Here is a 72,089-nt window from a genome sequence, read left to right on the forward strand (position 1 = left end):
GGTTTCCCAGAGAAGTTATGACTTCTCCATCCTTAGAGATATTCAGAAGCTACCTGGGCATGGTCCTGGACACCTGCCTCTAAGTGTCTATGCTCAAGCAGGGGCTCAGACCAGATGACCTCCAGAGAACCCTTCCAATTTCAAACTTTCTGTGAATCACATTGGTGTTGAGATTGAACTGTACATTGCAATTACTGCATTTTATAAAGTGCAACTTATATTTATACTGTATTCTTTGCATATTTGGTATCACTCTGCTAAATCAAAGATCTCATGCGATATAAAATATCTTAAATTAAGTGTATTTCATATTAAATTTTATTTCCTTCCTGTATGGAATATCTAAAATAACCTCATTGAAGAGTATTAGAATCTGATATCTTGCCACAAACATCACTAATAATACTTTTTACAAGCAGAAACCATTAATTTTGCTGTAAATATGAGGTACACAAAAAGTTAATTCCATATGGAAGAATTAAATATTCACAGATTACTTGAAACAAAAGATTTGTTCATAATGGATTTTATCATCCTATGCTGGGTCTGATACGTACTTTAATCATCAAGATTATATTTCCTCTATTGTACTTCAATACTAAGAGAGAGTCTTTGAAGAAGAAACTCTAGAATTTTTGCTCTTTTGATCACATTTGATTTTTTTAAATGACAGGTTGACTGGTCTATGTTTTTATTTCCTATCTAAACTCTCAAAAATACTGAAACAACTGTACACTTCTAATAACTAATTTCAACTTCTGAATGGGTAATGATTTCAGAAATCAACTCCCTTTTAACTCCTATTTTATGTTTTTACTAGAAGCCTAGTGTTACCCGCAATTCTCACCAGGATGGATTTAATTGTGGGGAAAACTGATGGTGGTATGACCCTTTTTCTTCTATAATTTACCTCAAATTTTTCAACATTATTTGCTTTAAAATATATGTGGCATATATATTTTAAAGAGAAATGGAATTTTTGTCAAAACCTATCCCACTGTTTAGCTTCCAACAACCAGAGGGAGGATCATCCAGCAGGAGTAAGCTAGGGTCTTTGGATGCCCAGTTCGTAAAACATTTTAGTTTTTCCTTTTTTTTTGATGCAGTATATTATCGCTTTTTTTTCCTTCTTCTTTTTTTTCCCCCCAGAGCAATAACAGCACATTTTTCATTTCTTTTTTCCATGCAATGATATGGCATTTAATATATCCAGTTAATTTGTATTGATGAATACCTAGTTAAGGTAAATCTATTTTTCAAAGGAAGGTATGGGCATAAACATTGAAAACTATTTCATTAAGTCAGTGACCTTTATGGAATGAATTCCTGTTGATAAAACTGGATACCACCTAAAGGCAGAAAGAAGGGAAATAGAATTTATATGTGTATTGGTTTTCAAGATTGATATCCAGGAAGAAAACTAGAGAGACAGGTGACAGCAAAAGCATAAGAAAATATCTACAACAGTTATTCTAGCTCTGAGCACTTCAAAATATACATTTATACTTGATTTTAATTTGAAATAATAGCAAGTTCCCAGTATCTGGTTGATTTTAACTTAATACCTAGTAATACTGGATTTTAACACTGTAATTTTATCTAAAAATTTTTGCATTTGTGCAAGCATGAAACTAATGCACTTTCAAAACTCTTTCTTTCAACTTAAGGGAAAATATATATTAAACCACAGAAAGCAGCAAGCATGTTAACTATTTTCTCCTTTTACTCCATAATTAAATAGTTTAGTTGCCCAATGAATCTGCAGATACCAAGAGGCTTCTAGCAGTTGTCCTCCAGATTATCATCAGAGCCTCCAGGGAAAATAATCATTGCAGTAATGACAACTTTTAAGGTAAACAATGTTTCTATTAAATCAAAATATCAGCATTTGGGTAGACTAGAATCTCATTTATTTACATCAATTAAATATGCACCTCAGGACATGCTGGGTCACAGCTGAGTAATGCATTGCATTTTCCAATGTTTTTAGAAAGAATGAATAATGTCAGTGGAAAGGCTTGGATTCATTAAAGAAAAACAAATTTTGGAGCTGTGCAGGTCTTTATTTAGAAGGAGCTTGTGATATGAGCTGACATTTGCTTTGTTTAGACAAGTGTCATAACTTTAGTTCACTGACCAAATTTGCTAAAATCAAATAGGACAATATTTCTGCACACACACTAGGTAAATGATAGCATCAACAGGATAACAGTTTCAGACTGATTTGGGGTGAAATTCTAAGGTAAATAATCTTCTGAAAGGAATGGCATCATTTGACTTAATCTAAACTTCTGTCAAAGATGAGCTGCAAACAGGAGGACTGAAAATTAGTCACCAAATCTCTGGATTTCCTCCTAAATTATAGTTTTATTCTCTAGCCCTTTCTTGTGCTACAAATCTTATTTATTCTTGTACTGGGTTTGCATGCCAGGTTTTGGTATCCAGGGGCTACAGAGGTGTTTTTTGTGAGAAGCTGTCAGAAACTTCCTCCATATCCAGCAGAGCCATGTCCAATGTCAGCCAGCTCCAAGACAGATGTGCTGCTGGTCAAGGCTGGGTCAATCAAAAATTCTTGTAATTCCACTGTGATGACATATTTAAGAAAAAAATAAAAGCTATTTTGAAGACATATTTCTGGCCAGAGAAGAGAGGGTAAGAACCTGAGATGACCCCGCTCTGCAGTCAGTGGAGAAGGAGAGGGAGGAGGTGCTCCAAGTGCCCAGGCTGAGGTTCCTTGACAGTACATGGTGAAGACCATGGTGAAGAAGTCTGTTCCCCTGCAGCCCATAGGAAACCACAGGGATGCAGAAATCCACCTGCAGCCTATGTAGTAGAACCACACTGGAGCACGTGGTTGCCTGAGAAGAGGCTGGGAATCCATGGGAAATCCACAGTGGAGCAAGGTCCTGGCAGAGACCTGTGATCTGTGGAGACAGGAATTCACACTGGAGCAGATTTCCTGGCAGGTCTTCCAACCCTGTGTGGGACCAGGAGCAGCCTGTTCTTGAAGGAGTCCACTGCATGGAAGAGTGTCCCATGTTGGAGCAGGGGAAGGACTCCTCTCCCCAAGCAATGGCAGAAACATGTGATGAACTGACCATAACCCCTATACCCCATCTCCTGCACCACTGAGGGCTAGGAGGTAGAGCTGGGAAGGAGGGAAGGGTGGGGGTAAGGTGTTTTTGAAAACTTATTTTACTTCTTGTTAGCCTATGATTTTTTTAGTGATAAATTCAATTAATATCTCTAATTTGAGTCTGTTTTGCCTGTGGCAGTATTTGGTGAATGATCTCTCTCTCTGTCCTTGCTTCAACTCACAAACCCTTCATAATATAGTCTTTTCTCTGTCTAGCTGTGGAGTAGAATGATAGAGAGGCTTTGCTGGGTGTCTGGCATCCAGCCACAGTCAATCCTACAGTTCTCAAAATCATATTACTGATTTCTTAGGCATTAAATGACCTATGCTGTAATACCTAATGCAATCTGTCTTCTCCTTCCTCTTTCTATAGACAGTATTTATTGCTATTCACTGGAGTCCAAACCTGACTCCCAGTGTATAATTTTTCCTTGTTACAAATCAGTGTCTTCCTGAAACAGATTATAAATAAAGCATTATGGAAAGGGCAGAGACTGAGAAAGGGATTTTAGGAGTAGGAACAGAACAAAATTAAATGAAATAATAAGCTATCTCAATATAAGATTTGTTTGGGAATTTTTTGGAAAAAATGGTATAGATTTAGAGGACAGAATTAAGCTTGCTGTCTTTCACTGGTAATAAAGTATGCTGCAAAAGTTAGTTGTGATTCTTGCTTCACCAATGCTTCAAATAATTCAAATACGTCCAATGCTATCAATGTTCTCAAGCAGAGTTTTCCCACCAGTAAATGATTTTTTTCCTATGCCAGCACTGTCTGCTATTTAGCAGAGTAATTTTCCTACCTACTTCTTTATGCAGAGGATGTATTTGTAGAGAGTAGCTGTATTCTGTCTCAGGCACCACTCGGCTTTCCTAGCCAAGCCACCCTCTCTTATGACACATTTATTCTGTGTGTTACTGTATGCATCAGAGAACAAAGATTTGTGTAAAAAGGCTTACTTTGGAATAGGGAGTGGTATGACTTTTTGTGCTATGACAGATTAAGAAGCAGGACTGATCAGCTCTGGCAGTCTGCCATGCTCCCAGGATGCCTAGATTGTCCATGAAGGTCTATGATGCCGGTCTGGGCAACAAAACACTAGAACTTCATTTCTGTTCTACCTTGAATAATATGATACTTTAACTTAAGATTTTTCCATTCTTATTTTTTATAATTCCTCTACTACTGGAAGTACTTTACCTGCAGACTTTGAATCGACACACCTGGTTCACAACTGTTCTGCAATTAAATCAATGCAGATTTTTTTTTTCCTCTTAGCTGATCAGAATGCAGTTTCTAGCTGGCATAATTGCTAAAAATATTTATGTCACTTTAATATTGTTTTATTTTAAAATTTGAAAATATTTTTAATTTTTTTATTATATGATATGTATATATCTCATATCACATATATTTTGATATCATATATATATATGTGATAAAAATATGAAATAATTTTAAAACTTGAAAACAAAAAAATTGAAACCAATTTATGAAAACATGATCATAAATACATCACAGTATTTGTGCCACATTCCCCTGATCAACACACTGTATTCAGAACCTATTTTTGAACATGATTTTATTTACACTGCAGAAAAAAACCTCCAGAAACAAATAATAGTTATTCTCTATAATTTTCCACTGCTTTCTGTTTAGTTTAAGATGCACATTGTTGTTTCTTTTCTTTTAATATTTATTACGTCTGTTTACGAAATCATAAAGTTATGTTTCCCAAGCAGCAAAATCTCAGTAATCTTTTAGCATAAAAAGTTGTCCTTTTTTCAAGAAAGTCTTATGGTTTCTTCTCCTGAATAGGAAGACCTCAGTCAAATACGTTGGCTATTCATCCACAAGACTGGAAAAAATAAGAAAAAATAAAGGACCAAAGATTAAAGATGACTTCATCTATATTCTTAGTCTCTTCCTCTCCTTTCTTATACTGTTTTCAAATCTTTCATATCAAAGATAGCAGCCAAAATAATCTTTTCTTCTGCTAGTTCAAAAATCTTCTCTTTCTCTGGAGAGCATTCTGCTCCTATCCACAGCAATACAGCACTACAGTTATGTTGGTTGTGCTGCCCTCAAAACCTTGACTATTTGCTGTTTGTTTTTATCTTCCTTGTGTACTCAGGTTTAAGTGTTTTTCTTACATTGTGAAGCTGGCCACCACTGCCTCTTTTTCCAATTCTACAGATTGCTTTCCTGCTCTTTGAGTGCTTTCCCTAAATGCCTATGTGGGCATACTCTTTCCTCAAACCTTTGTACATGAACATCCTAAAAGCTCTACATATGTACTTTCATCTCTAGCAACTGAATGGCAGATAATTAAACTTTAATTAAAAAGAAATCAAGCCATCAAAGTGTTTATATATCTTGCTTAATGCTAGAAGGGAACCACTGGAATGGTAAATTCTTGGAAAAGGTTTAAAGAGGAATTGCCCACGTTTGTTTGCTTTTACTCTAATCTGATTCAAGAGAGATCAAAAAACTGCAGTGTCTCATATGCTAGACCAAACATTTCTCTGAAATATCCTCCCAGAAGTTATCATAAGATAAAGAAAACAAATGTACTTTCCTGTGTCTTCCAAAAGGGACCACCTGAAAGTAGCACCTGTGAGGTCATTCTGGTCAGTAAACGAGATGTGCTTTTAAAAATATTCCTTTGCAGAAAGTTGAAAAAAAAAAATGCAATGAGCTTCAGTGTCAGCTCAGTGATCCCATATGCTTCCTCTTGTTTCTGTGAGTTGAAGATCCTGGTTAGACTACATTTTGTGCTCTACTGCACTCATCAGAGTCAATCCTACCCCTAAAAGTTGAGCTAGTGAATTGCAGCATAATAAGAACATAAAGAGCACTTCTGGCATCATGGAACACTGATATATAGATTGAGGTTCTAGCATCTCAATATTTTACCATATTTTAGTTTTTATCTCCAATGATCTCTTCTAATTTTTCTTGTTATTAAATTAACAGCAAAAAAAATTTCCATAATTATTTTCTTTAATGAACCTTCTTAGTCCTCTACAGCCAGACTGTATTTATACAGGCCCTTATTTCCTTCCTACATGGTGTCTGTCTGAGACTCTTGCCAAGATTCTGCCTACAGAGATTCCTCCACATTATGTCTCTAAATCAAGCAAGTCTTAACCTGGCAGAAAAAGCATAGAGTATGGCTCTTGAGCTTGAACTGAGCCTTAAAATCAAATTTGTCTGTACCAACCCAGAAACAGCTGTGCAAGAAACTGGTTTAAACAAGCCTGCTGCTGTAACTGCTTTATCCTACATTGCATCCTCCATCTGCAGTGTAAATCCACTCTCCCTACACATGGTACTGTAAAATCTTTGTCCCTAAAATTATATAAGCAAGAGAAAATGTCCAAGTCTTTATTATCTTGACAGAAGCATCATACCTGTAAAAGCTTTCTTCAATAGATCATATGAGAATACTGAAGGATAATTTAGACCAATAAAATTTTGATAAAAGTACAAATGTCTTCCCCTAATAAGTTCTGCTTGAAAACACCATATTTGTTATGAAAATCTTTAAGGTGTGTGATTATTTGCAAATAGCTAGGACAAAAAGTAATGTCTTTATTCTTCCATGAAAATTTAAGATGAAACAAATATGAAATTATAAAATTTACCCAGTTTGATGCCTAAAGAAATTAGTTTTTTATATATTTTTCATATACTTGCAGCTTTTTAGACTGTTAATACATAGTTACAACTTGTTGTACTTTTCCTCCCTTTTCCCATATTTTAACAAACCCTTACTAATCAGTTCTTGAAACTTTGTTTAGTCTTGCCTTTAGTCTAGCAAGGAAACTTTGTTTTGCAGGATACATTGTAAGCATAATAAAGTATAGGACTAAGAGATCAGAGGGGAGGGCTCCGATGGGGCAGAAATCAGGGGAAAATTACCTAACCATCTGCTCAACTAATTGGACAATATTTGATACATATACTAATTAACTTCTTAAAAATTGTAGAAATATGGTATATCACATGTGCATATTACCATATTGTGCACCTCTAAGGCTATTAAAGATTTGCTTTTATATTATGATTTTAACGCTGTTTGGAAAAATGTTGTGTTTTAATCTAGGCAAAAATCTAATTTAGTTTGCCAAATCATTTTAAAGCGAGCAGCTTTTAAAAATTTCCTTTCCTTCCAAATCTATAAAAAGGTATTATTTTCATTTTTTATTGAATTGGAAAATTTAAAAAAAAATCTTACAAATATTTGTAGATTCTTTTGTTATCCTTTTAGATTTCCTGAAAATTAGTCATAAGAGTTAATTAAAATAAATCATAGCCTCAATACTTCAGAATAATAGAATAGCTCTAGAAATCAGAAATTGAGCTCTAGCCAGGCCAAATTCATCTCTTCTAAAGTCTCTTTACCATAAAAAAAAACAAAACAAAACAAAAAAACCCAAACAAACAAAAACCAACCAAACAAAAAACCTGGAAAAAACACCCCCCAACCAAAGAAAAAAAACCCCATGTATTGTTTTTTTAAAATTCCTGACATCTTCCACAGATGAAAGCTAGAATGTAACAAATCACTATTGTTGCATTACATATTTGAAATATCATGGCTTAAAAGACTTTTAATAAACAGCAGCTACTACTGCTGACAACTTAAAAAATATTTCTCAGTTGTTTCTAAAATCAATTAAATTAATTTTTTTTTAAACCCCACCATTCAGTGTGCCAATTCAGGAAAACCTTGTAAGTAAAACTTACTTAAATAAACAGGATGAATTAATTAATCCTAGGCTGCAACAAAAGGAGCAGAACTAGGAGTTCAAGGGAGGGGATTCTGCCCTTCAGCTCTGTTCTTGTGAGACCCCACCTGGGGCACTGCATTCAGCAAAAAATCCTCATCACAGAAAGGACATGGACCTTTTGGACACTGTCTGGAGCAGGGCTACAGTCATGATCAGGGAAATGGAACATCTCTCCCATGAAGGCAGGTTGAGACAGTTGGGATTGTTCAAACTGGAGAAGAGTTTTAGGGAGATTTTATAGCAGCCTTCCAGCATTTGAAAGAGTTCTATAAGAAAGTAGAATTATTCCCCTTCATCTATGGTTGTGATTGAAGACCTTGAAGATTCATTATAGAGATGCCTTCTAGTACCTAAAGGGAGTCTTCAAGAAAGATGGAGACAAACTTTTTGGCAGGACCTGTTGCAACAGAGCAGGATGTAATGGCTTTAAACTAAAAGAGAGTCAGTTTAGATTAGATGTAAGGAAGACAGTTTTTTTGCAATGTGGGTGGTGAAACACTGGAACAGTTTGCCCAGAGAAGTGGTAGATTCACAGCCCTTGGAAACTTTCAAAGTCAGACTGGGTGAGGTTCTGCACAACCTGGCCTAGTGGAAGATGTCCCTGCTCTAGGGACTAGATGGCCTTTAAAGGTCCCTTTCTACCCAAACCTTTCTAGGTGCTCATTAGATAGATGTGTATGTGTCTGCATGCTATAATTAAAACTTAGGCTAATATGTGATTAGGTATTTTCCCCCAAAATATATTCAGATAATGACCTGGCTTGTATAGGAACTTGTAACAATTTTTATAGAATTTATTTTATGACATCTCAAGCACTTGCTTTCGGTTTTAGGAAAGAAATACTAATTAGTTTTATTTGATGTATTTTTGTGTGTATTTCAAAAAGCTTTATTTGCAGTTTCCTATTCTAGCCTCAACTGTTTACCACATTCAATATTGCATGACAAGAAGTTGATCAATTACATTTTTAATTTAACAAAATTGATACAGAATCTTATGTTGTTTCACATTTTGTGAAATATTTTTCAGAACAAAAAAAATTAAGACAAATACTATTTCATTTATTTCTATTTATCAAGGAAGTGTAATGCAATTGAATGTGACATTGTGAAAATTTTAAACCTCTGCCAAAGAGATATTAAAAAAAGGTGACCTAGTAAAGAGGAAGAGGAAGGCAAGTGAATACAAGCTCATAGTTACAAAATCAGGTGTATCACAAGATCTTTGAAAATTTAAGACAAAAATCAGAAGATATGTCTTTAGGGTGTAATACTAATTTTTAACTCACTTTCCAAAGTCTAATTTTTACCAGCAAGAGAGTTGATAGTAGATCTTCAGTATAAACAATCCTATTAAATATCACAGATGAATTTTAACCATACTGTGAGCAATAATAATCACTGTTAAGTAATAACTTTAAAATATTCAGAAAACAATACAGATGGCTCATGTTATATCTCCATTCAGAAGCCTAAAAATTTTATTTCATTAGCCATTATAAGGTACTCCAGACTTTCATTTCCCATTTCATTCTGTTGGAATTTCCTTGGCATGCTTTGCATTTTCTTTCCTGCAGGACACAGAGACCTACAGCATCTAAAACTTAGTTAATACATTCACAGCACCTCTACAGCAGTGCTTCCACATTGTGGTCCATCCGATGGGAGAACTCCAAGACCATCCCTAATGTATGCTTACAATTAGGGAGTTTTTAGGGCCAGAAGGAAACATCAGCTTGGCTGCTACAAAGGTCCCAGCACTGTAGGTTTAGGGTTTCTTTTTGGTTTTTTGTTTGGTTGGTTGGGTTTTTTGGGCTTGTTTTTTTTTTTTTTTTGGTTTGATTAATTGGGTATTGTTGGTTTTACTTTGTTTAAGGTATTTTTTCTGTTTCAGTTTTAACTTTACTAGCATTTCCTGAACCAAATTAAAGTCCACTTTAAATAGCTTAGCTCATGAGTTACTCATAATTAAACAGAGCTTTACACATCACTGCAATACAATGGACTCAGAATAGGAGGTACTTTACACCCTATTTCGTTCTGCCTTACACATAGAAAGCCATGTCATGAAGAAAAAATTTTGAGCTTAAGACTGTCTTCCAGAATAGACACTGGTATTACACTGTGTATTTGGCATTTAGAGAAACAAGGAATATTAAAAAGCATTCCTTGTGCTTCAGAAATATTCTCTGAACTCTAACAATACTGCCAGCCAGAAAGCTCACATTCCCAGGGATACTGGGGTTGGAAAATGTGCCCAGTTCATCATTTTAGGGCAACAACACCTTTCAAATCTAGAGCACCCTAGGAAACTGGGAACTTAACAGCCACCCCAAGATCCCATTAGGGTCAGAGTGAGGGTTCAGCTAGCCACAGAGCCTACAGCTGCAGGAACACTAGCACTAGAAAGGGCATGCCACAAGAATCACAGCAAGGGCACCATCCATATTTTTTCATTCTAGGTCACTCACTGTAATGAGAACCTCACCCACAGTGTCATAATTCCATTGTGGTTAGGATTATTTAGGGTTCAGAGGGTCATTGAGCCTACACCTCCAGAGACTGTAAGGCTGGAATACACATACAGAAAAGTAGCGAAAGGACACCAACACTGCTGCATCCACATCTTTCTAATCTGGAACACCTCTGGTGGTAGGGAATATGGAACAGAACCTAGACTTATTTATGGTAAGGGTAATGGTTTTGACAGCCATAAAATCCACAGTCCCAGGGAAACTGGGGCTAGAAAATGTATGCCCAGTGTGTAATTTCATGGCACTAACATTGCTGCCTTCACAGCTTTCAAATCTAGGACACCCATGGAGACTGGTAGCTCAACAGTATCTCATTAGGGTTAGGTGGGGGTGCAGGTAGCCAAAGAGCCTACAGCTTCTGGGATACTGCTACTGGAAAAGGCATGCCAATAGGATCACAGCATCTACATGGCTGACTCAAGACTTATCTGATCTGGGCCACCCAAGGTGATGGGGACCTCAAGTATAGCACTGAGATTCTACTCTGGTTAGGGTTAGGGTTCAGAGAACCAGAGAACACACAGCTTTTTCTGCTCCAAGTCCATCCAGCCACCTCAAACTTTTGTCCTTGGCTTCTGTATCTCACTACAGAGATTCCAGTGTAATTCCACCTATTTCACACTTCTTGGTATTTACATATACAAGGGACTCCCTCCTCATTTCTGTACATATTTGGAAATCTCATAATCACATTCATATAGGTCTTGTCCACTCAGTTTTGACATCCCACCATAGCCCTCTTGTCAGCATAAGTGAGCAAATTAAACCATATTCCTAAGTATCATACTCCCAGCTGACTTAATGAATATTGGTACATTCATCCATTCACCTAGTCTACCAAATTAAATAATTAGGATATGATGAATTGAAAGTAGCCCAATCAATGAAGTCAAAAAAGAAAGGACACTATCTTTTTAGTGTCAAACTGCTGAGAGCAGGAAAATTTCTGTTGTGAAATATGGCTGCTGTCTGTTTACTAATTCAGATGTCTGGTTTTGGGTGAAATAACCACCAGAATGCATGCAAAAGCAATTATTGTCCTGTTGGCCAAAGTCACCTGAAATTAAACTTAAATAGGGTTAATAACATGCTTTTATCACAGATCTAAAAGGCAAATGTTATCACCAGTGCCCCCCTGCCCAATTTACTTGAGAGTGAAAAAGTTTCATGCTGCTCAAACTACTTGTGCTGTCTTGACTGGCAAGTATATGTCTACATATGTAAATTGGATCAAAACACAGGGAAAGGATAACTGGAGAATCCCATTCAGCCTACTGCAATTGTAAGTGAAAAAAGGACAGAGATTTAATCCAAATGGGTTGACAGAATATGGAAGTCATATGCTACCACATACCACAGCCAAACAAAACATAACATCTCTGGGGTAATCTACCAAAGATTTGAGCCTCAGTAATTTTGTGCATATGGTGTTTTGACTTGCAGGGACAGTCCTTGCCTAATCCTCTTTTCCTGTGAGTTAATTCTAAAGCCTACCTTACGCCTTCAAAGTCTTAAGAGTCTCTAAAATTGTGGAAAGTGTGAACAAAGAAAATAATCTCAAGATCAATCTATCTGTCCTCCATGCTGATCAGTGTAAAGACAGGAGGTATGGGAGTGAGAGAAAAGCGGCCTGAAAAGAGGTTCCATGTGGTTTATCTCCCAGTCTTTTTGAGAAGCGTATGAATTCTTCAATTGGAAACTGGAGGATTAATTTAATAGAACTAGTGTTGCATAGTTCCTGTTCTGAAATGTCTCTCATATCACCAATTTATTTTCCAATGTTCCTGTTGATGATCCTGACGTCAGACTCCTCTGCAGCCATGTGATTCAACAGAGTTAGTAAAAACCTGAAACTGTAATTATTGGATCAGTGCTTCTTATGAAATATCTAAACAATGCAAAATTGAGTAATTGTCTATCTTCAAAATGTAAAGACCCAATTGAATAAAAAGATTCTGTTCTTATAATATTTATTTGATCCTCTTTAACTTATCTCAGCAGCTCAGTGGTGATCTTTTTGGTTATTATACTCACATATTAAAGCACATAAATGTTTACCATTTCAGATTTCTAAGGCAAAATTGACTGACATTTTTCATTGAGCTAATCGGAACTTTAAACCATCCCTAACCAATTTAATAGTAAGAACCAAAACTTCACATTAAATGTAAACATTAATCAATTTTATGGTAATAAAGTCTTACCAGTAAATTGGCACTTAAGGTTTTCATTTCATTTACTCTGTCTGTGATTATATTGTGTATATTCAGACTGTGGAGATATCAAGTAAACTTATGAATTCCTAATCATATGAATAAAAGTCTCTGCATTAGTACGTTGGCATTCAAAGCCAACCACAAAATGCCTCATTCTGCTGTCTAAAGATCTTGAAACTCCACTTCCCCTATAATGTAATTACAGAAAATCACACATACTCAGAAGAAAGCAAATACTAAGATCCAGACTCCAAAAGGCATTTTAGTATCTGACTTCAAGTAAATTAAGCAGGTATTAGGTATTTGCATACATTTGTGGATTTAGGACTAAACTGCTTTCAATTTTATTCTGCCAATGAAATGAGCATGAACAGTGAGTTCTGAACCCTGTACCATAATCACAGCTATTGTCACAAGAAAAGATTTCTGCCTGAAAGTAGGTGCTGAATTTTACCAATGGGATTAGTCTTGAGGAGAGAGAAAAAAGAGCAAGATCAGAAGGCAACTATTGAACCATCTGATGAAATTGGCAGGAGGGTGAGAAGGGAGAGGGACAGGATGAAAGTCCCACCACTTTTTTATTCTCAGCACCCAGATGAAACCTGTTGTACTTGGCTGCAGCAAATATGCCTTGGCCCACCCTGGTTTGCTACCTCCCCTTCCAACTCAGAGACATGCCAGGCACTGCAGGAGAGCTGCTGAGGGAAAAACAGAAAGAGACAGTGGTTTTGCAGGATGGCTGAAAAGATACAACTGCTTCCACAAGAGTCAAGGCTTTCCTGGGGAAGGAGGATCTGCTGCTGCTTGTACAGCTAGGCTGCCACTGCTGGAAATAAAGGAGTGTCTGTTCTCATTGCAAGTCATGCTCTACCCTGGGCAAGGGACTCAGTCCCTCAACCCAGCCACTCCACCCCTCAGAAGTATTACAAACTGCCACAGGAAGGATAAATGGAAATGGTGCTACCATCCAGGCATATATTTGTGCTGAACTCAGAATGAATTTTCAGTTAGAAAGAGACAGAAAGCTACAGAAAACAAAAGTTAACAAGTCATATTTCCATAAGCACAATACAGCACAGACTTGAAAGTTCTGACTGTGCTATTCAAACATTTTATGTACAGTGGTCAGCCGGAAGCAAGACAGTGTCATGGTGCTGCACCTCCATTTAGAGGTCCCAGCTTTAAGGAGATTTTATATCTGTGATCCCACCTGCCTACCTACACTGGTAATTTTGTGCATTTTTCACTAAAATAATCTTCCTTGATAAATGAAAGAAGATGTTAAATTTGAGCTTGGCAGCTTGGGATTCTAAAGACATCAACTATCACATATCCCTTTTGTTCCATGCTGACCTGGTGAATTACCTGGAAATCTCATTTTTTCAAGCACTTAAACCACAAGGAAAAAATCTATCCTCATCATCAATAAAGGGAGCTAATGGTGACAAATTAGTGAATGTGGCAAGTACAAGACTCTTTCAGGGAATTGCTCTATTTTATGCTTATGTCTAGCACAAAGCTATTATGTTCCAATCTACAACTCCATTGAAGACTATTATAAAACACCCTCATCATAATGTAACAGCTCATCATAATGTAACAACTTCAGTGCCTTAGATATCCTGTTTCTAAAGATTCTGTTGTTGTATTGGTCCCTCTATGAACTTTGAAAATACGAGTAACAATTATCAGCATTTCATATCATTAATCTTGAGGGTGTCCCATAAATCAAAATCAAAAAAACAAATCAAAAAAACCCCAGACACCTACATTTAGCTTGACTTTTAGAAGTGCAGCTTATGAGTGTTCTTCCATTCATTAAAAGAAACAAGTAAAAAAAATAAGCCACTCCAACTTTCTGAACTCAGTGTTCTATCCTATTTGTGTGGAAATGTGCTAACTCTGTAATTCACCATTGCTGCTTATTTACAGTGGTCTCATGAATTCAAGAAAATATATGCATTGTCATTTTCAGGATTCTTCTCTCGAACAGACTTGTTTTGCAGAACTTTGATATTTTAGCCTCAGGCCATATGCAGTATGTCGTTGGCAATAAAATTTTATCTACTCATTTTGACAGGTAAGGCAGTATTCACACAGTACTATGGAGGAAAAAGAGTTAATTTTATTGATGAAAGATAAAAATTCAGGATGTTTAACTGTAGTAGCTTTAATATGTTACATAACCATTTGACAACCACTACCAACCTGAGCAGATATAGTTTCAAACATTTCTAGTAATTTGCAGTTATTGACATTAATAATAGATTACACTTAGTTAACCTTTTATAATAAAACTCCTCCTCATTGGAATCCATTATGCCAGATAATTACAAACAATTATATTCTTGTTTATAAAGACTATAAAATATTTATTCTTGCTATTATTTAAAATCAGGTATGTATCTCAAAGCAAATTAACATATATATCAGTTTAGTGATGTTTGTAAACCACAGTGATGTTGGATTTATTCATATGAAAGTTGGCTTTTATTATTGTCAACACTTACTTTAGGACATGCCTTCTCCAGTAATTTTACTATAATATTTCTTTTTTAATGAAGCTGAGCATTTGTTGTTGCGATCTTGTCCATCTCCAAGCCTTAATAATGTTTCTATAGAAACATTCAAGGTTGTACTAAATAACTATATAAATTGTTCACAAAGTCTATAATCCACATTGTTGTTATGCAAACATCAGGGAGAATATTTCTTAAAGTTTTCAAGAGTACAGTAAAATATCCAACCACATACAGAGGACTAAAAATATAAAAACTTGAAGAAAAACTTATGTTATGAACTTCTGTAGACAGAGAATTAGATGAACTATTATTTTTTATTTCTTTAATCATCTGAAATCTTAGATTCAGCTGATTTAAAACAAATTTAAAAATCAAATCTGAATTCTCTTTGCAAACGTTTTCAGGGAGAGAGATTTTTTTATCCCAGTGAGAGCCGTCATGGATATGGATACACTAATACTATTCAAATAAAACCCCTGAGAATACACACAATGGCCTCCTGCTAATAAGTGTAGCACAATTGCATTTGTTTTGAAGTTCTTTTGTGTTAATTATTATAACATTATGAAACTGAGCCCAGGGAATGATTATTCAGGCATTTTTATCACTGACAGCTGGATGCTGACATGGATTATTTTATACTGCCTGACTGTATTTCAACAAATTAAGCTAAAACTGTGTCCACATTTTGAATATCTTTATAAAATAGTTGTCCTTTTTCATTACCATTTTTTATGTTGCCCAGCCACAAGTATTACCATATTCTTAAGGAAGCTCCAACATAAATAAGACAATGAAGCTGCAAAATTTTTGATCAAACTAACTTTCATTGTATGCACCAGGTATAGAAAAACAGTTAACTTGCATTCATTGTGTGCACCAGGTATAGAAAAACAGTTAACTTGCACATCATTATCCATCTGTAAAACATGCATTAATTTGCACTCAGCATTTTCATACCCCAAAATGACAACAAATACTAAAAGCAAATCTTACTGACTTGATCCTGTAAATATTTATGCGCTTAACTAAGGAGAATGGAGTTAAAAGTCATTGTAAGGTATATTGCTCAGATCCTCACATTTCTTATTCTGAGGAAGTGGAATTTAGTTTTCTATAGATCTTTTATGACTTTTTTGAAAGCATGATTTTCACTAAAACTTTTCACACTGGAGAAGAGGCTGTATTTTCTATTCTACAACAGAGGAACAGACTTCGTTGCAGATCAAATATCCACAAATTTACGCGGCTCTTCATCTTTGAATTTTAACATAACCTTGTTTGCATTTGTTAAGGTCACTCAACTTTCACAGTATTATTTTTCATTTTCCTTTCTTGAAAAGGTTCAAAAAATAGCAAGTCATTATATTTTTCTGCTGGCAGATTGTGATAAATTGAGTGTAATCCGGAATTATATCAACTAGAACATTCTTTTGTGAAGAAATCTTAGAGGTGACTGCCATGTTGTTTGGCAAAAAAAAGAAAGAGCTCTGTTGATTCAGCTCACAGATTGCCATCAAACATTACTTTATGGCTTGCTTCTGACAGACCAGGAGATTACAAACCTATGTAAAACCAAGAAAATTATGAGCCTTGGGACCAATCACCAGTTTCCATGAATATATACACTAGATTCATGAGTGCTAAAGAAATTGAGTATTCTGCTGGCTTCCCAGGTGACCAGAGACATCTCCACAACTGAAGTAGAGTTGTTCTGACTCACTGAGAACCCAGCAAAGGCAATGTCACCTATGGGCTTCTGGATCCTCCACCAGAATCTGCCTAATTTCTCCTTCTAGTGAAGCTTTGAGGAATGGCAATAGAAGAATTAAGAATGGAGAAAGTGTGGAGGGATAGACAGAGATAGATAGAGTAAGAAAATAAAGATAGTGCAGAAGGTAGTCTCACACCTGAGGGGTTGTAGCTGTACTAATCACCAAAGATTAGGAACAGGCCTGCCCTTAATAGGCCACAGCTGTGTCCAATAAGAAGATGAGTGCTACAAAATAGTGGGGTAGCTAGATGAGGAGGGAGTTGGTGTTTGTTGTCTGTGCTGTGAAGAAGTTGAAGTCACTGCTGTGAGGAGATGCCCATGAGAAATCACTGAGAAGGTATGGAAGATTTATAATAAGGAGATAACAAGAAAGCAGTCCCATGCTTAAGTTTTTCAGCAAGCAGGGTGAACATGCTACAAAAAGGATTAACATCCAGAAGACCTAGCTGTACCTTAATTCTGTTTTAACATAACCTCTTTGTTCAGACAAACTGAGCATGGCAACCTAGCTGAGTGAGGTAGATTTGAGAGATATTTAAGATCAGCTTTCTCAGAGAAACACACCTGTATTCTCTCCTAGAAATCCTCCATGCCTACATGGATGTCTGAGCCTTGTTGACTCTAACTCTTTAGACAATCCCTTCAAAATCCAATAGTTTTTGTCTTTTAAGACAATGTTAAAAGTTGTGATATTATTAATTATGTTGTTGTACCTAAGGCTGGACAGTAACACATCTACTGAATTCTAATAAATAAAGTATGCTAATGAAGCAAACAAAAAAACTTCACTAAATCCACAACTTTTAAACAGTTAATACTTGTTCTTGGTTTTATTTAATTGTAAAGCATAACTATACGATATTACTTTATTGAGACTAAAACTTTGATTAGTAAGTCTTTGGCACCAAAATTACATTTCTACCATTATAGCATACAGCCTTCAGCTGGGAAAAGTTAGCAAAAAATATGAATTGTAATAGTCTGATGTGTACTCTTTAACACAACTTCACAGCCTGAAGATGCATAAGTGTCTTTTCTGTCTGTAAAGAATTCTCTAAATGTTTCTAATTTCCAATGGGAACTATGATAAATAAGTTATCATCACAAAATTATGTATATCCATATTCTTACTTAGATGTAAATAAGAAAATGGTTTCAATGCTTAATGGGAAATAAGATATGAGAAACAAAATTCTACTGCAAAGCAAGATCTTCCTCTGAATTAATCATTTGTTGCTGTCACACATAAGTGTAAAATCTGAACATAGTCATGAGGTGCCACCTTCAACACTAGCACAAATTTATGAGACACCATACTCATAACAAGTGCCACAAGAGAAGTGTCAGAAAATTCATGTTTCCAAAATGTCAATCTGAATCATAAAATGTAGAGAGGAGGGAAAAGAACATTCATGTGCATCTATGATCAGTAAATAAGACAGATGATAATGCAGAGAAATGCCATTTCATGAGCTTTAATACTTTTTCCCGTATGTTTTCTTTGTAAGTTATCTTTTGGTTTTGTTTGGTTGTGTTGTTAGTTAAAAAATAAAAAGAATAATTCCAAAGGAAATATTTTCAAAATTGTAAATGCATTTGTATTTTCTAGGAAAATAGAATTATACTCTTCTTTTCCCTTCCCTTGCCCTTTGTAACTTTATTTTGTCAGCGAAAGCCTCCCATAAAACTTCATTTAAATTACAATTATTTTTATTCTCATTTCATCTGTAATTCTCAGTGCAACCTCAAAGTGGTTGTGAGATTATGCTATATAGCATTTCTTATTATTTGACATTCTCCAAAGAATTTCCATGTGTAAATGGTCATAACAGAAACAGCAGCCTTTATATATATATATATATATAAAATTTTTCTTTTTAGGCTCCAGAATTATTCAAAAGATTACCTTAATCATTATATTTATGATAGAAAATTTTATTTGGCCATTATATGAAGGATCCATCAGTGAGCTGTTGCTGTTTTGCATCTCTCTGACACAGTGAAGCAGCTGTAAGTTCTCTGCAGTAGTTGGATTTGCAGCTGCTTTTTGCTGCCATCATGACACAAAGCAGCAAGACCATCCTGGTGAATCTGGTCTGTAGCTGATATCCCTTAGATTAGTTATATATCCTTACACAACACTGTTCAGGACTTTGGAAATTTAGTTTACATACCGTACAACATAATGAGAGGAACAGGAGAGACAGACAGACCGACGAGCTGGCTGGCTAGCTTGGCTGAGGAGTGATACAGATGCAGTTCAAAGCCTTTAGACCAGTCACTCCTCACGGATTTCTCAAGGATTTATTTACTGTATCTACAGCATTGGAGAGAGATATGATTTCTCATTGCCGTGCTAAATCCCTGACTTCCAGAGCTTTGAGTAGAAAAGAAAACTTGACTAAATTAACAGCACATTCTACTTTTTTTTCTGTGAGTAATACTGTTTGGTTTTGGTTTTTTCTTTTACAACCAGAACTGTTCTTTTGCTATGTGGATCAGTTGATATCTTAGTTTTATTTATTCCATCTGTTAAAAATGATAGCTTCCTCTGAATAAATATAATCTGAGTACTCACATTTTCATCTCTGTTGCTATGCTCATTGAATTCAGAAGTATCAGCTTGCCCTAAGCATTTCAGAGCTCAGGAAAGGAAGGTGACCTGGTTCAGGCATTCACAGAATGATTCAAAACCCACCAATCCTCTTTGATTGCTTCCAGCCATACCTCAAGTCCTGCTTGAAGCACTTCTGGGCTCTGTCAGGAAGAAGAGGCAATCCTTGTATGTCTCCAGAGTAAGCTGTACTACCCTCTCTAAGACAGAAGAACAAGTGGTTTCCATGGTATGTGGGTCAAGCAACTCAGTGTAAAAGTCTGTCCATTTCTTTTTCTCAGAATTAATCAGAAGTCTTTTTAGTGGAGCCAGGCAAAATAAGAGGTAACACCTATTTTAGTTCTTTAACTGCTTTTTTTCTTGTACTTAAAACAATCTTTCAGAAATATCAACATGATGAATCTTATTCTGGCCTACTAAATATAGAAATTTAGTATTCAAGACAAAACTTTTATAGGTATATAAATACAACTATTATTTGAAACCAGATAATACCTTCTACATAAATACTTCTTTTTTTTCTTGTACTTTGAAGAGCAGAACTGATTAATGCAGCAAAGAAAATAGAAATAAAACTCCAACAACTAAAGCACTATCTCATTCCAGTGCTAGAATATGAGATTTATTTTATTTTATTTTTTAAGGAATGGAGGACTGCTCTCTTCTTTTAAAATGAAAAGATCCATTCCCATTGTAGCTATGAGCATCTGGGCAACCAATGTATTTAGCATAGTGAAGCTAAAAGATGGCCTTTTTTTATTATGGATTGATTATTATGCAAAATAATAAACAGGGAAGTTGGGGATAATGGTCTTGTTTTAGAGGGACTATATACTGTTTTCTTGTTAAAGTTAACTAATGATGTAACGTCAGGATTCTATGACTGCAAAATTAAATTTTTTAAGTCTGTATAGGTTTTTTTAATATGTAATCAACCAAATTCTGCATATAGATAGATGTAAATATACATGGAAAACTCATACATAGAAACACTTTTTTTCCAAAAAAAAAGGTACCCTAAACCCCCCTTTTTTTTTGGGGGGGGACCTTGTCTCATGTTATGACTCTCTTAGGGATTGTTCCTTCCAATTGCAGACTCCTTATTCACTTGAAAGCTTAGCCTGGGTTAATTTATTTTTTTCTGTCAGCATTGTAACATTTAACAAAATTCAATGAATTACTTCCTTTTCTTGTTAGGGGTTTTAATTTTACTGGTGGGGTTTTTTTGTGAGGCAAAGGGGGAATTGAGATGGTGGGATATGTGGCCAATAATTGAGAAAAATCACCATAGTAGGAGCAATCAGGATTTTAGTTCAGTTCTGTGAGATCTCTGGGTAAGAGTGTTGCTCTCAGCAGTATTTCTCACATATGTTATGTCCTCGTGTTTCCAAGGTCAGCATCAGTAATAATTCAAATCAGTAATAATTCTCTTCTCTGGGAAGAGAATACACATCTTTTCCACTGATGAAATTCTGACCCTTCTAAATCACAGGGAAAATGCCTATGTCTGAGCCAGTCATCCAAGTTTTCCTTAACAGTCAGGGAACAAGGGACATGCTTAGAGGATAGTCCATCAGAAATAATTTGAAGGTGAACTTCACGCACCCTTGATTTTTTTTTCTTATTTTCCTTCTCATCTCTGTAATATAAATTTATAGAGCTGAAGATATCTATTTTGGGGATATGCATCTAAATCTAGATAGATAAATCCTTCCCCTTGGTCTCTATCTGCTGATGAGCTTACACAGGTTGCTTTATTCACAAGGCTCTTCCTGATATGAAAAGTTCAGCGGAAAAATAAGAAAGTACCAGTCCTGTGGCCCTGAAAATGCAATCTGAAGACAAAAGTGGGCATGTAATAGACTAGCCCAGTTACCAGAAGTAGAGACCAGAAGGCTACTTGGTCATACAGAAGCGCTGGTCTAGAATAAGGTCTGTGCTCAAATCCTGCAGCATGAAGAGTAATGTTTAAAGAGCTACACATATACCATAGGCACCTTACAAATTTCTAACACAACCTGTTCAGCTGCTAGTAGTAATTAACCCTGATCACCTCCCAGAGGATAAAAACATTGCTACTTGACAAATTAAAATACAGCCCTTTGCTGGATCTCTAAAGAGGCACATCCTGTTGGGGTTAATTGAAGTTACGAAAAATGGCAGGTTAACTGCTTTGTGCTGTCAGAAGAAGGCTTTGGCAGAAAAAAAAATTCAGTCTGAAACACAATCTTGCTTATCAAACATATTTCATATTTCTCATGCCTCGCTTTGCCCCGTCACTAGAGTTCTTGACAAGAACTCAGGACATCAGTTTTGATGTGACTGGACTTGTTAGAAAAAAGAGTTGTTAGTTTACTGAATGGGATTTTTACAGAACAATTAGACATTGAAGGCAAATTGAAAATCAAGATTTTGCAAAATAAACTGAGATGTTTTCATTGCTAATGACCACGCAGATTTACAAAAAAAAAGAAAAAAATTGCAGCTTGATAATTAAAAGTTTAGGCAGTTAACTTAGATGCTGCATTTAACAGACCTCAGTGAAAACTGCCCAGCCTGCACTTTTGTTGAGAACCAAAAATAATTATGTGTTCTGCAACTGTTACCATGTAATTACATGAAACTAGAGAATGTATTTTACATTTATGTTCTATAATTTAAAAGCATTGACAATAACACTAGTGACTGAATAAAACCATCCTGCATAGCTGTGGAAACCTGTTCTAACATGTAGCACTTTAGAAAGATAATGCTGTAGGAAAGAAGAAGGCACAGATTTCCTCTATCTTTCTTTTTGCTTTTTTGGGTTTTTTTTGGTTTTTTTTTTTTTTTTTTTTTTAAGAGGGTACTTGCTCTTAAAAACATATTTCTTTTCCTCATTAAAAAGTAGAAAATTCTATGAAACAAAAGCAGGACAGAGAGACTTGCTCCTGACTGGACATGTTACATGTGAAGCAAAATATAGATTATCATTGAAGCAACATAGTTGGCAAGTGTCTTTTGAGCAGCATGTGGCTCTTAAGCAGTTCCAGTGCCTCCCCACGATGAGAGAGCACCATGTGTCCAGCAGGAAGGCTGCTGAAAAATCTCAGCCTCCAGCTGTGGGAGGAAGCAAGTCAGCCAACTCTGCAGAGGTTGGGGTTGCCCCATCACTCCAGACTGTAAATGCCTGCTTGTCCAGATGCACCTCACACTGCACTGAGGACATTTTGAGTACCAAAACCAGGCCTCATCACCTGAGCTTTCCCTTGACATCCTTCCAAACTGAATGCTGTGTATCTGGGGATTGTTGGCCTAATGACCATAAGGAAATCTGAAATGCAGTGGAATTATAAAATAAAACTGCTCTTGTATGATTTTGCATCATACTAATGAAAATAATTACTTTCCTAATTATGTCTGAAAGTAGCAAGAGTCCTAACATTGCACCACAGAGCTCTTTCTGTACTGTTAAGGCAACTTTCCTTGAAAACAGACTAAGGGACTTATTTTCCTAATTTCTCAAGTTAGTCAGAAAGCAGCTCTGCTTGCAACAAAAACAACTTTGAGAAAATATCATGGATATTTTCCTCTGATGTTTTATAAGTAAATTTAAATGCACTAATTCCTAAAAACTTTTGTTTAGGTTTCTAGTAAATGACCAGTACTGCTGTAATTAAAAAAAAATTGGTTTCATGGAGCAAGACTGTTAGTCTGTGACTTCTAAAAGGAATGAATACATTAAATATTTTATGAGGCTTTTAAATCCTTGATAATAGAGATTCAACATGGTCTATTCTCATGCTGGATGGCCAGGAACAAGAGGCCTCTTTTATTGTTCCCTGTAAAACCAATGAAATGGAACCAATTGAAATATTGTGCACAGAGTCACAGGCGGAGGATAATAGCGCTTTTCTGAATGGTAAGAACACAACAAAGTGCATCTCAAGAGCTTTGTTTGTGTGGAGCAGACCTCTCCTCAGAATGGACTGTCTGAAGAGGCTTTGCTTAATGCACTGTTTAATCGTAGGGCTCTTCAAGGTCTCCCCACTCCATTATGACATGTGCACTGCTGCTCCTTGGATATGAGAACAGAAGCAAAACAACAGGGGAAAAAGGTTGAGTTTACTTAACCCAAATGACTTCCACTCATTTTCCAAACTGCACAAGTATCTAACAACGGAAAATATTAAATCCAACTTTCACAACATATGAATTTGTAATTATAGGGGAAAGGAGACTTTCTACACATTAAAGGCTTGTTTATGTGGTGGAACTGGTAGTATTTTTGCTGTAAATTGAAATCACAGAAACTTTGTGATGGTAAAGATGAGTGAAGTACAAATTTCAATGTAATGGCAATTCTTCTGCTACAACTCTACAGTCAAAATGTATAAATAAGGTACAAATTTGATATAAAAATCCTTCTTATAGCAATTTATTTGGCTTACTGCTTTTGCTTGACTGAACTGTGTTCTTAAATGCCTTTGCAGAACCTGAGAGTGTAAACACCTCTAATAATCATATGTTGGCACTGCTTATACAAGAACACCTTTTAGTTACCTTTACAAATAATATGGTATATTGAAATGGTAAGCACCGCTAATTACCTAAAAATGTTTTTCATCTCTGAAGTACTGGTTTGTTTTCAATAAAGAATGACCAGGGCATGGGGTGAAGGAAATGCAAACAAACATTGCTGTAAGAGGGAATTGTGTTTTGCTTCAAACAGTCAGTCCATTTTCACAAAGAAATCAGACTGTATTAGAGCATATGCATGTGAATTCTTTATGATGTCCAGTATGTAAATGCATTGAATCCTGAAGGCTTAATTGTAAATTATTGCAAGAGAACACTGGGATGCCAGTCAAATCCTAATGGAGATACTGCAGCAACCAGTCAATTGCTTCTTCTTTCTAACAGAAAGAGCAGCTGAAAAATAAAAGACAAAAGATTAAAGGCAAAAGAAGAGAACGTATTGTACTAGTGCCATCTGACTAAATGGAATCAACTGCTAAGTTTAACTGATCAGAAAGTTGAAATTGGGGAGCAGTCAGTGTAATATGTTGCTTTTCAAAATACTCAAGACTAGAAGTACACTTTTATCTTCCACTGCAGAAGACCACTAGTATTCCTAATTAAATAATTACTCCCTAGGATCTATATTCAGAGTATATTGAAGAAAAACTGATGAATGTTTTTGATGTAAAAGTCCTCCAAAGAGATGACTTATGTAAAGGATTTTACTGATTCCTCCCATTATTTTTTGTTATCTGGATAATGAAGAATGTATATTTTGAAACAATAAATGAAAAAAGTCAATATCCATTTTTCCTACATGAGTGGATTTCATACCATTCCTTGTCTATGATTAACAGGCTATTTATCACTGCTCTGAATTCTGAGGCATGCATTGCTCATCACCCCCCAACAGTCAGCAGGGAGGAGTAGTTGCCATCTCCCATGAGGCAGCAGTAGGTTCAGTAAGTGTCTGCCTCATTTGATGAAACCACCACTGGTGGTAGAGGGATCTGGGTACTGCACATTCTGGGCTAACTCGTTCTTTGTATTTCTAGTTGTTTTTTTACTTTTTTTCCTCACCTCTCCATCCCACATGGAGATTTCTTGCCTTCACACTTATAACTGCTCAGCTTCTTTTCTTCTGGACGTTTATTATCTCTGCTTTCTGTTTTTGTGCCCTTTCTGCCACATGCTCTTCCTTATGAAGCCTCTAGCTCAACTTAATCTTAGCCCTCTATGCTACTTCTTCACATACTATCTCTACAGCAGCAGAGTTTCAGGTGAAAAGGTTTCCTCCTGTCAGTTTTTCAGACTGACATTTCCCTTTTTCATATCAAAATTTCCTTCAAGTGAATGGATAGGGAAAATATGTGTGCAAAATTATTTCCATTTATTTATGCAGCAATCTTAGAAGCACATAAAGTCCATTTTTATAAAAGAAATAACAATGCAACATAATACCAAAATAAAACTTAACAGTATCCCTCCCTGAACAGAGATTCACTTTATCCTTGGATATAACATCATAATAGAGAAAACTGGGAGCTGAGTTTGAGAAGTCAGAAGAATGGAAACTTAAAATAGACACTAATATTTTTTCTTTTGACTTTCTATAACAGATATTTTATTATCTCTAATGCATTCTTTTGCATGTCTCCATTTATTAATTTCTGGGTTTTTTTAAAGAATGCTTCACACATGGGCTTTTTTATACAACCTTGTGCAGTAAAAAAGTCATTGACATTTTAAAGAAAATATTCAATTCCACATAAAGGTGTGCTGTTTCCATTGTGCTTGCATACATGTGAGCACAAACAGATTTTTGGAGCCCACATTTAGTAGTGTAAATACCGTTATTATCTATTAGTTACTCAAAGAATGAAGTTTTTGTAAAAAAGTGCTATGCAGAAACAGTTTTTTAAACTTTAAATTGATTCCAAAGAACACAGAAGTTGACATTCATGAATACAAAACAAGCTTGAGCCCTGAGAGGGTCATATAATAGCTGTTGTCCAAATTTTTGCATAGCTCAACTAAAGCCCCTACTTATGTTTTGTTAGAAGACCAAAAAATAAGGACTTGGAATAGATCAGGAAAATTAACTACAGTATTTTAATTGCAAATAAATTATTTTTCCTTCAATACATATTCAGAGTTTTTTTGTTTTTAAATTTAAAATTTGTAGTTCACTTATGATTGGCTTTATAGCACAGCCCAGGGTTTAAAACTGTAACAAATCAAGGAGTTCTGAAAACTGAGCTGTCTTTCTTGCTGTTGTTCCCTATCCCTGGGCCTTGTATTCTCTGTGTCTTTCAATTCCCAAACTACTTCTGCCACTCTTCCACTGGCTCCTTTTTTGGCTGAAAGATGCTAACTTCAAAAGAAAATAATAATAAACCATTTTTAACTATTCTTTTTTTAATCCAAGATTAGCAGGCTGAATTGACAATTAAGAGCTATTGGTATTCTTTCTCCTCTAATCTGTGGGTATTCTCCTGTTGGGTCTATTATATTCTCAGCCTTTGTTTTACTACTTGATACTGTTAGCAAATGTCAGTGTTCATCCATATCACAGTTTGTTTTACTGCAGGAAATGTTTTCTGTTGAATAGAAATGAAAGGTGAAATGCCATTAGAGAAACAGTGTTAAGCACTGAGACTCAATTCTTCAGAATGATGTTTTTATTATTATTTTATGGCTCCAGAACACTACTCTTTCTTGATAGACAGAAAAACTTAAAATTTTAATACACTGTCATTATTCATCTTCCCAGTACTTGCTTCACTTTTTCTCCTACAGGTGAGAGAAAGCATTGGGCTTGAAAACCCCAAATAAACAAAATAATATCATCCCCACAATACATGTAATCACCAACAGACAAATTTTCTGCTTCTTGAATTTGGTAGAAGTTCTGCAGCATATGTAAGAGTAAGAGTAACAGCTTGCCAGTTGTGTATAGTGTACTGTATCACTCATCCTGATCTGAAAAATGTAATGGGAAATGGGAAGAAGGGAAGGGAAAGGGGAAGGGGAAGTGAAAGTGGAAAGGAAAAGGGAAATACTTGAATGTGTTACTCAGTCAGGTAATGTGACCAAACTTTTATATATATATATATATATATATATATATATATATATATATATATATATATATATATATATATATATGTAACTTAAATATGTTTATAAATATATTCACTTTATGGGTCTGGCTGGGTTGGAGTTAATTTTCTTCATAGTAGCCAGTATTGTACTGTGGTTTGGATTTCTCACTAAATCACTTTTGATAAAAACAGTGAAACAGTGTTGTGGCTATTTCTGATCATTTCTTGTACAACACTAAGGTTGTGGGGTTTTTGGTTTTTTTGTTTCATTTCTTTTTTCTCCAATCTGCTCCCTGCAATGGGTATGCTGAGGATGCTTTTGCTGAGGATGTAAAAGAAGTTGGGAGGTGACACAACCTTAGCAGTTGACCCAAATTGATCAAAAGGATATTTGAAGTAACGTAACATAATTTATGCTCCTCTTTAAACACTGTGGGGAGACAGGCATTGCTCAGAGAATAGCTGGGCATACTTGTGGGAAGTGGTGAGGGATTACCTTTGTATCACTTGCTTGTTTGGGTTTTTTCCCTCATTCCTTCACCCTTCAAATTGTATTCATCTAGACCCAGGAATTTTTTAGTTTTACTCTTCTTGCTCACTGCCTTGTCCAGCAGGAGCAGAGGAGAACAAGCAGCTGGCCATATGATTTTTAGGTGCCTGATGGGATCAACCCACCACCACATAGAAAACGGAGGTTTTCAAGCTTGTGAAAAGAATTATTTCTTTTCTTAGCAAGAATAAAGGGAAAGGTAACAGTTCAAGTGGTGGCAAAGAGATCTGGTCAAAAGGATAATTTAGAGAATGGTCATATGTCCTGTGTAGGTGATCTTAATTTTGTGTGGTGTGTATAAGCATAAGTACTGAACACGTAAATACTCATTGGGGAGATATAGAGGAGGAAATGAGGCATTATTCAGTATTACAGAAACATACTTAGGAAAAGACAAATACCAATGTTAGCTCCTTCTATCAATATTTTTTTCTCTAAAGTTGTTCATTCAGATAATATGAGAAAATTCTGTCCTCTAAGAATGTGGACACTAGCGGTTAATGAGCACCTTCAACACTGACATAACTTAGTGTCTCCTAAATTTTCCTGTTAAAAATTAGCCCAACACCAAATTTTAGTCAGATTTTCTTTGACTGTTGAGTGTTAAATAGAGCTATTTGAGACAGCAAATTTATATTCACATCTGTAAAAAGCAGTTCCTCCCTTATAGCTGAAGGTTGAGTTCCACTCTATTTAAGCCATGTGCCTTAAATTACAGTCTTTTCATAAGTTTACACCACAACTGTTAGCTTAGTATTTGCCTCTATGGTTATTTTGTGAATTGTATTCAATAAGTCATTTTCCCTATCCATAGTACATGAAAAGGAGAAGTTGCCCTTTGTAAAGTTTATGTGGACTAAATATAGACTTGGAATACTAAAAAACAGAATTATAAAAAGCTGAAGGAAAGGTTTGCAACTCAAAGAACTTTAGAAAAAAATATTTCTATTTAAAATATTAGTAAATTATTATGAATTATTTTTAGCACTTTAGTATTCAATATAAAAATAGTAGATAAAAACAAAAAGTAAATATGAATAGCTTACAACAAATATGAACAGCTCTAAATGCTGCAGCTATTTCACAGGAAACATTTCTTCCCCACTTTGTACTGAAATGGTAGTTAATCACAACCTTTTTTCCTAACTTGTAACCTTTTTCTGTTGCTTTCTTCTCTCCACTGCCTCAATTTCCATTAAAACAGGCTGCTCAAAAGGCAAAGCTTGCTAAAAGCACTCATGGGAGGGCCAGCATGTAAAATCCATGTAACAGTTCATTATTTTCAGGAGTAAGTTCAAGCAGCATTGTGAGAAAATTTTAAATAAGTAGTGAATAAACAATACAAGCCAATCTACACTGGTCTTAATGTATCTGAAAGGATTTTTTTTGTCATTGCTATTTTAGTATTTTGGCTGACTTGATTAAAACTTTTTTTCTCATGTGAGCCTTTATAATCTGATTTCTAACAGAAAGTAACAGGGAAAATTATAGAAAAATCAAGAAGTAAGTATCTGGAATCATATTGTGTACATAGAACTGTGCACCATTCCTGTCAAAATGAATAAGTTAAACCAGTTAATGGACTAGAGTTACTGTGTATCAGGTTTGGGATTTTTTTTTTTGGTATTTTAGAGGTGGGTTTTCATGAGGCTTTGGGAAGGTTAGTTTTGTTTTTCTCAAAAAGGTCACTTGCCCATTTAATGGTATCTACTGATGAGAATTATCATATGGATTCAAAGCCTCCTTTTGACCAAGGAACTATACCTGACACATGGTTTAGACCTGTCTTTTCACACTTATGCCTAGGTATTTTCTCCATCGAAAAGTTCAGTGAGTAAATAAATAAAATTTCTATGAAAGTTCTACCCAGACATTTTATCTGCTCATTTAATTAAGGTTATGTAATGTAATATTAAGGGATAAAGGGAGATGTAATCCCAATCAACAACAGAGTTTTACAATTTTCTAGTCTGAAAGGTAGGTGAGACATTGCCAGATTTATATCAAAAAAGGATTCCTATTTCATTTGTGCATACTGAGAAAGAAGATTCATGGCTCTGAGAGTAAAGATACAAGTTAACAAGATAACCCAAATTAATGAGGAATAAAACACATAGATAACATGAAAGTAAAAAGTAAGAAGCGAAACTGAGATAGATAAGGGTTGGAGAAAAAAAGTGAAAAGCAGGTCACAGTTTTTTCATATCTAAATAAACCTGTATTCATTTTTTTCCACAGTTAGAATTGTCTTACCATTTCAGATGACAATCTTCAATCGACCTCCCATTAAAGTGACCTTCAGTGACCATGGCACAGCCATTCCAAATCATCAGTGCAAAAAGCAAGCACAGAAGTTTCTATAAGATGTTGCATATTTGAGGGTCTGAGAGACCCTGGTGAATTGTTGCATGAGAAAAGGTAAGCTGCTTCCCAGCTTGGGGTGGGTAGGCACACTGTGAGCTGGGAATTAATAAAATGTTCCTGGTAGTGAACATGACAGAGAACAAAAATTTCAATGTCAGTGCTGAACTGCTGAACTGAGCTTGTGAAGTTGAATTATTGTTCATGTTTTTTCCTTTACCTTAGTTGTCCCAGAACTCCATTGTCACAAATGGTTGAAGATGATTATATTTTTTATTTAGCAGAGGTATTTTGGGAGATTTTCCCATGGTCTGTCCACACTTCTAGGCAGTTTCCCTTCCTACTTTGAAAAAGACATTTGTTCTTTTCTTATTCTACTGAAATATTTTTACATGATTACTCTAAAATTGTGATGAACAACAAATTTAATGATAAAGAACCTATTAGGCTCAGCATAAGAGCAAGGACCATAATGTAGGCATCATCTTTGACTCAGTCTGTTCTCCAGAGCCTCTTAGCCCAGCTACATCTAATTTTTGTTGATTCATTCTGCATAATAGCTATAAGATACCACAATCCTCCCTGTCTGTGCAGTTAAATCTCTCCCAAGATCCTCATCATCTCATATCTTGCTTATTGGAAAGTCTTTCTTTTCAGCTTTGAGAGATGATCATGCCTCAGTCAAATCTATTCAGAATGCTACCATAAGGAATATTTTCCTAGCTCACTTCTCTTCCCTTTGTGCCCTTCCACTGATTTTTCTATCTCATCAAGTATACACTATTTTTCTTTATTAACAGGTACCCTAATGGCCAATCCTCACTCTACATACCTAGTTTCTGTTTTCTATGAGCCCAAGCCTGCACACCTTCATCACTCTTGCTACATTTTGCAGCAAGCAATTTCAGGCTTGCTCTCATACTTCCTTTCATGCCTGGGAGGATCTCCTTTAAAAGACCCCCAAAGCTATCTTGTAATCCACCATCAATTCTCTTCCTAAAGCTGTTATTGGCTATGATGCATAAAAGAAACCAAAGCCCCTAAGCAACTGGTGCAGTAAAACATAGTCTATATTGCTAAGCACTGTTTGTCTCATGATCTCTTTGCAGTGCTCTGTTTTCATCTTGCATTCACTACAAAGACTGTCACCTCAACTGGAACAAGAAAATACTTTAGCTCTACCTCACACTACATGGCTGAGAAGCATCATAACTCATTATTTGGATTCCCAAGCATTACCTAACTAGAGACAGCAGCAGATGATGATATTCTAGGGGTTTTAGTGCTCTAGAATTATCTACAAGTACATGTTCATTTCTTACCAGAATTTTACTTTTTTTCTTTCAATGTATGTTGAAAATAAAAACCTGACAAAATAAAACAGTTAAAATTGCACATTGAAACAGCTAACTAAATTGGAATAGACCAATCTGCAAAAAACCTACTTTTTTAATGTAAAATAGCTATTGGATAAGAATTGGACAATAATTATTGGATAATAATTTGACAATAACTTTTGCACATGTAGGACCCCTTAGGTTATGTTCTAAACTTCACTATCTAGCCTGTCCTCTACATGCAGACAAGGAAAGGAAAACATCATGGGGTTATATACCTGTTGGTATCTCCTGCTAATAAATTAGTCCCGGTGTGAAAGGCTCCAATGTAAACAGGCATTTAAGCTACAGTTAAATTAATTTCTACCTATCTTTTGTCCTTACACTTTGTACCAAATACAGCAAATAAGGTTGCTGGCAGAAAAGCATCACTTTTAAAGTAAATATTAGAATGTATTTATGTCAAACCTACCTGCAAGGATTAAGGTCATTGAATAAGGATATCATAGAAGCCAAGATTTTATCTAAATCTGTCCAGGTCTCTTTCATGGATTTCCTTTCCCTAGGTATGGGAAAGAGGTTGTTCTACAACAAGAATGCCTTTATAGAGGCATAGCAGATGCAGGCATGAATTTATGTCTGGTAACTGGGAAGATCTTCTAGGTTGCCTAAATAAATGAAATCTCTTCAACCTATAAATATCAAAAAAAAACCCCAAAAAAACAAACATAAAAAAATTTCAAGAGAAATACTATATGAAAACAAGTAAATCCAAGGCAATAAACAGTGAAAACTGAATATTCTGCTTAATCCTAGTTTCAAACTTGGCAATACAACTATCTCTTTTTTCAGTAGCACAAGATATTTCAGTCATACATAAAAGGCTTTATATGTCTGTCATATCAATTCAGTGTGAAAACATAAAAAAGCTCAAAACATTGTTAGCATAGTAAACATTTTAAAATTTGAAAAGAGAGATTCTCCTAAAGAAATTTCTAAAGGAATTTTACTTGCCTGTTATTATATAATTAATATGCATAACATGCTAAGAAAAATCAAAAATAAGGATGATCTTAATATTACTATAAAGATAAATAAGGTTTTATACTTTTTTGCTATATCCATTGTAGATATATTTTTAAGGGCTTTCAAAAGCAGAGAGTACATGCTACTTCTAGCACAAAAGTCCAAAAAGTAAGACTTTTGGGATAGAAGAATGGACAAAGTTTTCACTTACATTACCTGAAAAAATGTGCCCAGGCCATTATTGCATCTGTCACAGATGAAGAAACTACCATTATGCATCATTTATCCTTTCAGTGGTTTACAGCTCCAACTGTTCCAGGAAGGTCACAAATTCACCAGCTATCAGAAAGAGCTAGATTCTGTGCTTGGAACTACGATTTAGTGTGGAAGAATTCACAATGTCTGTGTAGCCAGGCACCTGCTTAGACATCTGAGGTAGCTCAAATGTGTAGATAATGTTGCTTTAGTTCGTTTGAAAGTTACGCTCCATAAAATAATTAAAGATTGACCTTTATCATGTGAAAGTGTAGTTGTTCCACAAGTCTTAGAAGCAAGCTTGCCTATGCTAGTAAGATTTAAAGGATGTGATGTTTTTGACTGGTATCGATCCAATGCAGAAAGAATTAAGGAGATCACTGCAATTCCTTCTCTACAGCTATACTAGACAGGCAGATTACAGGAAGGTGGCAATTACAAATTTGGTTTTGAAAATAACCCTAAATTGTTTGGTATATCAGACATGAATAAAGTTTAGTGCTATTAAGGCAAGCTGAGTAATTCTAGCCTTACTAACTTACTAGAATCTGAGGAGTTTCCTTCTTTCTGCAGTATATTATTTGTGGAAACCAACTTCCTACAGGGTCTGTAAATGAAATTTTCCCAATGAGAAGGTCAGATTATTAAAGTGTTGCTTGAAGGCTGCCTATTTTCAACTCACCTGAGACCACTCATCTGGCAACAATTACAATTAGACTCCTTGTCAAGAAATTATGAAAGCAAAACCATTTTCTATCCAACTTAAAGAAAACCCTCCATCTAAGTAGCAATACTTATGTGAATTAACAGACTCATATTTCCAACTGCAACACATTTCTTGTTTTCAGTACCTGATACATGATGCACATTATTCTTTAAATCAAATAAATATGCAGCCAGTTCTAAGGTGTTTGTTCTCTGCATTAAAAAACATAATTATAAAAACTAACTGAAACTAAACCAAAAAAGCAGCATAGAACTACTGCATTCATTTGCTTCTGATACTTCCTGTAAGGACCACATAATTACATTGCTGCTTAGTTAGTCAAAACTTCCAAGACAAGGCACTTTGTTATCCAAAGCAGTTCTTACAAAAGCTTTCAATGCTTAACTATTTTTTTTTGCCAAATTGCAATTTTAAGTGCTAGGGTAGCATCCTCTAACTGACTTAGTGGCTGCACCACTGATAATCAGTGGGAAAAAGGGCAGAATGACCCAATTTTTATGCCCTACCAAGCAGAAATTTTTTTTTTTTGCCTTCTGTATGAAATGATCAATAAAAATTAAAAATAACCTCTTGAAAAGTCTTAAATATTACCTTAAAAAGAGGAAATTAAATAATCCCAACATAATTTTAACATCACAGCTGTTAATAAGAACACAGAACTGAAACTAACAACACAAAATATGATAAGCTTGAAATTGTATTGAACTGGTGACTAAAGTAAATACAATTTATATAAGGCCATATCCAAAAGAAGAATGAGATATAAGTTACATATGGTTGTAACATACATATGAGGTTGCCCTCATATTGTATATTTCCAGGTATATGAAATTTCTCTATGTGCCTGCATTTTCCTTGCTGAGCTGTCTCAGGTATAGAAGATCCATACTTGATTCCTGTACAATGAATGAGCAACACAGAGTAAGCACTTGAGGTAACATAATTTTCATAGGGTACACAGCAAGCTCCAGGTGTTGGGATGCTCCAAAACTGGAGCTGGAACATGTTCTATACTTTAAAAATGGACAAGAGTAGATAAGTAGAAAAGATCAATAATGGTTTAGCTATGATAGAGAGACTGAATAATAAAAACAATCTATATTTTAGTTAATCCCTAGTCAAAGGACACAATCAGTGGACTTCAGACTATGCAAAAGTAGACACATTACTTACCTGAGATGGGGAAACTCCACAGAAATAAAATCAACATTTCTGAGTGCAAAGAACAAGCATAAAAGAAGCTGTACTCTGTATACAAGGGACATCTTCTAAAGCACATTTGTGAATTCAATTAACTCTACTTTAAGGATCACTTATTTTCTTATGGTTGTGTTTATATAATGTAAAACTTATGATGTTGGGGCAAGATTTGCCTAAATTTTCTGGTGGTTTGCACCATTTGAAGGACCTACCTCTGCCTTGTCCCCCTGACTCAAGCGTAGATTCATCTGTCAATATCAGATGCGTTGGTATTATTTAAAACTCTCTCATTTTCCCATACTAAGCAGATATGAAACACCAGCAAAGGGAACTGGAGGAAGACAATATTGTGGAAACTTAGAATAGTTTCATTCAGATCTAGAAGCAAAATGAAATTAAAAATAGGTGACCTTATTTTATTCTGCTGTATTTACTATTAATAAGTTAGTATGGGTTGAAAAAACCAGTGTGAATACACTTTAAAAGCCAGAGAAGTGACACATTTACTATCCTACATAGAGTACTGTACTGTCATTTTTTAGCCGCAGTCAGCAGCTGAGCCCCACAGAACCTCTCACTTCTCACTCCCCACTGCTAGGATGGGAAGAGAATCAGAAGTGTACAAGTGAGAAAACTCGTGGGTTGAAATAGAGTTTTATAGGTAAAGCAAAACCTGCTTTTGCAGACAGCTACAGGCAAAGCAAAAAAAGGGAATTCCTTTGTCACTTCCTATGGACACAAAGGTTCAGCCACCTCCAGGAAATCAGGGATCCACTACATGTAGTGCTGACTTGGGAAGACAAATGTCATCACTCCAAATGTGCCCCTTTACCTCTTCTTTCTTCTATATTACACGCTGAGTGTGACACCATATGGCATGAGACAAAGAACAACTTCCTTTGGCCATTTGGTGTTGGCTGCCCCAGCTGTGCCCCTTCTCAAATCCCTGTGCATCACCAGCCTGCTCACTGGTTGGGTGGGGTGAGAGGCAGAAAAGCTCTTGACTCTGTGTTAGTGCCACTCAGCAACATCTAAAACATCCCTGTGTTATCAACACTCTTTTCATCACAAATTCAAAACATATAGACATACAAGTTCCTAGCAAAAAATTAACTCTATCCCAGCCAAAATCAGTACAAGTGCATTAGATTATAAACACATGTTGCAATCCTTATATTGCAAAGCTGAAAAGTAAAATTTCTGGTTATTTCAGGACAATCCAGATACAAATGTGCTTGAACTCCAGACTATATTTCTGTCTTTGGTTTGGTTGCACATTGAGAGAATGTGTCCCATATGGAGCATTGCCAAGTTAGCTGGACAATTTTTTTGAGCCAAAACTGACCTCAGAATTCATGTTGAATGGCAATCAATACATACATCCTTATATACAAACATCATTTTGCTCACTACAAATTCCTCATTTCTATTTAATGGGCAGCTGTATTCTGTCACTTATATCCTCAGCATGTATTTAAGGTGTCCTTCTATTTTTGCTGTATTCCACCATTATGGTAATAAAATTTTAAGTCACCAGAGAAGGACTCTGCTCAGAGAGGAAATCACACAAGCTCTTAACCAGATGCAGGTGGAGCAAGAAGGCTTAGTACTATTGCACTGTTTGATCATCTAGAAAAAACTGCAAATCTAATCAGATCCCTATGTTGAGAACTTCAGGAACAAAAACCAGGCGCATACACTCAAAGCAGAGGAGATGATATAACCCCATCCAAAGCCTCCTGTTGCTTTCCACATCCCACGCTAATCATTTAAATCTGAATTGTACGAGACTTGGCCAGCTTGCCCTCATCTGTGCCTGAGACTTACCCAGACACAGAAAAACATTTGACAGCTTTTTATTTGGGGTGAGAGAGGCACAAAACTCCATGTCATGATCATGCTGAAACCATCATATCTATATTTTCATTTTATTCAGAAGAGCAATAGGGTTTTTGTGTCAAATTTAATTAAATTTTACAGAATATCTATAGCAGTTGTTACATATATCTTTAATCATCTTTATTATTAAAAGAAGAGGGAGAGGTTGCCAGTGCTATCAATATAAAACTACTGCAATACTTTCTCCAGTGAGGCACTTAAAATATTAATTCATGGATGATATGCAAGATTAAAAGATTAAGCATATTTTATTATGAAAATATTGCTAATGCTAGTTTTACTTCCATAAAAGTAAAACTAGCATTTTAACAGCAGCTTTGATGTCATTGTTCTGTGCATGTGACAGTAGTGCAAAAGTTATGAGCCAGCAGTGCCCTGGCAGCCAGGAGAGCCAAGCATGTCCTGGGGTGCATCAGGCACAGCAGCACCAGCCAGGCAAGGGAGGGGATTGTCCTGCTCTGCTCTGCTCTGGGGCAGCCTCACCTTGAGTATTGTGTGCGTTTTTGGGTACCACAAATATCAGAGAGCTATTAAACTACCAGAGGGTGTCCAGAGGAGGGCAATGAAGATGGTGAAGGGCCTTGAGGGCAAGCTGTATGAGGAGCAGCTGAGGTCACTTGAAAGGGGCAGAGGAGGGGCAGGAACTGATCTCTTCTCCATGGTGACCAGTGACAGGAACAGTGAGGGAATGTCCTGAAGTTGTGTCAGGGGAGTTTACTTTAGGTATTAGAAAAAGGTTCTTCACCCAGAGGGTGGCTGTGCACTGGAAGAGGCTTCCCAGGAAGTGGTAGCAGCACCAGCCTGACAGACCTCAAGAAACATTTGGACAATGTTCTTGGGTGTGTGGTGTGAATCTTGGGGCTGCTTTGAGCTGGGCCAGGGGTTGGACTCAATGATCCTTGTGGGTCCCTTCCAACTCACCTTATTCTGTGATTCTGTGACAGCTCTTCTAGGAGGTATGCCTCTCAAGGAAGGATAATGAGACAAATGAAATTAAAATTAGGGACATGGTTCAGTGCTGAACTTGGCAATGTAATGTTTACACTTGGACTTGATGATCTTAAGGACCTTTTCCAATTTGTGGTTGTATGATTCTGTGAAAAGGCCCATGCATTGCTGAAATCAATGCCACAAAATTAGAGGCAACATAACAAAGAGAAGGAAAGCCAGTTGGTACACAATGGCAGCAATTTTTAATAAAGCTTTGTACCTCATTGACCAGATCTGAGAGGGATCAATTGTTTCCACCACTACAGTAGAAATATAATTCTGAAATACAGTACCTATTTGCATTTCCACTCACCACTAGATAACTGATTTAGAAAAAATATTAGATGATCAAAATAACTACAAAAATGTACAGAAGAAAAGAAAAAGTATAACAGGTGTTTACCAAAGCTCGCACTTTTTTTAAACAGCAAACAAAATTTCTTTAAAAAAGTTCATGAACAATCTAAGTATCTGATCAACTGAGAGAAGAAGGTACTTTTCTGTGACAATATTTTATTCCTAGAATTTCTTTTAAAGTGAATACAGGGATTTGTTAATCAAAACTATCTCAGTTACCTCAGTCAAGAAATAGAATCTTAATTCCACCTATATTTTTTTCCATCTTCCCCTTTTAGCCATAAAATATAAATATCAATATCAAAAACATAAACATCAAGCAAATATCTACTAATGGAGGTCTGAATTTCAGATAGTCAAGAGAAAGGTAAAAGAAAATTTTTCTTCTTTCTTCTTAATCTGAACACGCAGTACAACTTTTTCTCCAAGGACATGTGCTTTGGAAGCAAATAATAGTAGCAATAACTATTATCATTTGCATGGAGTTTTACATTTACAAATCTCTGTGAAGACAGTAATTACTTTACTGAAACAGAGGTTCTGTCATTTACATTTCTCCAGGACATACACACTGTTATGTGTGAACAGACTGAGAACATATTGTAGGTATATATTCTATCATCAATTAAGACTCCTTTTTAAACAAAGGGCAATCACTCTCAGAAAGCCAAATAAGGACCTGTGAGCTCAAACTTTGCTATTAGACCATCAAAATTCTGTAAAAAGAAAGAAAAAAGAAGGCAAACTGGAAAGCCTAAGGGACCTTTCACAACCTCCATCAGTGAACATGGGAGAATATTTTTTAAAAAGTAATTTTAGGTATCATGGCAGCGCTAAACTGACCTTTGCTAATTATGAGCAGGCTTCTACCCAGTGTTGTTTCTCCATGGCCATAAATATCACATGTGTACTAATACAAAAATGGATGAGGGTGCCTTTTCTCTGGTCCTGAAGGCAATGTCTCTTCTCCCCTCAGAGTGGGATGGTCTGGCCCACACAGGCTGTGATGGACAATGCCTGACCTTGCTTTCTCCCATACTGTGCCCAGTTATCACAAGCTAAAACAGGAAAAAAAGCAAGGAGTAATTAAGTAGTAGAGAAGTTCATGGACCAGTGCTCTTACCCTGAGCAATGAGAAACATAGCTTCAAGCTTCAAGAGTAATCCTAAATTAAGATGTCAATTAGTGAAAGCAAAAATTAAAGAATATAAGGGCATTGGAAAGGATGTGTGCATATTTTACTTATATGTGTTTGTTCTTTCAAATATGTTACAATTTTTCTATATCATTCAAATAGCTTTTTACCAGGACCTATAATTGTGGAAATATTTTGTTTTTGTTAACTGATGTTGAGCAAATCTTCATTAGAGAAACTCACTTGCAATTTATCTCGTTTGAAATTAACAGAGTTGCCTTGGGAATGAATTTGATCCAATCTTTTCAGCTGTGTCCTAACATAGATTGGAGTAAGAACCTTTTCACAAGTGACAATACTAGAATAAAAATTAATAAAGGAGTGGAATCAAACTGTTGGGAAAATTAAAAGAAAAGCAATCCTTTTTCAGAAATGTAACTGCACTGTAACATTGACCATGATCTTGCCTTTCTATGGCTTTTTTGCAATTATAGCTGTAGGTTTCCAGACCAATATGGCTTGCTCAGTGTAATAGCACAGGCATGATCTTAGAAAAAAATATATTAAATGGAGATCACATCACATGGGACATTGATCCTGATTTACATTAAAAATATTCTGTAGTCAAGTACAAAACATGCTCTCTGACTATTCTTCAGCAAATGAGACCCTCTTTTTAGTTCCATTGCCTATTATATTTGTATTTTTTCTAATTATAGCAGCCATTTTGGTTTAAAAAATAAAAAGGAATATGGCACTTATTTCAAATATTTGTCCTCAGCTATTTAAGGCAAAAGTTAGCAGTATTCTGCACATTATTGTAAAAAAATTTTACCAATATTGCCTTACCAAATCTCTCCCCATTTATCTTCCTGTCTTTCATACAAGACAAAATTTTAGCAGAAGTCTCCAGATCAAACTTCTGAAAAGAGAAACTGAATAATTTTGGTCGAACCATCCAGAAAAGAGAGGCTCTGAATATAAATGAATGCATAATTCAAAAAGATATTTTGCTTCCTTGGAAGGAAAACAAAGAAACAAAACCTCCCAAACTGACAACCAGACTGAAGCTATTGACCAAAAATCCACACAATACAATATAGTCAAATAAACAGCGATACTAAAATGTCTTGAAGTATGCCATTGCCTACTTGACTCAATACAAAAGTAATTTCAGTGATCCTCTGCAAATTCTCTATTTTATTAATTTTCTTTTCCATAGTTTGGAAAGTTTCCTTTTCATGCGCTTGTTTCTAATGTTACCAAGGCAAAATGAAGATGTATTTCACTTGGTGTTACCATTCTAGAGATTAATGCATTTTATCCTGGATTTTTAATTGTTAGCAGCTATTCCCATTATGCCTTCACATTTATTCTTTAAAAATAATCCAGAAGAGTAAATAAAAGTAACTCAATTATATAGTGCATGATGAAAAAAAAAACAAAAGTATTGGAAGTATTGGATGTGAAGTCAAACTGAGACTTTTTCTTCTTTTTTTCCTCCTTTTTGTCCTTTTTCCCCTGGTTTTAAAATGTTGCTGCTGCTTTTCATGGACCTGACAATAAAAAGAGACACTCTTATTCAGCAGGGCATAATCAATCCACTGCTGGGAGAGGAATTTTGGCACAACTAGAGGAGACTGTCTCTTGAAAATCTGTTCTGAACTTACAGATCCTTCCAGGTTTCAACTCTGACCTAAATTCTTTGTGTCTGAATCCTTGTGATTAAAAGTCATAAACTGAAACTTTGAGGGAACTTATGAATAAGACCTCTGGAAAACACTGATTGTAAGTTGATTGTTGTAAAATTGTTACAGAATTATTAACCCAAGGCATAAAATCAACTGTGCGACAATGTCTGTGGAAATGCAGCTCTTAATACGTGGATTTTCTAATACTATTAATGCAGTTGCTCTTTATAGATATGTAAAACCTGAAAAAAAAGTGTAGCAAAATATGTTCCAATATTTGTCTCTAAATATGTTTCCAAGAGACCTCTTTGCCCATTTCTGTAAAAGCAGTGGAAAGTTAATGCTTACAAAACAAAATAAAATGAACTCAAACAAATTGCCTGGTCATCCAGGAAAAAGGAATTGAAAAAAAAAACCTACATGAACATTGGGCTTTTCCCTAAATTGCATTGCTTTAGTGAAATATCTCTACTAATGAAAATGCATTTTGATTTACTAACCAATAATTCAATATCTGGTAAATTATTAATACTACTTCTTCATGCCAGCTGATAGTTTAGTCATCTCCATGACAATCAAAATGCAAAGTATAGAAAGTAAAAAGGAGCATAATAGATAAACTTAGCTAGTAAAGAAAAGACAGAGCCCATTTGTAGTTATTTCAGCTTTTAGATCCCAACACCGATTAGTTTGATTTCTCTTGAACTACTTAATATGTAAAAAGAATTCCAAATTGATTCTGCAACAGATGTCTGTCCAGATAGGTCAGACTCCATATCCTCTTATTAGTGAATTAAATGGCTGAGCTCAATCTCCAGTGGTGTCTGAGCACCCTAAATATTGAAAGGCAAAAACTTCGTGGAAGTCTGATTTTTGCAGTACAACGTGCTTCTGAACCCAAGTTGTTTAATTTTTCCCTTTGAGAGTATTGCCAAGGACAACAATGTTCTGCAGTGTAATTGACTGATGGAAAAGGTCCAATATGTTAAGGAACCAAGAAGGGAAAGGAGGGGTAGGAAGGGGGTGTATCTGCTCTTTCTCAGAGTCATTTGGCAATCTGATGAGCTCTGAGAATTTGTCAAAATTAAACTGACCATGCCCAGACAGAATTGTTCCTTTTCTCTTTCTTGGAGCAGCTTTGATGGCAAATGGGACATTATTTCTATCTTTCTGTCAGACAGTTATAGCATACTGTGTTTATAAATCCACTACCAGTCTGATTTTTGCTAAATGGTCTTTCAAAATCTCCTTACCTCCTTGAATAAGCAGTACTGCCTAAAATGTCATGAGGTGCCAATATATATTAAGTTGAAAGGTCCCTTGATGTTTTACTTTTTCCAGAACCACTAGCTACTCTATAGTATTTCTGAGAAGCATATTTTCTTTTGGGTCATAGATGCCAAGACTAACAAGTATAATTTTATGGATGCAAGAAAATACTATGGTTCTAATTTGGAAGTATATGTTCTCTTACAGAAAATGCACCTGTGGTAAAGGTTTTTTTGTGAAAAGATATTGTCGTATTTTTTCTTTATTAGTGAAATGTTATCTCTCCATAGGGTACTCCCATCCTCCTCTCACAGGCTTAACCTGCAATTAGTGCAATAAAATACTGTAGGAGTCCCAGAAATATCATTCTAAAAGGAAAGCACTTTCTGAAAAGCTGCAATATTAATGCATTAGCATTTTGAGAATTACATTCTTTGAAATGAACCAGTGTTGGAGAGAGTGGTAATTCTGAAAGATTCAGAGGCAAATGTACTGTTGCACTGGAAGATAAAACTAGTCTGGACTTTTCCAAAACACTAAATTTGAAATGTTAACACCAAAGATTAGAGTCAAACCATGTTTCAGAGTCCAGAAAGGAACTGTAACATGATAAGCTGCGATGAATCCAGAGAATTTCTGGCTTGTTTTTGAGCTCCATAGAAGAGGAATTTTAGAAATCTTTAATGGAAACTATCAGCAAGTCTAAACTGAAAATGTAATACAATTAATGACACACGAATTTTTCTTTTTATTTAGCATTAAATATGAATTTATAGCTCAGCTTAATTCTTATTCATAAACATGAGTCTAATTTTCTAGTAAACACCTTTCAAATTGAGTTTGTTTAGAAATGTTACAGGTTTATTTTGACTAACTGTGATATCTATGCAAGGTTTTTGCCATATCTATAAATTTAAAGATATTTCACTAACAGTAAAATCAAACCTATTTTTCATGCACACATTCATATATTCCATAAATACACTTCATACACATATCCACTATGAACAAAGTGCATGCATCTGTATTTATACATCAAAGTGATTATGAAATTAGTCCAAGTAGAAAAGTTTGAACAAAAAATAGAAAATGATGAGTCAATCTTAAGTATTTTTGTAAGCATACCAGAGGTAGTTAAGGCTGAAATGGTGTAGAAAAAAAGTGTATTTTACATATACTTTTCTGATTTCTTTATGATTTTTTGAATTTTATGTTTTTTTTAGAAATTGAAAATACTATGCACAAAAATCTGAACAGGATAAGAACGGACATTCTTGATCAGAACAAGGACCAAGCCCTGATCCATGACAAGGGGAGCCATGCAAGAATCTTATCTCTGGCGTTAATGATCAGGAAGAGGCAAGAATTACAAAAGGAAAAGGAAAAGGAAAAGGAAAAGGAAAAGGAAAAGGAAAAGGAAAAGGAAAAGGAAAAGGAAAAGGAAAAGGAAAAGGAAAAGGAGAGAAGGGAAGGGAAGGGAAGGGAAGGGAAGGGAAGGGAAGGGAAGGGAAGGGAAGGGAAGGGAAGGGAAGGGAAGGGAAGGGAAGGGAAGGGAAGGGAAGGGAAGGGAAGGGAAGGGAAGGGAAGGGAAGGGAAGACCCCAAATACCAAACAACCAAGAAAAGAATTAAGAAAGAAAGAAAAGCAGAGAGGGAAATTATAGAATGACTAAGCCTTTCAGTCCCTGGTAGGTAGCATACTTGGATATTTTACTGAACATTGAATATGGATCACACCATTTTAATGTACAGACAAGTGGCTATCTCTACTTGTCCTGCACTGCCCACACCTGCTGATACTTAACATTCCTTGTGTCAGTTTGTGCCTATGAGTTCCAGATTTCAGTTCTTCACCAAATTAATATTTTTTTTAAAGAAACTATTATTGCATTGTTTTCTTTTCTCAAATGTTCTTTTCTAAACCAAAAGTTTTAACCTATTTAGCCTTCCCTCAAATAGCTGATCATACTTGCTGTTCTTCTGGCATTTCTCCAAGGTCTTTTTCTGACCATTGCTGACAGTTTCAGAGATCTAAAATGACGTATAGAACTTCTTTGCAATTAGAAGTAATTTAGAGTCTCCTATTCTAACAATATATTTATTGTTTGTACTATTTTTGTTTATTACTTCATGTGAAAGTAATTTCATTTACAAATTTTTCACCTCTTCGTTTGATGACCTCCTTATTCAATGCTGTCTGATCTTTGCACAAGCATTTACAGCCACATTTAGATTTAACTATTCTCAATAACTTTCTGTCATTAAGCAGACTTTGCTACCTGTTTCCACAAGTCTGCTTAATGAAAGCTTTCCAGCCAAATAAGAGGTGAGATTAGATTTTAAAAGGGTATTTGATGTTTTTTAATCCACTTTTTTGCAATGTTTTATCCAAACTGATAAATAAAAAAATATTTCTTTTAAACGTGTCTGAGCAATCTTATCATAAGCAAGTTCCTGTGGTGGGGTTGGGAAAGGAGGAGAGGAAAAAAGGTGGGAGAAATAAAATCAAAAAATCCAGCATTTTTCTTCAACTGACTGACACTTTTCTGAACAACGTTTTTATTCTTTTGTTGATACATGAAAAAAATATATTAACATCTTTTTTCTCAGTCACTCATATTCTTTGCTTTGGCAAAGTGGTTAGTTTGTCCATAAAGTCATACCTTCCACTTACTACAAATAAGATATTATTTAATAGAATTTTATGTAGCCAGAGGGACTTTTTTCTACTACTTTGCATGAACATTGCATGTTTTCCTTGATAAACAGGATTGACCTTGTACCACTGATACCAAGTGCTTCACTGAGGAGACAGAAATGTGATCATGATTGTAACAGTGGCTGACCTTCTGCATGGAAACTGGAGATGGCATCTGGGTTTCCCACAGTCACTTCTGTGTTCTGTAAAGTCATTAGGTTTTTAAATGTCCCCATCTATATGTGAAATTATGTCTATGGAGACTTACAGCATAACCTTTAAGAAAGCATGTTGTACTTTTCTTTTTTTTTCTGTTTTTTTTTTGACTATATCACAAGAAAAAACAGGGGCCCTATTCAGCCCTCAGGGCTGCATCCAGACTTCTAGTTATAAAATGTAGTCTCCATCCTGCAGAAACCTTATGCTGATAATGACTTGATGAAATATAAGGAAGAAATAAATCCATAGATGGAGGAGAGAGGCTTAAGGTGACAGCAACAGAAGTATATCTTTGCATAGACAAAGAGAACATGCTGCAGCTTTGACCTGTTGTTGCTGATTGATTGCAGTTCATGCAGAATCTCATGGAGATGGTAATTCCATGTCTCCATTTTACGCCCTTGTTAAATCAATGTATCCTACAGGTTGTTGCCATAGACATTTCAAGTAAAAATTGCAGGTACTGGTATGTTAGTTCCATTAGTTATTATATTATTGAAGCTGATTGAGATAAAAGCTTTTCATCTTTTCTTGAATTTTTGTAGGATTTTTTTCTTCTAAAATGCAGCAAAGCACCTTTTATTTTTTGCCTACTTTTTACTTCTTAAATAATTTCTCAACCAATAGATAACAGAAATACTTCCAATTTTCAATTATCCTCTAGATTTGAAGGCATGGAAATATAATGACTGACAAAGATATTTTCATAAAATTCTCAGAGGAGGTAATCAGAACCCAGAAGATATCTTCAGGAATGATATTACCATTTTATCTGCATTAACCTTCCTTAAGGAATGCATTGTGTTGTTAATCCCAGATCTTCCTTACCCTTGGCTGGCTTTTCTCAACATCCATAAGCAATGAAATATTCAAATCAACCTGCTATTTAGAAATGAGAAATCAATGGTTTTATAAAGGTACTTATAATGGTCAGCCTAAAAGAGGAGCAAGAATAATATGAGATAATAATATCAATGTGGGTGCCTTAATTAGGGTCTTTATTTATAGCCTCCAGAGATTGATTTCTAACCTTTAGATACTTCAAATCTCTCTAGGAAAATTCCACTGGCTATATAAACAACGTAGGTTTCCAAATTCAGAAATTTCTATTAAGTGTTTAAATTATTTCCTCCTCCTGACCTTTTTGTGTTCTTTTTTTCTTCTAAGCATTTTCATCTCTTTCAGCTGTGAATATTTAAAATAAAAATACTTAAAATAAAAAAAAAATCAGTGCAATAAAGTATTTTCAGGGGATAGCAAATTGACACATCCATTTTATGGGGCTCTGAACTGTAAAACTCAGTTCTTATAGGCCCATGATTCCAGCAAGAAACTTTCTTTGTGGTAGTTCCTCATTGCACCCTCTCTTTATGGCTATTTATGTTCAAATAATAGCGACATATATTTAATAGAGATGCAAAAAAAATATAAATAAAAAGAGGATTGTATTCTTTTTTTTAAGGATTGCTTTTGATAAATGCAGCTCTTTTTCAAATACAGTCATGGACTTTGCTCACTTGGCAAAAGCCATCACTACAATGTAACAGCCTCCATCAAACTGGCTTCTACCCTTTCGTCTGCTTCATTAAATATCTCAGATCTCCAGTGTCAGTAATGGGTTGTGGTCATCTGAAAATCCATATCAAATGAATTGCTTAATTTCCTGAACTCTTTGGATAAACAAATTCATTTATTCTGATAAGTGAAAGCACTTGGAATAGCATATGCTGCTGGTGTGACTCACTGACTTTCTAGATAGCTAAGATTTCTTATGCAGGTGGCCTAATTTCAGATTTACAATGTGGGCCTGGAAATCTACTTTGATTTCTGTTTTTACTATACTACTGGAGCTATAACAAAGCTGAGAATTAAGTAACACATTTTCCAGCATGTACCTCACAGTTTCTTCCATGTTTGTCTTCCACTCCTTTAAAATCATAGCCCTTTGCAGTTATGGATATCTAATTTGGACAAAGGTCTTATTGGGAAGTCAATTAGGGTCTGCAGGAAGTTCCACAATATTAGTACGTCAAAAATTGGGAAAAAACCCTTAAGTTTGGATAAAATTAATAAACCTGCTATATATTTTGTTCTAAGATATTCCTTCTGCAGTGAGTTTTAGATTTTTATAATCCAATAATTATTAGATTAGATGGCAAATTGTTAATAAGGAAGTTTTCTCCAAAGTGGTGTGTGTGCACCCAATGGAGTGCACAAGACAATCCACTGGGGTGCAGGAGGAATTTTTTTTGTATCATTGTTAAATAATAGATATATTTTTTAAAAAGCAGATTTCATCTCTGTCTCATTATTTTTAATATCTCATGTTATGCATGTTTTTTTATGCATGTCTATAATATGCTAGTGTAGTAGTACATGTGTACAAATTCTACAGAAAACACAAATGTGCATATATTGGCAGTGCATGCTCATATATTTTTTTATATAGTTGCACAGTCAAAAAAACTTAGATACCACTGCAGCAAAGAATCAGTGGCATTTACAAAACCTTTTTAAAAATACAAAAAAGTTTAATGTACAGGAATCTCTTGTCTAAATTTTTTGAGCAAAATTAAAATGGCAGTATAAAGCTCTAATTAAAATCAAGATAGTGCATTAAAAATCTGTGAACAGTTCCATAAATAAACACTCTTCATAATCAAAGCAGCTTGTAAAAAATCATCTTCCTATCTGATATGAGTGGCATTTAAATTCTTCCCTATTCCTTTACAATTTCCCTATTAGGAAAAAGGTCAGAGATAAAAAGAGTTACAGATGAATACACTTTAATGCGGCATGGAAAAGAAAAGCCTCTTTTGTAAAGAAGACTCATCTCTTGCTAAATCTAGCTAAATAAATTTAAAAAAAATATATTTCCTGCTCAGCTATAAAATATAAGCAGCTACATACATGGAACAACTCTTTTTTTTTTTTTTGCCAGTCCTTGACAGAAAAATTATGCTTGGGAATTTGAAACTCTTATACACCATTCACATGTACCTAATAAATAATGACAGAGAACTGGGTAAGCCTAGTGGCTTACATGTCTGAATAATATTTACTTAACCAGAACATTAATGCATCACTTTTTTTGTTTTGTTTTGTTTTCCCTGAGCTGAACGGTTCAGCTAACACAATTGCCACAGTCATTCTCTCAGCAGCACTGAAATCTACATTTAAGTGCCATCTGTGAGGCAGTCAAAAACTGGCTGATTCTGTGCCTTTGTTGTCCTGTATGATGTTATGCCTTAGTTAATAACTGAGAATTCAAGCACAGAGAAAGATGAATCTCTCTGATGTCATTCCCTTCATTGTATGTGAAGATCTGTGCCCCACCACCTACTAAGCTTTCCCTGACTGACCCGTGTTTACCTTCTGTTGGTGCCACTTCCCACTGTGTTATTGATGTGCTTTTCTGCCCAGGAAGCCGTCCTTCTCAATGCACTTTGTTAAGCTCAGGCCATGGGCACACACTGTTCTTTGTTGTACTGTATATGAGGAATGTTTTTGGAGGGGAGCACTGATGGTATCAACGATTTGGAGTTAAAGTGTCTCCGAAGCCACAGATGCAGCACACTGCATCATACAGGACAACAAAGGCAACACACTGTATTGCAGGGATTTAACTTAAAAGCTATTCAACTATGAGGTTTTTTCCTCACACCTAAGTGCCTTTCATTTACATAACAGAAAGCTATGTGCTTCTAAATACACAGATTAGGCATTTATTATCTTCTCTTATTGTTTAGGTTTTCTTCATTTAGCATTGCTGAAAGCTGTGCACCATGGCAGTCAGCATTTAAGATCAGCAATACTATTAAACGAACAATGTGCCTGTCAATTCACCTCCAAAGAAACCACATGTAGAGGCAAGGAATTTGCCTCTCTGATTTGATTTTCCTTTTTTGTCTTATATTTGAAGGTGTTTCCCAAAATGTGGACTATGCTCTCAATCACGAGTTTGGGAAAGAAGGGGGAAAAAAAGGTACACAAAAACCCTGGCTGGCAGGAGGAAAATTAATGAGCTTACGGTTTGGTCAATATATGACAGAGCCAGATCATGAACATTTTAGGTTTAATTTCCCAAAAGAGCAGAAAATTCACCTTTAAAAATAGTGGGAAATGCTTCTCCTGGGCTTTTTTTTTTTTCTCTTCATGGTACTGGTGGTGTTTTCACTAAACCTCTAATACCTGCTTATATTTCCTGAGTAACTGTACTGGTAAACCAACTTACTCTCTTTTTAATTCTTGTCATTATTCAGAAAGAAATCCATGAAAAGGTGGCTGTTCACTTACGAATAACAAATCCTGTAAAATTATACTCTGAATGAGGTCTTTCCTCTCCTTTCCTCTGCGCAGTTTGTCTTCTAAACTTAATCGATTCTGACTTTGTCTGTGCAAGAAATGTGAATTGTGCATTCTGATCTCAGTTAACCCACCTAGGGAGAAGAAAGTGTTTCAAAACACATGTGGAACAAGAGGCTTGATGAAGCAAAACGATGCAATGATGACTAAGTCTAATGAACACTGTGATTTAAAGCATCTAGCCTTTGGAAAAAAAATAATATCTAGAGAGTTTTCTTTCCTGATTGTCACCTCAAGTGAGTTGATATTAGGTCTGTGACAGCAGTACTAATTTTCTTCTCTCTCCTAGAAGTGCAATGGTCCATACTATCTTATTAGTTATGCTCTTTATTGCATAAATGCTGTGTCTTTCTCAGCAGAAATAAAGTATTAATGAACTTGTGGTGACATCAAGGGGACCAACTGGATTAATGGATGATAGACATGTTAGATGGGGGCACTAAACACATTGTCAGAGCCTGTTTAATTTGTATGAGAGCATCTGTGATGCTCCTGAAACCAGAGGCATAAATGAAAAATTTGTTTTCTACCTTTACTTACAACACTAATAGTGGTAGTTATTAAGCTTTTATACTTACAGGAAAAATCAACATACTGATTTGATACATGAACACTTTCGTTTCTTTTAAAGTGGATCCTTAGATATTCAGAAGGAAAAGCAAGCAAAAGAAAGAAAAGACAAATCTGGACTTTAAAGATTTTAACATGTCTACCACCTTTGCTTCCTTCTAAAATAATAAAATCAACTAGTATTAATAGCATATTTTGATAACATCTAATATGATGGTCACATTTACTTAAAACAATGAAAAATATTTTCCTCAGGAACTTTTTTATTGTATTTTTTCCCTCTGTATATCATATGCCTGTACAAAAGGTGAAGGGTTTTTTTTTCAAAATATGGGTTTCTTTTTTCAGTTATAGAATAATCAGGAAAAAAGTCAAAATTAAGCAGCGAAGATCTGAAGCAGACACTTTCTAATGTGTACTATCTGAATTCTGTGGGAGGAATATGAAAAAAAAAAGCCCAAGAGGAGAACTCCCTGCTGTTTTTAGAGGTGAGTTTTCTGCTCTTGTGGGAAATGAAACCCCAAAAGAGGAGGTAGTGAGCACTACTTCTCTGGTATTTATTACAGAGCCATTATTCATTAATGTTCTATTTTGCTAGTCAATCAGTAGTAACACAGTTTCATAGAGCCTTTGTTGTAATTTGGCATGTCTCAACGTCATTTTTTACATAGCTAATCAATGGTTTGTATTCAAATTCAAGAGTTTAAGGATTGAAGAAATAGGTTTGATATTTCCCTAACTGAAAGGTCTAAAGAAAAGTAATATTTCACATTTGACACTGCCTTTTTCTTTATTGATCACTCAGTAAAGCTGGAAAAGATCACTGATGTCACTACTGCTTCCCTGCTTCTTGTTTTATTAACAATGATATATTGCTCTCTTTGGAAATAAATACACTGGAAGCAATATACTAAGAACAGGCAAAAGTGTGACATATCAGTTCTAGTCATTTCTTTAATCTCCTTATAGACTAGTTATGGGTGAAATGCTACAAGCACACTTATTAATTCGTGTTCTGTTTGCAGTTGAAAGTATGGAGTAATTCAAAGCCAAGTCTTTTAAGATAGAAAGAGTTCAAGCATTCTCAAAATATAAATATTTTCTGTTCCATTTAGACAAACTATTTAACAACCTATGGATCGGGGCAGATAATTTTTCCACTGGATAAGCAGTAATTTACATTTTTTTAGTTTTAATTAGTAACAATGTTTTAATTTAATTTGAAAAGGAATTAAGAAGGAAAACAGGACTACTAAGGGATTTGCAGCTAGCTATACATAATGACTTACTTTTTACATGCCAATAAAGACAATTTTAGATTTAATGAGCGATTTCAGTAATTATTTGTAACATGAATAAGCATGGCATTTGCAAATATAATGATGCACTGTGTATCATCATATCTCTCAAGAGATGTAGCATCATATCTCTCAAGACAGTTCATAAAAACACATGGCCTTTGTTCATCAAAATCAACAATATATATATTGTTTGTAGAACAAAAATATCCATAAACATTTCTCTTCAGCCATTTCTCAGCTGCAATGTGCTATAGACAGATATTTTAAATGCCAGCAGTGCATTATAGAAGATATGACTAATCTAGAGAATTTCCATTTGAAAGAGAAATGAGTAATAATTGATTGGCCTAGATCCAAAGTCACAGTGGGGTTCAAAAAGCTTGTAAGTGCCCTCATAAAAATAGAAGCTGTATCAACCAATTGAATTTAATTATATGTGAAGGTGATGAGGGAGCTAAACAGCCTGTAATTGGAGTCCAATTACTCTGCTGGTCTTCCATAAAATTAATTCATCTGAAAGTTTGCCATTGTCCCATGCTCGAGGCCTGCTGCTGGTTTAATTAGTTAATACTGAGGAATCTTGAAACATTACATTATTTTGTCTTTATTGCCAATTATGGGTTAAGGAAAATTGTGTATAAAATATTAACATCTGCTTCCAGCACAACTTGGAGAGGGCAAAGGCAAAATATCTCATACTTAATCATGTTAAGAGGAGGAAGATGTCTTTAAATACAGAAAAATCTTCCTGCTAGTCAAGGCTTATCAAATTAAAAATCAAGGTGCAAAAGATCATTTGAATGAGATGTAATAAAAATATGAAGTACAAGAGTTTATATAGCAGCTTCATGTAGCAACAGTTTAAGTCTGTTATAGAGTTCAAGTATCACTTGTATCCAGAGGAAAACCAGAGAGAAAAAGGGTTTGGATCACTGTCCTTTTCCTCAGTGGTAGTATCCATATTGCTCCTAATAACTATAGAAGTGAGTGCAATAACATTCCCTGTCTTCCTTCACTATCAGCAATATACCATTCATGTCTCAACATTAACATTAAATAACAATATTTTATTCTGAAGAGTATTTTTGTAAAAGGCTTACTCACTCAAAAGCCAAAAGCTGCTGAATATTGTTCCAGCAATTTCTGTCTCTCTTTTTCATATAAAACCCGTGTAGACAACTCGAAATTAAAGGGAAAGGAGACAGGAAGTACCTGTACTTAAATTAAACTCTAAAAGACAAAAACATTCATTCCTGGTTTGTTTCAAAACTGTCTGCAGAAATGGCAGTTTCTACTGTTTTAACAGATTTTAGATCAGTCTACTGACTGGCTTGAAACCCTTTTTTCTTATTGTAGTCTCAGAAATGACAATCATTGAAAACAAAATACTATGTGGTCAGAAGTAGGCGCTATGTGGTACATGATTCCAAAACATATTTTGAACTTGAAATGGTGAAGGAGAAAAAAAATACTTGATGAGTCCCAAGAATGGTATGCATTTATTTCCCTAAAGACTCATTCATATCTACAAAGAGCTAATTACAGTATGAAAGCTATAAAAAGTTCCATTTTGGAAAGTTTGGGAAAAAGTGTATCAGCAACAGGCTTTTTTTTTCTTTTCTTAAGAGTGAAAAGTTGAAATTTAAAGAGAAACCATTTTGTGGACAGTGCACATTGGATTAAAGTAGCTTTTTAGGTACTTACACACACTACTGTACTTTCTCAGATATACAATAAACAATTTTATCATAGCCCCATTGAACATATCCAATACAAATTTCCATTATGGTTTTCTATCCCTCTTCCAGGGGTAGGACTATTGTAGTGAGTTGCTTTTTAAGCTCATTTTATTCAATTGAAAATGTGGAGATAAATCTCTACTTACTGGAGTAATGTTAAAGTCAGATTTTTAAAACAAAATATACTGCATATTTCAGAAACTGTGAGAGAGAGGCTACTCTCCTAAGGGCTAGATTCACGACAACTCAGAAAGGTAAAAAACAGACAGAAAACCCTCTGTGAAAAAAGAGTCAGAAATAAAAGAACTTCATCTAACTTTTAAAGAAAAATAAATATAAGGCTTCATTTCCTAAACTTAAGAAGGAAAGTGCTGGAGCCTTAAACATTCTTTTAAGCCATAGAGATGCATTAAGTTTCTTTGATTAATCTGAACTATTTCTATGGTCTGCCAGTTCTATAAAACATGAAGAAACTAAGCAAAAGAAAGATGTTGAACAGTACAGTCAGGAAGGCAAGGAAATTATACTGGCAAAACCTAAGGGCTTCCTGACAAGAGAGGGTCTGCCATAAAAAACTATTAGAAACTATCCAAACCAGATAGATTTTAACTAGAATTTACTATATGTAATTAACAAGTAGGATTAGTCCATCATGGGTGATAATAGGCTAACCAGTGGGTGATTCCTAAGGTTCAGTTTCTTTGCTTTTCCTTCTGCTCATGGGAAGGGAGCAGAGAGCAGCCCAGCACACAGGAAGTGAACAGCTGCTGAGGGCTGCTAGTGCTGGAGAGGAGGTACTGAAGTGCTCCCTGTTGAACAGAGATGGCAGGATACTGCCATTAAAAATGTCAGCTTTCACTAAGGGAGGAAACACAAGTGCTTGTCTCAAACCTTTCATACTAATTTGAGTGCCTGCCATTCAGATAAGTAAATTCATTTGCCATACAAAAAACTCTGGGTGTTTCCTGTTTAGAACCAGTCAGAGTTTATGGAGAGTCAAAGTGGCACATCCTACCAAAAAATATATATCTCCTGCCTCCTTCTCTCTCCTATACTCCTTCAAAAGCAGCTTCAAATTATAAGGACCAAATAAGAAAAAATATTTCCTTTCCTTGGGATGGAAATACTGGAGTAAAAAAATAACATTGACTTTAATTATATGCAGATAGTGAACTTTATCCCTCTCATTGTATTTACAGACTGTATATATTCTGTTTCTCATTCATAGCAGAATAAGTCTATAACACTTCTACAAATTATTATTTACAGATGACAGTGAGCAAGAAAATTTAATCCCTGTATGTCTACCAAATCTATATAAAACAAATGGTTCTGTTGGCCCTGGAAATACTGAAATTGGGAGTGTATGAAGGAGTATTATGCATCTCTATTTCATTTATGGGACATTTTATTTAGATCATGGGCATTGAATTAGAAATATTTTATAATCTGTATAGCCACAAATAACATCAAATCATGAAAGGTTCAGCGAGGAATGTTACAAAATTCCCCCCATCTTCCTTAAATAAATATTTTGTTGAAAAAAAAAGTCAATGTTGAAATATTTCCATCAATATATTTCATTTCGCACTGACAACAAAAGCAGAGATATAAGTGATCTGGTACAGTGTCCTCTGTCTGAATGTGCTCATCAGAAAGAAACTATTCTCTTTTAAGGAGTTCTTCATGTGTCTTTCTCTTCATGGAGAAGTTTTACCCAAGTAAGTAGCATAATTCGACAGCTTCACTCATGAGCAGTAAAAGTCAGTCTTACACTTCTGTTAAAGAAGGTAAATAATTGCTTTGACTGAAAAAAAATCATTTCCACAGCAAAAGCGGGATATATGTATTGACATTTTCACATTGTTGAAATCTATAATCTTGGAAGAAGTCAGCAAACAAGCTGTACTTAAACAAAATTGCCTGCCTACATGAAGCTATTTGAGAGACTGGGACATAAAGGAGAAGCAATCCATAAAGACAAATTTATTTTTATTTCACTTTAATGACCTTTAATATTTGCAGAACACTTTAGAAATGAAAAATGATCTATCTAATTTCTACATCAGATGTGAGTGCTTCATCTCATCAATATTCCACCTGTATGTTCATCATTCAGATGGCTGTTCAAGGGCTGGTGACTGACTCTAAAAAAGTACTGTCAGTGAGAGCCAAAAGTGAACTGCAAAAAAAGACTGCTTGTGTTCTTTGGGGTTAAAGAGCCAAGCCCAAAGCTTGCTCTACATAGATATCTAATTAGATGTGTATGTGGGTCTATGCTACATGACATGCAACTGCAAACCATGCTGTCCACAGGAAAATGGAAGACCAAGGCTCTTTGTCATTCCCTTAATAAATTTATGGTCTGTCTATCCCCTATCGTACTCTTTGTGGCAACAATGGTCTCATAGGTAAGTGTGTCTTTCTGAAATAGAAAGGCTGTCTTTATATGTAGGGGAAGATGAGTTAGTCTTATATGGAACTTTTCATATAAAATTTTGTTACACAAAATGCTGCCAAAGGAACACACTGCTTTTACCTCTCCATTTTAAACTGAAGGCAGTCTCCATGACAGGACTAGAAATATAACTTCTTGTCATCTATACCCTTTCCTTGTTTAATTTGATTAATTATTTTCACTGTCTTAAGAGAGAATAGCATTTTTAAATTGGGTTTTTTGAAGGAAGGGAGGTCTGCAGCAAAGATTTTTAAAATATGTATATTTGTGTATGTCAGTGTGTGTGTAATAGCAGGTGTTTTATACCCCACAGAATGATCTCCATTTTCACAGGAATCAGGGATGTAACTGTGAGAAATTTATGTTTGATAGTTTTGTTTTGGTGAAAACATAAACAAAAGGAGGGAGTTTTCCTACTCTGCTGGCAATTACAAGTTTTTATTGTTTTATTTTTCATTCATATTCTCTCTGTGTGAGAGCCATATACTCTTACGTTATCATACTTGTAAAATGCTGTTTTAAAATTATGCTGAATGGCATTTAGAAGTAATGCCAGCAATGGGCCAAGTTCTGATTCACTCATAAACATGACCCTCTGTCTATTCCTTAATAAGATGTTACTGAGGACAGATTTGAAGAATTTTTACTTGTATAAATATCTGGCAAATAGAAAATTAATGGAAAAAAAAACTTTCTATAAAGTGTGATACTTATAAGAATTGGTTTTTGAAAGATAAATTTATTTGATGGAAAATGGAAAAAAAAATCTCACATAAAGCTAGGTAGCTATGTCATTAGTTTAATATTTTCTTATAAACTGCAACAGGAAAAAGGCATAGCTGTTGTCATCACTTAAGTATTGAGATAAAATAAAGAGCATTGAATGATTTTTCATATAATTCTATAAAGCTTTTATTTAATATTTGAAAGATTATTTCTGTGTGACGCTCCACGTGATAGTTAGTTTCCAAAAATAAGCTATTATGCAAAGAAAAAAGATATTTTTACCTTACTTCCCATTCTACGTTTACACAAGAAATAGTCTCCCATCCCACACACATCACAAAGCTATATCTTTTGCTCCAGTTTCCACAACCCGAGCAAAACCATGGGTTTTAAAAGTGTATATCTTTCCTTGCTCTGTATTAAATGACAGAACTTGGAATAGAATTAAAACATATGAAAAAATCTGAGAAGGAAAAAAGCCAAGAACTTAGCAGGGAAAACCAGTATCCTTTGTCATTATTTAGTACATAACAGTCATTTTTTTTTTTACAGTAACTCTTTAACTTTAAATAAACTAGATATCTTTCCTCTCCTAAAATGCAGGAATGCTCAAGGCGTACCCTGAACTTTTCAACTCCTGTATATGCCTCTTGGATATGGCTCTGTATTGGCTGCTGAACTCCAGCAAGATCATCTCTGCCCTTCTGACATTCAGCCAGCTCAAGCACATCTGACTGGGAGCTGCTTCCAACCAGTATTGTTTGCAAATGATTTTTTTGATCGCCAGCTGTTTCTCCCTGCAAATACTGCTTCATGCATTGCATGTGGAAATTTTCTACTACTGGTCACACACATATATGTACAAGACTTTGGACGTTTTATGCTAAAGAGCAGGATTATTTTATTTGCATAGATTTTAGGTACTTAAAAAAAAAAAGAAAGAAAAAGAAAGCAAAAAAAACCAACCACAAACCTTAAAAAAATCAACCAATCCAATCCAAAACCAAACCAAACCAAAGCAAACCCACAACAAAACAAACAAGAACAAATACGTAGAATGGAATTACTTTGACAATGACAAGGAAATAATTTTTTTCCAAATATTAGCTGTGTCTGTAAAGACAAGAGACAAGTGCAGATGACATATAAAAATAAACTTCACCTGCACAAATTGCAGTTACTAATGCTAAAATGTTCCTCTTTCTTGTTGCCCTTAGTACTTAGGAAATCTGTTCAACAATGTCTTTCAAATCTTTTTTCACATGAGTACTCAGGGAAATCATATAATCTGTATTATGAATCAAACATATTTTTTAGTGGTTGTAGAGTGAATTCATGGAGGCTAATAATTATAAGATGCAATAAAAAATGAATATTTCCTTTTAACAATACCATAGGCATAAAAGTATTCCTCCTAATTCCTTTTTTCTTCATTTAAGTATTCTGTGGAAATATATTTTATTAATTTAAGCCTCTCCTACATAACTCTTCTTTACAGAAGAAGACTTGCATCTAAATAACTCTCTTTATAAACTGATATGAAAGCAAGGTCTATCTAATTAAATCTATTACAGTAAGATAAATTGGATCTAGGAAACACACACATGTCTGTACTCAAGTAAATAGCTCATTTGCCTGCAAATTTGTATCATAAATATTGTGTTATTTGACATTAAATAAATACTACTAATTTGAGCAATATATTTGGAGTTTCTAAGAGTTGAAAATTATTTTGCTAAGAAAAATAAGAATAGAGCATAAAAATGTGGAATTTTACAATAAAATCTGAAATCCACTGTTAATTGGATTTATAACAGGCAGAGAAGCAGAGGACAGGTTTTCAGAACCATAACAGCACAACATAGACAAGAGCAGCTGTGGTTCATCCCTTCACTGAAGCTACAAACAAAGTTTCACACTGAACAACCCCATACCATCCTATTCTGTGCTTCCATTAGGATATTTAATTTCATGGGCATTTCATAAAAGCAGACGGTAAATCAAGGAGTATTTTATGACAGTGGCTTGCAAGTAAGTGGTGGTCTCTTGTCTTGCAGGTGGCCCACACAACTACTGCTGTCACAACAGTGACACTTCTGTCATTTGGTAGGCAGTGACACTTAGGGTTTGTTGTAGCCTGAGACTGGTTTAGAGTTTCCAGCATATTTTGTAACCCTCTGCAGTAGAAGAAACAACACTAAACAAAGCAAAACATTTTAAAAAAATCACATTTCTGTACAGCTGCTCTGTATAGCTTTTGAGTAAATCTAACTATGATCAAGCTTGCTAACATGCTAAGTAAGAAACCTGAAATAATGGCTATAGCAAAATTGTGATCTTTATCATGAACTGAAGAGATTCGAATGAAGAAAACTTGAAAAAAAAGAACTTTTAAAAAAATCTTAATTTCTTATTATAGAATACAACATCTGAGTTTAAAAGCTTTAATTCCTAGATCTATAAAAGATGTCTCTATCTAGAAAGGAAAAAGAAAGAATGTACTTGGGGAAAAAACTCATAAATTCCATGCAAATTTAAACAAAATTACTGCTCTTGTTGCATTAAGGGAAAGTTATTGTCATCATTTCTTTGTTTTCTTGAGATCGATTGTCTAACTTTTGACCAATCTGCCCTGGAGATATGACAGGAAAGATATGGAATTGACACAATGAAATGTGAAAAAACCCTACATTTTTATGATGAAAATATGTATTTTATCTTCTATAAGTCATAAGCAGAATGTACAACTTAAAATTAAATTTTCAAAGAGAAAACAAACCACAAAAAGAGAAGAGAAAAAACAAAACCTTTGGGGTCATGCTGTCATTCTCCACAAAATTCTAAACTGATTGAGCTTCTTGTTACAAAGATCTGTATATAAAATTTAATTGGTCTTTCATGAATAGTTGCACAAAATTATGCAAAACCTTCTAAATCATTTAGCTATTCTGCCTGTTTATTTTCACATCTTAGCTTTTGCTGCTTATTCTTTTTAGATCAGAAAAGAAAAAAGAAGAAATTAATTGAAACAAAAACATCAGTTCAGGAACAGATCAAAATTCACTGTGATAAAATACAATTTCTGCTAATTCTTTTTATCTTTCCTTTCTATATTCATATTTTTTCTTCTGCAATAGAAGCTTTTACAATTTTTCTAGAAATGCATGTATTCTGTTTGTAGCAGCAAAACATTTTAATATCATTTCATTAAACATAAAAGAGTGCATTTTTAAATCATATCTCTGTTTATGATCTAGTTACATTTCCTATTACATTAAATGGAAGCTGATAGTGTCTAATATCCAATTTTGTTCCCCGTGGCTTCTGACAAACAAAATCACTACTGTATTCACATTAAAAATAAATCAAACACATTATTTTGAGTGTTGCAACATTATGAATTGCCACACTCCCCTGGTGGTCTTCAAACAATGTTAAAAACACAGCATTCAAATAATAAAGCAAAAGGAAGAAAGTTAAAGAGTATTTTATAGCCCAGAATAATATGTTTTATACATCATCTTTGCATACTTTCTTCAGCAATGTTGTCAAACTGTGAGTTCACTAAAGGTCTCTAGTTGACAGTGTAAACTCATGAAAATGGTTACATAAACACCCTAAAAGATGATAATACACCTGTATAATTCTGGGTTTTTAATACTAGCAGTGCTGATGTAGTGTCTAGTAGAGACACTATATATTTCCTACATTTTGCTTTTGCAAGCCTACATACTCATAATGATATTGTATTTTTTTTAGTACAACTGCATCTGAGAGATTTTTTGCTGTGATGCAAATTAATTTCCTTAAAATAGTCAGAGTATGCATTATTTGTTTCTTCATATACAAAAGAACATCCACAAAATAAACTGAATATTTTTCTTTCAATTCATAAAGGCTTGAAACCCCCAAGGTCTATTCAAGATTCTGCAGGAAATCAAGGAAAAATCTACAAACAGGTTAGTTTTTTTTGTAAATGTGTTCCAAGCAGAAATGTGTTCTGTTTAATTGAATTTCTATTTGCATTGAAGTATTTATTTTTTTTTTCTTTTCTATGAGGCATTTACTATTATTTCGGGAAGAAATAGCTCATCCTTGTCAGTTAGGGTATGGTACAACATAAAGGCGAACACTGCTCCAATGTCATTTTCATTTAGCTTTCAGTTGTGATTTTCTGATGTTCAGATTTTGAAAGCTTAATGATTGTTTACTTGAACCCAGGAAGCTGGAGGAGCAGACAGACTTTATGCAGCTCAAAGAGGATTTGGAGCACGCAACCGCTTGTGCTGTGGCTTCGTTATCTTCTTCTCCCTCTTGTGGCCTCCAAGAGTAAGAGCAAATAAGGCATTTTGGCATCCAGCACGGCTGTAGCTCCTGTACCAACTGGGGAGAAAACCAGACTTTGGGAGAAAGTGCCATGGCATCCAGATGCTACTGCAGCACTGGAGGGGCTTCAGTAGCAGTGTGATGACCTCCACATGAGAGGGACACGGGGATAATGATGATGGCAGGGTCGGGAGCAAGGCCCCCTTTGCCGTACTTGCCCCTGGGGACCCTGTGAGACAGTGGAGAACTGGTCAACTTTCCCCAGCTCTGCAACAAAATTAAGCCCAGGGCTTTGCAACCGAGATTTTCAGGAATAAGGTAATGAGAAGAGAGAATTCTCCTTCATATGAGCTGGTAGGACTCCATATCTTAAAAGCATCTTGATCCAATTGCAGAACTGACCTAAAGGTTAAAAATTAAATGGAATGTCCTGTGCAGGATAGGAATAAATTAAGGTGGTAGAGGTTCCCAGACTAATTTACAGCCAGGTTTACAACCAGCTTTGCTCTCTTCACTAAGGCTGAGGCAATTTCAAGGCATAGTTGCCTACTTCAGTTGCACAAACCAGTTCTTTCCTGGGCTCTCAATAGTAATGACAACAAAAATAAACAGCATTAAAGTGCCTCTTTGCAGCCATATGAAATAAACAGTTTAATATTCTGACTTTAAGGCCGCAAATTGGTGGCTATAAATATTGTACTGCATTCAAAGTTCTGTATATGCCATCTGGTGACCATGTGATTAGTGTATCTATGGGGCAAAAGAAGGAGGGGGGGTCTTGTCATGCCCTTATTTATTTTCTGTGCTCAACTATGCACTCACTTAAAACCCAGCCATATGCTTGAGCATCTGTTATAGGTGGGGTTTTTTTTGTAAATTTTCTTTTTTAAAATTGAGTCGATTTTGCCCTTTAGGAGCCTATGCTCTGAACAGTACTACAGAATGTCATTTACTGCAGCCCAAATTATTATTTTATTAGGAGTTACAGTGTCTAGTTTGAACAAACAGCAAAATTCCAGTTTGGAAATAAATTAGTACCTTAAAATGCATAGTACTAAGCCAGCCAAATCATTCCTTTTTGCTTGCATCCACCAATGAATATATGATTAATTTAAACTCTGTTTGTGTGCATATTCATACACAAAGATTTTCAAGTTGATTTTTATTTTCTTCAGCATGTTAATATAAAAACATGCTTATTTGCCTTAACAGAAAGAGATGCCACACAGCAGTCATAAAAGTGAATAGCAAATTCTGTGTTTTATTGGCCCAGTGCTCATACACGCATAATCATCATTTAGTTTACAGAATACTGCTCAAGGCAGTCTTGTGAAAGTAGTAAGCCAGTATGCCGTTGGGAATGAAACCAAGAACACAACAGTTTTTTGCGGCTTTCCATCATGCCTCAGAAAGAGAAGGTTAAGCTAAAATTGGCTCTGCAAGAATAATAGAAGTATACTAAAAATACCCTCATTTTTAGTCATACTATCAGTTAAAAAAAAAAAAAAAAGAGTTATTTCTGCAGCAGTCTATGTTTGCTTAAAATATCCAGTGAAGGGAGTTTCATTTATTGATATCACAGGACCAGCTTCCAGTTTCACTGCTCCAGTTTTTTCAGGAGAATTTTTATTCTTTTGCTAACTGAAGTAAGTGCAAACTGTAATGTCAGGCTGAGAAGAGGAATGTAGAAGCTCATTTTTGAGAGCATATCAATCATTTTTAAACATGATGATATCCTACTCCTGCTACTCTTCTCTGCCCCAAACAGCTTATGTGGGAACACTTTATTTCCTTTTGCAATACTCAGTAAGGTAATGCTGTCTTACTGAACTTTTCCCCTCTTCCAGAACTCCAGGATTATCCAGGCCGACACATCCATGTCACTGTCACTCTGTTATCCTACTTTCCAGCATTAATTTCATGCACCAGATCCCATGACGAACCTGCCCTGTGCCACTTCTCAATATTTATGCTAGGTCAAGGTGGTAGAATTTAATCTTGCAAAGCAAGCTCAAAAAGGCCATACCAGCTGCCATGTCTTAGTAAATCAGATAACAGCAATAGATCTAAAGAGCGAATGAGACAGAAGTAAGTGAGATTATAGCATCTGTTTAAATCCTGTGTCCCTTACAAGCATTTTGAAAGCACATATTTTTAAGTGACTGAACAATAATAATGTTAAAACATAATTAAAACCAACCTAGAATGTAATTTATTTTCTTTTATTTTAATTGTGGTTTTAAAAAAAGAATCATCAGAGACCTAAGAGCAGCCGGTAAGAAGTTCAGATACAGGTCAGCATACAGCCAACTGAACTAAGATTTCTGCATCTTTAACCTAAATTAAAAGAACATTAAAGATCAATGTACTGTGATTTGAAATGGCAGTTCTGAGCCTGGTACACAAACAATGTGTAGAAATGAGGACAGAGTGTTGTCTTATAGTGCTGATGCATTGTGAAAGCACTGACAAAAGCTTGGGAAAATGAAAGCAAGAAAAGAGGTCTATCTCTTTTTTTTTTTTTTTTTTCATCTTAAAGAAACAGAATAGAGGTATTGTATGAGAACTGGAGAATGCCTCAATCTGAGCTGTTCTCATGATTTATAATAGTTTCCTTATGTTCAAAGGGCATCCAGGCTGGCAACTACTAGAGTTCATAAAAATCTAGATACAAACACTCATTCTTAGGAATGATAGACCTTCAGACCTTGGTTATTAATTATTCTTCTACTGGCTGGTTCTTATACATGGCACCATGGATTGCATCATTGCCTTGGTGGCTTGAAGAGTGCTCTGCAGAAGATATAGCCTGGTGGACATATTTAATGCCCTAGTACCTATCACCTGTCAACATCCATAAGTAAGTCAACTTTTCAACTTTGATACCATTTCCAAGATGCTTAAGTGATACAGGCAAGAAGGGATAAAATTATGTGAAGAGAGGACCAACATTCTTATGAGATGATATGACTACATTTCTTAAAAGCATTTTAATCCTGCTGCAGAACTGACCTAGAAGGTTAAAAACTAAATGGAATCCCTAGTGCAAGATAGGAATAAATTAAAAATGGGAATAATGTATTATTATTTTCCATTGACTTTATTATCTGGCAGAAAATTAGATCTCAAAGTTGTTTTTTTTTTTAATTGAAATCATCTGTTTCCCTCTGAAATAGAAATAATAATAATAAAAATATTTACACTTTATATTATACTGCTGTGTTTCTTTTTATTTATAATTTGACTAAAGCATCTTTTTTCTTGGAGGATCAATCAGCAGGAGCATACCATAGAAACGGTGACAAAATTTTCCATATTGCACTGTGCTTTCTTACTTGAAGAGGGAGATGGTATTCCATGGTTGGTTTCCTGTCTGAGTAACAAAGACCAAGAATCTCTAAAATGTTCTTTCTAAAGACAAAAAATATATATTATTTCTGATTTGAAATTCTTCAGTAAAAGACAAAAAAAAACCCCTAAAACACCCAAACAAGCCAACCAATGAACCAACCAACTAATCAACCAACAAGCCAACCATTCAACCAGCCAACCAACATGCAAACCATCCTCAGAAAAACAGATATTCTGGTATGACTATGAAACATTCATGGCATTCCTAATAACTGAATGAGTGTCTGTGACAGGCTATAATGCAGTAACAATTTGAATATTTTTCAGCTTGGAGACATTTTCTCAGTCTCTGTGGCTCTCTCACACATAAAAGAAATATCTGGTCCATGATCATTCTGTCAGATGAACAGGAAGGGTTGAAGCTGTGAAACACTCAGTAGGAGAAACCCAGTAGGAGACAAGGAAGATTTTTCTTGAAAAAATTTTGATTTATTTCGATCACTGTGTTTCTTTGGCACAGTGTTGACCCCATATCGGTATTAGATATAAAATCTACATTTAATACATTTACATCCATGAGTGCTGAGACAGCTGTCAGACAACACAGAAAAAAGACAAACTCATGACTCTCAAAATTGAATGTAAAATGATGTGTTGAATCAACTAGGCTGAAAGCAAGACATGAAGCCAAAGAACTTAATAGTCTAAACCACACTTCTAAAGTTCAGAATAAGGGACAGAAGTGATAGACAGCTTTAGAGGTCAAAGCAGGGACAAAAGCTGGCTTCTTAAACCCAAGTATAGCTCTTCACCTTATCTGATTGGGGATCAAGCAGAGTTTGATGATGTTTATATATATATATTATATCTATTATTTTATATATATATATTATATATATATATATTATATATATATTATATATATTATTATATATATTATATAGTTTTGTGGATGTTCTTTTATATATGAAGAAACAAATAATGCATACTCTGACTATTTTAAGGAAATCAATGATGAGTTAGGTGGGAAGGGCAGAGTGAGGCAACCTGTGGTTCAGTTTACTTCATCCTCACAGAAACAATTCATGACAGTGAGAAAATGACAGACATCAAAAATGGAGAGCAGTGGCGTACTGCAGGAGAGAGCAGAAAGCACGAACATTGCATCAAAGCTAGTTTTCAACCCTACACTCGGGCAGAAGAACTTCAGCTGAGAATAGGCTCAGCTATGCAATAATTTTTTAATATAGCAGGAACTGAATCTTCATACCATTTTTTGCATGATGTCCTCAATTCCATCACAAAACTGGTGCTAAATCATCAACAATGGGTTTTGTCCTGCATAGACATGTATTACCTCCAACCCTGCATCACACCAGGGGAGGGTGTCAGGGGCACAGTTAAAAGAACAGACACCGCTACCCAACAGCAAGATCCCCCCTGACACAAAACTGAACAAATTACCACCCTCAAACACCTCCTGAATCCAGTCAACCTTGCTTTTCTCCTGAGAAATTGTCATTTCTCTGGCTTCTAGCATAGAGTAGTGTATGTTGCACAGTCCTCAGAGGATCATTTAAGCTTATAGACAGGAAAAAGCCTCTAACAAATATCAGGTATTAAGTTGAAATCTGGGAAATTCTTTACAGTGAAAGCATTGACCATCATTGGGAACAGCAACAGGAGCAGCAGCAGGAATGCCTTTAGAAATGGGGAATTTTCAGCTGCTCAGCTGTATCCACTAGCTTAAGGTAAACTGGAATGAAGACACCATAAAAGCCTGGCGCAAATATAATAAAATAGAAAATTTATTTTTCCACATTTTAGATAACACTGATTCCATGGTTTTTGTCATTCCCAAAGTATTTTCAAAAGGTTGATCTTTTTTCCACATCCCTTCCCTCTTCTTTGACTGGGGTAGGGGGTGGCAGTGAAAAAACAGAGAGCATATTCATCTTCTATGGCACAAAGCCCGAGATCAAGTATTTTTTGCTTAACATTATCTGTATTGAAGTGTGACTTTTTTTTACATCATTTGTATTTCTTGAATTTCAGGCTCAAGATGATGCCAGGACTGACAGACAGCACCTGGGTAAAAATGATGGGATTCTTTCAGTGCTGTAATTTCCCATGTATTCAGCTTTGTATTCAGACAGAGAAAAAAAAAAAATTATTCACAAGCCAAGACACTTTTGTGAAGCTGCTGATTAGGCCATGGTTTAAAAATGGAGAGTAAGGAAAAATGCGCTCGTTCTCCTTCACGGTTGTGCACCGAAGCATCGACTGTGGAGCGCCTTGAGACTGGTTTAGTGCAATCAAAGGGGCTACACCTGTCTGTGCCTCACTGTCCTGGAGCTAGGAAAGGAAGGTAGCTTTTAACACAGTAGTTCCCCAGTGCAAAAGAGAAAAAATAATTTCCAGTATTAGATCATGGCTCACCTTGGCTACGTGCCAGAAAGAGAAAAGCTTTCATTGGTGCTGCAGTCCCAGAGATGTTAAGAGTGAACAAGCCTCAAAGAACAATTCAGACATGTCTTTATGGAAATAACAGAGAACACACCTTTCATAAAACATGGGCCATTTTAACTTCAGACACTGATAATTCAAAGGGAAAGCCTTTTAATTGTGTTATTTTATCAATGAGAGGACAAACAAGGTTAAATGGTGATAGATGCTGAATTAACAAGCTATTTGCCTGCAGCATTTTTTTTTCCTAGGAAGAAAAAATGCTGTAATTATTCTTCAGCTTTATATAGGGAAACTTTCTTCCTACTTTTCACTGTCAGGCTCTTCCAATTGATTTTATCATAATTCAAATACATGGCAAAATGCTTCTGAGCACAAAAGCAGAGGGCTAAGCCTTACTCTCTTTTATTACACCAGAGAGCCACTAAATAGCAAAGGATTTTGATTTAGAATCCTGCATTAAAATTAAATCACACATCCTAAGGAAAAATGATCCGTAATAATGGAAGTCACACACATGGGGATTGAAAGTGCTATTGAATAATGAAGAAAACTATAGCAGCAATGAATGTAAGGGACCACTATACTTTAATGTAGAGATATTTCCGAAACAAATGTCTCCCTTCAGTGTTTTCTATTGATAGTCTGAATATTATAAAACAAATTATGTGAAATATGAATATCACAAAGTTCAAATGAATTACTTACTGGCTCTTGGTTTGAGTTGCAACATTTTTATATCTCTGCTGTAGGAAAGAGTTACAGATAACCACAGGTGGTTTTTAGTGCAACCTGCAGGTCAGTATGAATACACTGTTTTCAGTGCCCAAGGCTGCAAATGTACTTCCATTTTGCAAACTCCTACACAGTGACACTGCCCACTGGTTGGTGAAATTATGTACAGTTCCAGTATTTACATCTTTCTTTTGCCTTCAGGCCCTCTTTATTGATTTTATGGATTAAAATATTTTTCCCAGTAGCAAGTTACTAATCTCTCTGTTTTTAACTATGTCAGATTTTCTATCTCAGGCTCTATAATTTCAGTTTGATCAAGTACTTTTTAAAGTGAACCTTGGTAGTGACTCATTTTTAGCACAAATCTTTAGTCTTGCAATGTGGGGGGGAAGATTTCTTGGGAAAAAATCATGAGACCTGGGAGCATGAAAAGTTCTTATTTGACTGGCCGCAAACAGTGAATATATGAAAATTACACAAAACAGGTTCATGTCTGATTTGAGCACAGTGTTCTTAACTCACATTGTTTTGTGACCTTTCAGTGTTACTAACAAAATGATAAATAGCATAACATTGATCCTATTGTTCTATTATTTCTTTTGAAAGAAACTTTGTATCTCTGTGCAGCCTAAAAACCCACAAAAATAATTTCCTATCACTTTGTCAAATTAGAACAATTCACATGAAAAGGAAAATCAGTAGGAGAACAAACAAATCATGAGTCACAATTTTTTTCTGAGAAGTACATTTACTACAATCACTATGAGATAAAATCACTTGAGTTATTGTTTTGCATCTGCTATCAGTCTTTTGTGAGAAAGATAAAGATTCTGGGGTGGTGAAGAGGTTGGGGATGGAAGCTTATAACCCTGAAACATAGAGAAAGAAAGCATTTCTCAGTTATATATTGATTAGGTCCATCCAGGCTTCAAAAATATTCCAGAATTCTTATTTCTTAATTTTGTTTTGTCATTGTTTACAACAGGGAACAAAATTCACTTTTAAAATGGAAAGTCATATCTGAGAAAGAGATCAAAGTACACTCTACAGTATTAATCTAACAGAAGATGCAAGTCATGGAGGTTTGGAAATTCCAATGAGATATGGGAATTCTGCTTCCAAAATTATCTTTATACATGGGGAAAGATCATTTTTTAAAATTTTTATTTGTTATTTTTATTGTTACTTGTTGTTGTTGTTGTGTTTGGTTTTGTTCTTATTGTTAATAAATTCAATTAACTGATTAATTTTAAATACATAAACGAAGTTTGTCACAAATGTGAAAAATTAAGAACTCTGATTTTTCCCCATTAATCAAAAACAATGATAATTTTTGCATGCTGAAATGCTTTCAGGTCTTCCTGAAAGTACTATACATTCTTTGCTATTCTCTGGGACAACTTTAAACCATAAAATAAACAAGACGCAGCTCTTCTAGAAAACATGTAGCATATACTTTTTCACAGCTGAAGCCTCCTCTTCTGGAATTCCAGTTGAATGATGGAGACAAATTAATGATTTTATATCCTGGTTTTTGGTGAGTTCTCTAACTATTATGATCTCATTAAAGATCTATGGTTATAACAGGGTTTCATATAAAATGTATATATACATATATATAAGCTGTGCTTAAGAAATATCTGTGTGATTGAGCCCTAAGGAACTTAGCTGTTCCCCTCCTTATTGATAGCAATGAGATTTAGATATGGGCTGTGCATCCACTCAGATTTATACTCAGAGATGCAGCAAGTTGTGGTAGCTTCTCTATAGAAAAATTTTGAGTTCCAACTTCACCTGGCAGGGACAAACTTTTTTTCTTTTTTTTGTCCTTTTTTATCCCTTTTTTTTTTTTTTTTTATAATCCACCATGCCATCTTGTTTTGTGAAGGAAATTTCAGGGTCCTAAACCAAAGAGGTGTTTTCATAATATTTCTTGCTATTTCTTCAAACCTCAGGATATCCAGCAATTGTTAAAGAACTCTCCATCTTGGACTCACCATTCCATAAATATCTACCGTGGGGACTGTTGTTCAATTTCCTTGCCACTATTTGTAATACCTAGAAGAGGTTTTTGTCCAGGTATGTTGCTGCAAAGATAACACAGGCTGAAATTGAAGAGACAGGAAATAACGTGACAGAAGCGTAAGTGAGAAAAAATGCGCAACTGGTTCTTACAAACCCTGAATATTTACTTTTGGATACTGAATAAGTTTACCCATGTCAGTATCAGGGAGCACACCTTGTTACCTCTGTTATGTCACTCCCCAGAATGTTAACTTTCCAACTCTATGAGATTTTAGATGCAGATCTTACTTATTTCAGCAGAACAGATGGGTACGTTTGCTATTCAATAAACATACCAAGAACTCCTTTCACACCTCTAACAGTCACAGCTTTGCACACCCATGTGCTGTACATCTGTGGATTATTGGCAGTGAATTTGGCTGCACAGTAGGAGTATCTCAAGTTTAAAAATTTCCCTGTGTCTATTCCTTCCTTGTGACTCCTTTGAATGTCTGTCTTCTCCTTTTGTGCATCTGTTCACAGCTTTGACCACAAAAAAGACTTGCAACCTTTGCAAGAAATTTGAGTCTGGCAGCCTCCATGTGAGAGTGTAAGAGTGTTTATAAATGGGAGGTGGAACAAAGTGCCTTTTTTTCTCTTTTTTTGTCCCCTTTTCTTCAATTTTTTTAACAGATCAGTTTTTCTCCTGCAAAGAGTAGGTACAAAGCTGTAAGCTTATTTTTAATTGTGAAGTAGAGGAAATGCAGAGATGGGAGAGGTTTGTATTAAACAAGGAAAGAGTAGGGTTAGTATTTTCCAGTAGTGTTAGTTATCCCAAATATGATGCTGTATAATTGTAGCTAGATTTCTTCCTGCTTTGGAGCTGTTTCATTCAGCTGTCATCCCAGAATTTCAGTATGGTACTGCACTGAGAGATGTCCACAAAACTGCTCAGGATCCTCAGTCTGTGTGTGTGACATCATTATGGCCTGTCCTCCTTTCAATTTCCTTCACTTCTAGGCAGAGATAAACTTTCTGTTTTCTTATCATTCAGGAACAAGTCACAAATGTTTATTCCCATATTGGGATATCAGTATACCAATAACTTATCCTCTTGATTTCTCCATTTTCACTTTTCCATCCTCACAGCCAACTTCTTTTCCTGTTTTTTTTTTTTTAACCTGTCTTTCCTTTGACAATGGGAGGCATTTTTACAATTTTCATCTCCTTCAGCTCTACTAAATATCGACTTCTTAAAAAAATTAATATTGGCAGACCAGGTGAGTCCATGCTGGAGATGCAATATGCAATAACAGCAGTGTGCACTTTCCTGCCTAGTAAAACAATATGTACATCTCATTTTAAATCCAGTAAAACAATATGTACATCTCATTTTAAATCCTTCTCTACACTGACCCCTGAATTTTAATATAGACATGTTAATTATACAGCGAGTTAATTTCTCTAGGTTGTTACCAACTATAGCATGAGACAAATTGTAGTTTGCAACAGTGTTACAATACTGAGTTTTGGTCTTTGAAATGTGCTATAACACTTCCTTTTTTTATTTTTTTTTATTTTACTACCCTCAAGAGAGGACTGCCAAGGACAATACTAAAAATTCCACCTAGCCTTTTTTTTAAACTTCATATTGTATCAACTCTTACATATGTATGTTGCTATTTGATGTTTTCACCAGACAAGTTTGAAAGATCACAACAACAACAACAACAACGACAACAATTTCAGGTTTGTTTCACCAAATATTTAGTAAACTGATACCTGTTCATTAAAAGGAACAGACATAAATAAATTAAATTACTTAACTTCTTTTTATTTTTATGTCCTGCTTGCAACTTTCTTTCAGACAGATATATTTCAATATAGACAAAATTGACAGATAAAGATTGAGAACAGCAGACCAAGAATTGTAGTGAAATTCAGGTGCTTTACATCATATAAAATGTTTGAAGGAACTTTCACAATACTCCAATGTGTGCAGCCAGTTATGACACTGTCCCCACAAACCTTAACATTTAATGTGACTAAATTATAGAGGAAGATCTTTATTGTGTGGGTGAATGACTGTGCACTGGAACAGATTGTCCAGAGAGAGGTTTTGGAGAGTATCTCTCACTGGAGACATTCAAGAGCCATCTGGATTCAATCCTGTGCATTGTGTGACCATGCTGGAGCAGAGAGGCTGAGCCGTATGACCTCCTGTGGTCCCTTCCAACCCACCCATGCTGTGATTCTGTGATGGCTGTAAATAAGAGCCACTAGGCAATACCTTTATAATCAAGCAGAATATTTTTTACAATTTGAATCAAAATATGTTTTCAAATGTCAAATAGACACAGTTTGTGTGTTAAATGCATACATTGATATATTTTTTAAATATTATTCTCTTTGCCTATGGAGGGTTGGTACTCATCTTCAGCAGCAACAGCAAAACTTTTGAAGTACATAAAATCTGTACCAGGTAATATTACTTATAAACATTTATCTTCCTTTGAAGTCCCTCATGAGAATATAGGTGAGCAATAATTGTGAATTTGTTTTTGTTTATTATCAAAATAGAAAAAAGAGAATATCATCAGAGAGGATATTCACTGAGTTGAATAAGATGTCTTTATCAAAACTTTTTCTCTTTGTTGGCTACTTCACACAATACAAGATCCAACTACGATAAGATTCTTATAAAAAATGTAAGAAAATGTAAATAAAACAAGCAAAGGGGGAAAACCAATTATAATTTGCCTTTTGGGGTGGAATTTTACCAACAAGACATACTTCTCTTTAAAATAATTTCAGATATATTTTATGTATAACACATGAAATTGACAAAGGAACTAGGTTAGAGTTGGAGTCAGTAGTCAAGTTAATAAAATTTCCTAGGGTGATCCATTCAATCATTAAGTGTACATTGATGAAAATGCTTAGCTACAATGATATGTTGCTTTTAGATCAAGTAAATTAAATTAACTTCAGAGTGTATCTTATTAGACTTTAAAAAAGGGTCATTAAGTTACTTCTGACCTTTGAGTTAGGAGAATGAATTAACAGAAGGATGAGAAGTTGCCAAACCTTACTATCAAAATTTTAAATCTATCAAAGATAATAATCTTGTATTTAATT

Source organism: Agelaius phoeniceus, chromosome 2, assembly GCF_051311805.1.
Source record: "Agelaius phoeniceus isolate bAgePho1 chromosome 2, bAgePho1.hap1, whole genome shotgun sequence".
Classification (NCBI taxonomy): domain Eukaryota; kingdom Metazoa; phylum Chordata; class Aves; order Passeriformes; family Icteridae; genus Agelaius; species Agelaius phoeniceus.